Source organism: Schistosoma haematobium, chromosome 1 (genome assembly GCF_000699445.3).
Source record: "Schistosoma haematobium chromosome 1, whole genome shotgun sequence".
NCBI classification, from domain to species: domain Eukaryota; kingdom Metazoa; phylum Platyhelminthes; class Trematoda; order Strigeidida; family Schistosomatidae; genus Schistosoma; species Schistosoma haematobium.
In genome coordinates this window covers 75,646,071-75,716,016 of record NC_067196.1, presented here as the reverse complement: position 1 = coordinate 75,716,016, position 69,946 = coordinate 75,646,071, and the positions used below count along the sequence as shown (strand labels likewise).

Here is a 69,946-nt window from a genome sequence, read left to right as displayed (position 1 = left end):
CCATCTAATCTCAATATATAGTGCACGCAGTGTCGAATCACCTAGACTGGTGGCCACATTGCAACATGATCGATAGCATTCGATCTGCACAAAATGAGGACTTGGCACACATGACATTGATCACCACCCAGTGACCAATCAATTGTGATTACTCGGGTATATACAATAATACTAAGTTCTCCACAATATTGATATGTTTAGTATAGTCTATCGACAGAGGTGTAACGGTAAAAATGTTAAGGTTACTAAATTTTTCAAGATATCATTATCGATAACTAACAATGTAATTTCAAACTGCAAATCATACATTAAATAAAATCAATTAGGCGATCACACTGTTTATAGGCTTGAAAGAATGTCTTCAGGACATCGTTAGTGACCAATTTACAATAAACAACTAGTGCATTTCACTGTAATTCTATTTAGAATGCTTATTTTTGTTTATCCAGTTGGTACACGTTTTCAATACCAACGAAAACTGATAATCGATTTTCCGGAATTACTTTCTCTGAGAAAAGCACTTAACTATTCAACCCCTAATCTTAGAAAACACAATTTCATTAAAATTTTCTTCCAGGACCAAAAATTTTCTACACAGTTTCAAAAATATGCTTTTAACTCTAGGTTTATCAATACTTTTAACAACCGTTCGTTTAACTGAACACTTATTTATTTGTTGTGATTCTCACACATCGAAAACAACTCTATTGCAAACGATATTACGTGGCCAGACATAAACTTCTGGTATGTAGTTTTTATTCTATTAAAGTATTTAACAAATACTAGTGTGTACAATCTACACATGATCTTAGCTCAGAGAGCCGAGAAGCGATTTATTTAGGTACATGGAATGTTCGTACAATGTGAGACACCGGAAGAGCCTTCCAGATTGCTGCAGAAATGAGAAGATACAACATAGAGGTACTTGGGATCAGTGAAACACATTGGACACAAGTTGGACAACAACGACTAACTACAGGAGAGCTCCTGTTATACTCCGGCCATGAAGAAGAAAATGCACCACATACACAAGGAGTTGCATTGATGCTGTCCAAACAAGCGCAAAATGCACTTATAGGATGGGAATCTCATGGACCAAGGATCATCAAAGCCTCGTTTAAAACAAAGAAAGAGGGCATTTCAATGAACATCATCCAATGCTATGCGCCTACCAACGACTACAATGAAGACGCGAAAGATCAATTCTACAATAGGCTGCAGTCAATAGTCGAGAAGTGCCCAACAAAGGACCTGACCATTCTGATGGGAGATTTCAACGCCAAGGTTGGAACGGACAACACTGGATATGAAGACATCATGGGACGACACGGACTGGGAGAAAGAAACGAAAATGGTGAGAGATTTGCAAACCTATGTGTCTTCAATAAGCTGGTCATAGGCGGCAGCATATTCCCACATAAACGCATACACAAAACCACATGGACTTCACCGGATCACTCTACACAAAACCAAATCGACCATATTTGCATCAACAAAACGTTCAAGAGGACTATAAAGGACGTGAGAACCAAGAGAGGAGCTGATATAGCATCAGATCATCACTTACTGGTCGCCAAGATGAAATTGAAACTCAAGAAGCACTGGACAACGGGGCAGACAGTATCACAAAAGTTCAATACGGCCTTTCTCCAGGATACTAACAAACTCAACAAATTCAAGATAGTCCTCAGCAATAAGTTCCAGGCCTTTCATGATCTACTCAATGGGAAAGGAACTACTGTGGAGAGCAACTGGAAGGGGATCAAAGAGGCAATAACTTCAACATGTCATGAGGTCCTGGGACACAAGAAGCACCACCACAAGGAATGGATCACTGTTGGTACACTGGATAAGATTCAAGAAAGGAGGAACAAGAAGGCAGCAATCAATACCAGCCGAACAAGAGCAGAAAAAGCCAAGGCACAAGCTGAATACACGGAAATAAACAAACAAGTGAAGAGGAGCATCAGAACCGACAGACGTAAATATGTGGAAGATTTAGCAACGACGGCGGAAAAGGCTGCAAGAGAAGGAAACATGAGACAATTGTATGACACGACAAAGAAACTCTCTGGAAATCGCCGCAAACCAGAACGACCAGTGAAAAGCAAGGAAGGCAAGGTAATCACCAACATTGAAGAGCAACAAAACAGGTGGGTAGAACACTTCAAAGAACTGTTGAATCGACCAGCTCCACTGAACCCACCCAACATCGAAGCAGCACCCACGGACCTCATAATCAATGTTGGCCCACCAACAATTGAAGAAATCAGCATGGCCATCAGACAAATCAAGAGTGGCAAAGCAGCAGGACCGGAAAACATCCCAGCAGAGGCACTAAAAGCAGACGTAGCGGTAACTGCACGGATACTCCACATTCTCTTCAATAAGATTTGGGATGAGGAACAAGAACCAAAAGACTGGAAAGAAGGACTTCTGATCAAAATACCAAAGAAAGGCGATCTCAGCAACTGTGATAACTACAGGGGCATCACACTTCTCTCAATACCGGGAAAAGTCTTCAACAGGGTATTGTTAAACAGGATGAAGGACTGCGTAGACGCCCAACTTCGTGACCAACAGGCAGAATTCCGTAAGGATAGATCGTGTACAGACCAAATCGCAACTCTACGGATCATTGTGGAACAATCAATTGAATGGAATTCATCACTCTACATCAACTTCATTGACTACGAAAAGGCATTTGATAGCGTGGACAGAACAACACTATGGAAACTTCTTCGACACTACGGCGTGCCTCAGAAGATAGTCAATATCATACAGAACTCATATGATGGATTACACTGCAAAATCGTACATGGAGGACAGTTGACAAAGTCGTTCAAAGTGAAGACCGGTGTTAGGCAAGGTTGCTTACTCTCACCCTTTCTCTTTCTCCTGGTGATCGACTGGATCATGAAAACGTCAACGTCCGAAGGAAAGCACGGGATACAATGGACATCTAAGATGCAGTTGGATGATCTAGACTTCGCAGACGATCTGGCCCTTCTATCCCAAACGCAACAACAGATGCAGGAGAAGACGAACAGTGTGGCAGCAGCCTCAGCAGCAATAGGTCTCAATATACACAAAGGGAAAAGCAAGATTCTCCAATACAACACAGCATGCACCAATCTAATCAAAATTGACGGAGAAGATTTGGAAGATGTAAAAACCTTTACGTATTTGGGCAGCATCATTGATGAACAGGGTGGATCTGATGCAGATGTGAAGGCGCGGATCGGCAAAGCAAGAGCAGCATATTTACAACTGAGGAACATCTGGAACTCAAAGCAACTGTCAACCAACATCAAGGTCAGGATTTTCAATACAAATGTCAAGACAGTTCTACTATATGGGGCAGAAACCTGGAGAACTACGAAAGCCATCATCCAGAAAATACAAGTGTTTATTAACAATTGTCTACGCAAAATACTTCAGATTCGTTGGCCGGACACTATTGGCAACAACGTACTGTGGGAGAGAACAAACCAGATCGCAGTGGAGGAAGAAATCAGGAAGAAGCACTGGAAGCGGATAGGACACACATTGAGGAAAGCACCCAACTGTGTCACAAGACAAGCTCTCACATGGAATCCTGAAGGTCAAAGGAAAAGAGGAAGACCAAAGAACACATTACGCCGGGAAATGGAGATAGACATGAGAAAAATGAACAAGAATTGGATGGAACTAGAAAAGAAGGCCCAGGATAGAGTGGGTTGGAGAATGCTGGTCAGCGTCCTATGCTCCATTGGGAGTAACAGGCGTAAGTAAGTAAGTAAGTAAGTGTGTACAATCTAAGATGTAAAAATATGACTTGATAATATTATTCATTACTGAAATATAAATATTCGTCAGATCGCTAGTTATTATCCGTTTATTTATCTGGAAGTCATTTCAGGCATGTGCAGTTATGAATTACTTCCAAACTACGCATGGAAAGTAAATGCATCAAAGAAATGCTACACACAAACCTCAATAACTGCTTATCACGAACAATACACCCCCTGTGATTTACTACAAACTTAGCTTCGTAAATCTTGAACGCTAAAGAAGCAGTAGCGTCAATTGCAAAATGTGAGGTAATAAATAGTATCTTTTCCACCTAATACTCATGATAAAAGAAAGTGATGATGACCTAAGGAAGCTAAAAGGCGGAGAATACATCATGCGGACTTTTCTAATAATTCTTCTCAATAACTCTTCAAATATTATTTACATCATTTTTACGAACAATCTTTTTTACTACAGTCACATCCTGAAAATAGTATGACTACTAAGTCGGTCAATAATTGGTATGTATGATGTGATCTGGAACATGATATTGGCGTTCAGAGTTATAGTACTTCAACCGCAAACAAATTTAAGAAATCAGATAAACTTGTTCACATGCATATATCAACATAACTGGGATATGTGCCTTATCAACTAAAGTTTTTTAGTTTATTCATATACACCGACATACACGGCAAATTAGACAGTAAATAAGTGATTTTTGACCTCATGTTTTTAAGCATCCTAGTATCCAGGTTGTATGCACAATAATTCATTTATATAATAATAATACTCTTAAACAACAATAGTTTTTTTTGTTTTTAATATTTTCCTACTCTCTGGGCCCAAAAATATATTCCCAATTGATTATATTTTTTTGAAAAATATATTCCCGTATGTTTAGATTATTCATTTGTAGTTCACAGTTTTATTATTGTTATACGTCATAATGTTGATCTCCTCGTAAACAATCATAGATAATCTACATTTAGACGGGTATGAAAATACATGTAATTCTGTGTATTTATGTTTTTTTTAAATGAAGGATCGTTACCTACTTATTGATTTCATCACATGTAAATTTATCAACGACTATTTTCATTGATAATGATTAAATTTAAGGTACACTTTATATGATCACTAGAAAGTTGTAACTATATTCCTTATGATTGGATGCACCTACTGTAATTCTTTTAAATAGTTATTAATCACATACTTATGCATGTTACTCCTTGTGGAGGGGAATAGGCCGCTCACCAGCATTCTCCAGCCAACATTGTTCCAGCCAATCCTTTCCAGCTCTTCCCAGTTGTTATTCATCCTTTTCATATCTGCTTCCATTTCCCGATGTAATGTGTTCTTCGGCCTTCCACTTTTTCACTTCCCTTCACGATTCCCAATTAGGGCTTACCTCATGAGGCAGTTTGATGATTTCCTCAATGTATGTCCTATCCACCAACTCCATCGTCTCTTCCTAATTTCCTCTTCAAATGAAGCTGGTTTGTTCTCTGATACAGAAGGCTGTTACTGATGATATCCGACCATCGGATGTCGAGTATCTTGCGAAGACAGCTATTTATAAATACTTGTATCTTCTTGATGATGATTGTAGACGTTCTCGTAGTTTCATCTCCGTACAGTAGAACTAACTGTCATGACGTTCGAATTGAAGATTGTGACTTTGATATTGGTTGGCAGGCAGTTGTTTTTGAGTTCCATATGTTCTTCAATTGCAAGAATGTGGCCCTTGCTTTTCCAATCCTCCCATTTACGTCTGCATCTGATCCTCCTTGTTCATCGATGATGCTTCCCAGTTATGTGAAGGATTCTACATCTTCCAGAGTTTCTCCTTCAAGTGTGATTGGATTGGTGTTCTCCGTGTTGTAGTTGAGGACCTTGGTTTTCCTCTTGTGTATGTTGAGGCCTACTGATATAGCGACTGCTGCTACATTGGCTGTCTTCATCTGCATTTGTTCGTGTGTATGGGATAGGAGAGCTAGGTCATCTGCGAAGTCCGAATCGTCTAATTGATTCTGAGTTGTCCATTGCATGCTGTTCTCCCCTCAGATGTCAAGGTCTTCATAATCCAGTCGACCACCAGAAGAAAGAGGAAAGGGGAGAGTAGACAGCCTTGTCTGACTCCAGTCCTTACTTGGAATGCATCTAGCAGCTGTCCTCCATGCACGACTTTGCACTGAAGTCCGTCGTATGAGTTCCGGATAATGTTGACAATCTTCTCAGGAACTCCACCTGTAGCTCTTCTAGAGTGACCGATGATCCCGATCCCGGGTAAAGGAGGAGGGTTGGACATGGAGTCGGCAAGCCCATCCCGTAGAAAAAATCTTGCTAAAAACCGCCAACCAGATTTTAAATAGTTATACTGCGTATATTTACTCCATTGATTTATACATTGTAGATCTATAATTTATTAAAGATTTTCTAACATCAGAATTTTACAGGCAGTTTAGTATAATGTATATATTTCATTTAGCCTGCATTGAACTATTATTAAAATTGATCAAACAAAGTGTTTACTATTTTATTTACACTACTGACAAATAATTTTCCCACTCATTGCTACTTTTCATTCTAGTTGATCATGTTTACTTCATAACTATAATTTCTTGAAATTTAACCCAGCACATGAAAGTTTATTATTGTTTATTGTTAAGATAATTTATTGAGAATACTCTCTTACTTACGTCTGTTACTCCTAATAGAGTATAGGCCACCGACCAGCTTTCTTCAACCCCCTCTGTCCTGGGCCTTCCTTTCTAATTCCATCCAATTTTTGTTCATTTTTCTCATGTCTATCTCCATTTCCCGGCGTAATGTGTTCTTTGGTCTTCCTCTTTTCCTTTGACCTTGAGGACTCCATGTGAGGGCTTGTCTTGTGACACAGTTGAGTGCTTACCTCAATATATGTCCTATCCGCTTCCAGTGCTTCTTCCTGATTTCTTCCTCCACTGCGATCTGGTTTGTTCTCTCCCATAGTAGGTTGTTGCTAATAGTGTCTGGCCAATGGATCTGAAGTATTTTGTGTAGAAAGCTGTTCATAAACACTTGTCTCTTCTGGATGATGGCTTTCGTAGTTCTCTAAGTTTCCGCCCCATATAGTAGAACTGTCTTGACATTTGTATCAAAAATCCTGACCTTGATGTTGGTTGAGAGTTGTTTTGAGTCTCAGATGTCCTTCAGTTGTAAATAAACTGCTCTTGCTTTGCCGATCCGCGCCTTCACATCTGCATCAGATCCACCCTGTTCATCAATGATGCTGCCCAGATATGTAAAGGTTTTTACATCTTCCAAATCTTCTCCGTCAATTTTGATTAGATTGGTGCATGCTGTGTTGTATTGGAGAATCTTGCTTTTCCCTTTGTGTATATTGAGACCTACTGCTGCTGAGGCTGCTAATACACTGGTTACTGAGAATAGGTTTTCTCTTACTAGGAAAATTTCAATTTGATTCATGCACATAGATATAATAGATACTTATAATTACTGAGATAAAATGAATGTTTCGGATATTAAATGTACTTCCACATCCATAATCGATGCAATACAATCAAATTAATTTAGATCTTTTCGCCAAGTGAAGATTTGGAATACCTCGAAATTGTTATTGGAGTTAAATGATCAGTTAAAAGTCAAACTATGAATACTTTCAATGACATTAGTTGATGTTTGGATTTTTAGGCTTTATCATATACTTAACTTTTAAACTTGTCCATAAAGTTCACAAAATTTAATTGAGGTGGATGGAGTGCCTTAAGTAGGTAGCATTATTTTGAAGCTACATTTCTTAGCATACCCATTTTCAACCTTGTGAATTGGCTATCTGTTATGTCCCGATAAGCCTAATGAATGGTAACTTTTGAGATCCATTTATGGACCAGTACTATGCGTATATTTTTATCGTATAATCGTTAAATAACTAAATTATGCATATTCATGTCCATATTATTATAAGCTTTATTTTGACTTATGAACTGTAGTGACTCACGTTTATCACGAGAACACGACTGGTTTAATAAAAACAATTATTATTATAACCAACTGTACCAGTGTTTGTTTTAACGTGCTTTTGTTTGACTGTGCTAATGACAGCTATTTTGTGCTTCCATTCTTATACTCACACTTTGATTGTAACTTCGCGCGGATTCGGTTACGTTCTGTAACCAAGCTTGTATCCTGGCACGATCTCGGTATCCTTTCGATGCCACGAGATCGCCAGCAAATAAACATCGACTTGGTCCATTAATTGCCTTCTGGTATTTGGCTTCTCGGGGATTTTATGGATCTATTTGGTTACGTCCAACCCTCGCCTTCTGATTCGCTCGGCACGTGTTTCTTTGTAGCGGTGTTCATAGTTAATCACAACTCGACGCCACGCTACAGAACTATTATTATACGATTTACCATTCTTGTATTATGCCCTGTCTATTGACTATTACCTCCCACATTTACAGCCACATTTGGCCAAATCTCGTACAAATGTTTTTTCCTATTTTATGGTACGATGTGGTCTGTTTGATTGGTATATAAACCCCGTATGCTTGAAATAAATTATTCATATTGCAGAGGCTGAGATTGGTGTTCTGGTCTTAACTGGCTGAGCTGGGCTGAAAGCAGGACCAATCAGGACACCAGCCTGCTCGTACGGGTTTTACGTGTCATTGATCCGATAGGTAACTCACTGTTCTCTGATTGGCGGTATCATTACGTATACATTAGCAGGGCACTCAGGCCACAAGTTATAACACTATCTAGCCTCGTTAAACTTGACCTGTCAGGTTTACATTGAAATAAGGATGAAAAGAAGGAACAGCATTATTACTCATGAGATACTAGTTTCTTTAATGAGGTATAGTGTTCAGGAAACGCACGAAGTGAAATGCATGTATAAATATCCTAAATAAAAGAGAACGAGTAAAATGCGATTCCCCAAAACAGTAAAAATGTTTATCAAATTTAATGGTGAATAAAAATCATCAACTGAGGTAATGCTTGCAAGCAATATTAACTTCATCATACTATAAAAACTATAAGCTATAAAGACCCAAGCTGCCAGCTTTGGGGAAATTTTGGGGAATTTCGAGGAAGCTTCCCCCAACGTTTGGGGAAATTTTGGGGTTTGCGTCTCATTTCCCCAAAATGGACCAAATTTTCCCCAAAGTTGGCAGCTTGGGGAAGAACGTAGTCTGGCCTATTCGAATACATTTTGGTTCGTCAGTTCTTCTCCCAAACCGAATACTGGCAGTTCGGTCGTTACAGTTCTCAAACGAACAGTAATTACAAGTGAAAAACACAGCAATGCCTGACAAGAGCAATAAGATCGACGGAAACCTGGTGTTGGGTCATGAAGAAATGCAGTCAGATGCGCCTCCTGATATACGACAAGTTACTTTTGATATATCTTCATGTCATGGCTATACTACTAGTTTAGTAAGTAGGCACAGCAAAATTAGCTCTAGCATCACCCTAGCAGAGTTAAAAGTAAGCAGTTGAGGGGAAGACAACCATTAGAGATTAGATATTTGAAAATTAGGCTGAGGAAGCAGCTGTTGTGCCCTCAGAGAGAGTTAGGGTCGTTAAAGCTAAAGGAGAACATGAGTAGTAAAGTATCTTATGCCTCCAATTGTGATGACGGAGGACAGGAGTATATTCACAGTTTCGCAAGCCGTTCTCTTGACATTACAATCAAGTCCCCAGAAAAGTCAAAACTGTTAGACTATCCTGGAACGAAGAAGAGGGCAGCGACCTTGGCATCTCTAAGTGTAGGTCTTGAGCTCCCAAAGGTAGAACTAAGTACTTTTGATGGGCAACCAGTCAAATACTGGAAGTTTATCAGACAGTTCGATTTATATGTGGTATCTAAGATCGAAGACGATGGTCGACGGCTCTTGTTCTTGTTACATTATTGTAAAGGAAAGGCTCGAGAGGCCACAGAAGAATTCATAATGCTTCCACCATCATTGGGTTATCGTAGAGCGTGCGATATACTGAAACGGTTGTTTGGTAGAACACACGAAGTAAGCCGGGCTTTGCTAAACGACTTGACTGAAGGTTCCATTATAGAGCACAACGGCGGAGAAAATCTATCTAGGTTAGCGATAAAGATGGAAAATTGTTCTATAGCCTCAGAACAGATGGATTATTCAGTGGATCTCAACTCTGTAGTAACTATAGAAAGAAGTTGCCCGCGGCTTTACAGATGAAGTGGGCTGAAACAGTCGGAAAGGTAACAGCAAATGGAAGAGAGCCCACTTTTGCCGAGTTAACAGAATTTGTGTTATCTAGAGCAGACATTTTACTCAGCAGATTCGGGCAGATTGCAACAGATAGTAAACGGGTTGTGAGCAAGGTGGCCTGTTCTAAACAAGGTTTGCCGTTCGGTAAAATTGTTAGCAAGTCACCTTGTGTTATATGCGGAGAAAATTTTAGGATTGATAAATGTTTCCAGTTCTCAACATTAGCAGTCAACGATAAGTGGGCGAATGCGAGAGAAAAAGGTCTGTGTTTTTGTTGTCTTAGAAGAGGCCACAGATCAGTGGATTGTAAAGATCGTGTTGTGTGTACTATCGAAGGTTGCCGGGATCGGCATCACCAATTGTTGCATATACCCATTCAAGTTCAGGATGGTTTGAGTGAGCGGTTAAAAGAAGGTCATTGTGGGTGCACAGCGTCACTAAATGAGGATGTGTTTTTTGGTTTAATCCCTGTAAGCCTTAGAGCTGGGTATAAGGACGTTTGTGGACATGTGTTTTTAGACAATGTTCCGGATACAACCCTAACCAAGTCAAGTGCCGTACGACTTTTAGGTTTATCGTTAGAAAGTGCGTCGATTACCATCAAAACAGTAAACGGAAATAAGCTAACCACATCGACAACCAAAGCCTTTAAAACCTACTCATTAAACCGAGACGAATGTATATGTATTGAAAAGGCCGTTGTAGTAGATGATTTGCCGGTGCATAGACCAAGAATATCTGTGAAGGACAGTGCTATGAAATCGTCCCATCTTATGGATTTACCTTGGACAGAATTAGTGGCTGGTGAAGTTATGTTGCTTATTGGGTGTGACTTACCTGAAGTGCATTGGGCCCTGGACCAAAGGTTAGGTGAAAGGAAGAGTCCTTATGCTGTTAGAACACTGTTAGGATGGTTTTTTTGGACCAGCAGGTCACAACAAACATGGGGAAAGGATTGTAGATTATATTTCTCAAGTTGATGTCCCTGTGGAGCATAACTATGAGTTTGCTGGCGACTGTTCCTCTGATAAATCATTATCTCTGAATGATTCAAACGTAAGTAGCATAGTAGAGCGCGACAATTACTTTGATGAAAGTTACGAGATTGTTCCTTTACCTAGAGGAGTGGCTGAGGAATACGTTGCTGCTCCCGTAATCAACGATGGGTTTGGTATGTGTAAAGGTGGCTTCGCCAAAAGTGATGCTACCAGAGCCGTATCCCCCTCTATTGTTGGAGGAACTAGACATCAAGGATTGATGGGGAAAATGGATCAAAAGGACAATCATATGGAAGACAATGCTAGATCGAAATGTTGTATCCCGACACTGCAGTGCCAAGATGAACATGGTATTTTGACTAAGTGGAGAAGATGTGGTACCATACATTCTACAACGGGTTGCGAGTGGCAACAGAGGAACATTCATTGTTTTTGCCAGAAGCTTCATTGAACCCGAATGCAAACCGTGAGATGACATGGATCATGTTTGAGACTTTTACTACACCAGCTGTGTATGTTGCTATTCAAGCGGGGTTATTCCTGTATGCATCTGGTCGTACAACTGGTATAGTGTTGGACTTATGTGAGGGTGTGACCTACACAGTTTCGACTTATGAAGCTTATGCGTTGCCTTATGCTATTTTGCGTCTGGACCCTGTTGGTAGAGATCTTACCGACTTTATGATGAAGATCCTGACTGGGACCGGTTGTAGTTCCTCTGTCTACTCGTGGAACATACTCAGGCGCAAACCTCCGGACAACGTTTCACTTTTTACTAAGTTACTAGTCTTGGCGAGAAGGGGAACATATGAGGAAGCTGCAAATGCTTTGATTTCTGGAAGAGGCCGTATAGCAGTAGGTTGTATGTCAGGTTTGTGGGTGTACAGGCGGACTGTTGTAAGTCCTTTACCTCCCGTCGATATAAAGGAGTTAGTGAGGATAATCATGACAGAAATGTATTCTAAGGTGTCTTTGCGTAGCTGGAGGGATTTTGGGGGCCAGTGTAACAGCAAGAGAACAATGGGAATCCCTCCGCAGCCCTTTTGTTGGACAGTACTGTCATTCATTTGTTTCTTCTCCCCGTCGTGTATTTTAACCTTCGTTCAGACCTCGTTTAATCACACCTTTTGTTCATCATATATTATTGCAAAATCACAATATTTAGACAGTAAAAATACATTCTGTACTAGGAAGTAAATCTGTACGGAGCATATTTACTCTGACCATAATGAAACATAACATATTTCTATGGAACCTAAGCAGTCATGAAATTACTCTTTAGAAAGCTACCTTTCCTGACCCCTTTACTATTGGAAAACATTTTTAGTGTTTGCATAAAATCTCGTCTGGAAAGTTCCCTCTATCATGTCTCTATACCTTAAGAATGATTTCGCTACCCAGATACGATCATAGAGAATATCAAACTATAAGGTACTTAATATTGATGAGAAAACCCAACGATTTTTATTACTCTCGTAAAACATCACGCTTTCTTTACCTGTTAAGACATTGTACACTTAACTGTATTTGTGTTTTTTAGATGTACTAACTATAAATAAACCGCTTGTCGCATAATTGTAAACGTTCGTTACCTTCTAATGTGCAAAATATACTTCTGTTTGCAGAGTCCTACATTCTGCTTTATCGATTACGGGGACTAATCATAGAGTATGTGGGTATGATTGACAAAACCTAATTTGTGAATATTTTTTGTCATTATTTATAATTTTCCAATAACCTATTCCGTGTCAACAAACATTCAATCGACTAAAATATTAGTTTAATTGACTTAAATCGTCCATGCTCACAATTCGCATGATGTAATGACCACCGTTCGCTAAATACACGTGTTCACACACAATCCTCGTTCTGACTTTGTTTACTGCCATATTCTAACTGTTTATTGACAGATCTGTTCAACACTTTTCCAGAACTGGAAACACTCTATATTATAAAGCAACCAAATATTATCTTTTGAATGAATCTGTGCATGGTTTATCCAGACAGGATAGAATAGCATTTATCTGTTGCGATTGGTAATTTTCTCGCATCCTTTATCAACTTCCTTATTTATTGTAATTTAGATTTGATTAATTGAACAAGCGTCACTAGCAGCTGCGAACGTTTCTTAGTGAATCAACACTCTTACACTCGTTTTATTCGGTATTCGCAATGCAGTGAAAGTTGACATTGAAACGGCACTTCAACGACCAGGAGAACTCCTGGCTCCTTCATCTTCTTCAATGAATATGGATCTAACATCCTACACAAGCGGGCTTACAAACGGTTTGCATCCTGTCACTCGGCCGCGAACAACTTATGTTTTTGTTCGACATGTCCTACGGTATAGTACACACATCACGACTCACTTCGACAACCTTTCGAAACGGCATACAAATGACCTTTCAAAGTTCTTCAGCATGAACCCAAGAACAATATCATCGACATGAACGGAACTAACAATAGCATCAGCATCAACCGCCTCGATGCCGCATATTTAGAAAGAAACCCTATTCATATCCATTTTCCTTTGATACCATTGTAGACACGAGTCTCACAATTACGATACCTTACCCGATAATCAACAATCACGACGACACTTTATTGGCATCTGACAACCGAGTCAAAACAATACGTTCAGGAAGAGTAAGGTTTCCAGAACACCTAAACGATCACTGTAAATAAGACACTACATAGCACTTTGTTTGTCTCGATTTTTTGGACTGAATAAAAAATTTTTCAATATGCTCAAATATATATTCAAATTAAAAAAAAGAACTTTTGTAGCCTCTTCACTCAGGACTTCACTGGGTTGTCCGAAACCGGAGTTCTCGAATTGATGGGTAGCATAGGCACAACCACCAAAGACGGTGACACCGCCGACCTCCTAGAAGGACAGTATTTTCAAGCATTTCGGCCGTTTCATACTAGCCTCACAGACAAGAACTCTACCTGTAACTCAACAGAATTTTCATAAGAGGACGTGAGCGCTGAATTGATGTACCGGAAACTTCAGCACCTAAGAAAAGACACTTCTCCAGGTCCGAATATGGTTAATTTTACTATATTGAGGAAAACAGCTTTAATTCTGGCAACAGCGCTCGCTAAGCCTAGGCAGACTGCCGAAAAATTGGAAGCTGACTCACATCACACCGATTTTCAAAGGAGGTCAACGCGGCAAATCTTCGAGCTACTGACCGGTGGCTCTGTGCTCTTTACTTTCAAAAATTATGGAGTCCCTGATACATGACGGTATACATGACTATTCATTATCTTTAAACTTTTTTTTCGCCCCAACAGCATGGTTTCAGGGAGAGTCATTCTTGTATAACCAACCTGCTGACTGCGGTGAACAGATGGACAACCATCCTTGATCGCATGGGGAAGGTTGATGTCATTTATCTTGACTTCTCAAAAGCAATTGATGGGATCAACCATATATGTCTTATGAATAAGCTCAGACGATTATGTATCACCTTTAATTGATTGGGTCATTTCATATCTAGAAAATCGACATATTAGGTCAAGATTAACTTCACTTTCCCTCAAGCTATGGAATGTCATAGTGGGGTCCCCCAGTACTAGAACCTCTTCTCTTCTTGATTTATATAAACGGTCTCCAATAACAGGTATCGTCTGAGTTCTTTATTTTGCTGACGGTGTGAAACTTTGGAGAGTAATACGCAACCAAAAGGATATACTGGCACTTTAGGAGGATCTGACTCAACTTCAAAGTTGGGCAGATGACAACGGACTTACCTTCAACACTTCAAGGTGTAAAGTAGTCCATCTGCGACATGTCGCAGACTACAGTTACAACTTAAGAAACTCCTCCCCAGTGGTATCTCGAGTCGAAAAAGATTTAGGAGTCCTGGTGCCCTACGATTTGAAGTTTTACGCTAACTGTGAGAAAAATGCCTTTCGAGAAAACTTTGCACTGGTAACATTGGAGCGCATTTTGGCCAGTTTGACAGAAAAACTTTCAATATGAGCTTCACTGGTTTTATTCGTCCTCATTTAGAGTATGGAAACATAGTATTTCCTCCCTCACTCCAAATGATAAGGACACTCTGGAACGTATCCAAAGGCGGGCCACGAAATCAGTTCGGGGATTCAAATTCAAGCCTTATGAAGAGAACCTTCAATCACTAAACTGTTACCCATTAGCGGATAGGCGTCTTAGAGGTGACACTCTAATGGCTTACAGTACCCTTACCACTTCTGGACATCCCCTTAAATACCTACTTAAGTTTATCTGCAACACAAACCTAAGGCATAACACCCAGAAACTAGGGACACAACACGGCAGAATGGACTGTGGACACAACTTCTACTCCTTAAGAGTTGTTAAATGCTGTGATTAGCTGCCGGATGAGCCAGTCCAGGCGACTTCTCAGGAGTCCGTTAGGAGGAAACTTGACATATTCTTGAGGACGAATGATAATATCTTACTATGATTTACCAATTTCTTTTTCCTCTATTATCGTTAATATATCCAGGTTTCCGCCCGGAGATGTTGGTGATCCGCTGCTACTAGACACGGAAGCCCGTTAAGCGAAAGCTTCTTCTATTCCGTCCACAACCATTTGAACCATTTGGATATTGAATTCGGAAGCGCTCAAAACTGCTGTTGGGTTACGGTTCGTCGACAACGGTTTGACCTCCCCGATTGTGGTCTCGTTTTTCAGATTGTCGTTATCTTTCGCTTGTATCCTCACCAATTGTAATAATTTGCTTTTAATATTATTTAACACGTTCTATGTGCATACTCAGCAGTCGATCCACTTTATATCATGACTTCTTTTACAGATTATTTCTCTGGTCTTCACCCTTTCCCAGTAAATAGTACTTCTTAGCTAAAAACAAAATCCTACCAAAAGTTGAAAACTACATCAATGATGGACCCAAGCGCTCCTGTTGTACCCCAAGAAATAAGCACTGATCAACCTGTTTTATCAGATGAGGAAAATGCAAGGCTACAAGTTGAATTGTCTCAGGTAATTTGTAGTGTTTTTCGTTGGCAAAGTCAACGTCCCCTAAAACGCTAAAAATATTAGGTTCTTCTAGTACTTGTTATGTTACCCTCACAACGAGAAATAGATCATGATATCTTAAGCTTAGTTTACGACTCTTTGATTTGGCTTGCTATTTTGATTAACAAAACTATACTTTTGGTTGCTGTTTATAAATATAATGGTATTCTTATTGGTTCATGCGGGCTTCTGTCTTGTGTTAACTGATTAGAGGATATGACTATGAATCAATAGGTCGCAGGTTTAAACCCCACTCTGTGTACTAGTTTGTTCAGGCAAGTGTCACTAGCCTTCACTTAAGTATAATTCATACTAAAACATGTAATCCTATAGATCAATTGATTGGTTTGACTATCGTAAAGTTTTAAAGGTCTTGGATAGCTACAACAACTGTCTTCATGTTTAAAGGAGTGGAAGCATTACCTTCAACGATGCTAGGAGTACCTAGATAATTTCCCCATGTCATTGGCACTTCTGAATTATTTCTTTGTTGACTGCTGACTTTGTCGTAAACGTTAATTAGTAACATGGTTGTCAGAGGTGTCGATAAACGTTCTATGTATTGCGTTTATTATTTGCCTAAGTCTGTCCGTTCATCCTGATAATCTTTTCCTAATCTCCTGTAACTTTGATCATGGGCGGAAAGTTTTTCCGACTAAGTGAGTTGTGATATCAAGTTACCAACGAACCCGGTTAAATATCGTTCCTTATCGTATTTCAGAAGGATCGGGGGACGAGTAATGTTTCCCTTGTGATACCATCTGTGTTTCAATCTTTGGATAAATGTTTCTTTTTGTGTCCTAAAGTGTTCGAAAACATATCTAAAGTCCATGTTTTTAGTTGTAAAACGAGGAAACCAAATGTGTGTACATAGACTGTAAGTATTTTAACGTGACCAAAATCCACTAAAAGGTAGTAGGTCTTCACAATTCTATCCAATCTCGCTTCATCTGGTTCCGAATACCATGGGGAAGAAAATCAGCTGAAGAATAGATTGCCTTAGTATATTTAGTGACATCAAGTAACAGTAACCAGAATCAACATGGCGAAAAGTCCAACAGTATTCGATATCAGTCCTCAATTACCAAGCTCGAAAAGGACGTTGGTTAGTTTAACTGTTGCCAAACATAAACTAACGATCTGTAAGTACTAAGCAACTTTCGGGACTAAATAGGTGTCATCCCTCGTCAAGTTGTCTTATACATACGTCTAAATACAAGGTCAGTTATATAGTTATTTGTTTCTGGTTAGCTGATAGAATAATTCGTTTCAAAGGGTAGTACTATAAGAATTATGGCCTCATAAACTGTTAACTAGAAGGGTAAAAAATTTAACACTTAATGGACGTATAATAAATGTAAATGAATTTTCGCCAGTCTTCTTTCCCCATTACATTAAGTAATTATGTTCATTAAACAAATAGTTTCCATTCAGAGTATTTTCTTCAATACACTTTCATACTAAGTTATGTAACTGGTATTTGTATCGCCTCATGTCAAATAATTTAAATCTAAATAGGATCTTTAAAAAACTCACATGCCAATGGTTTTCCATAGCAGAAACGAGGAAATACTTTTATTAACTTCTCTCACTGCATTTACTGCATATAAAACTGAATTCATAAGTACTAAAGTGTAGAATACAATTGAACCTATGTAATTACAATATTTTAACTTCATATGATTGAATAATTATGCGAAGATTTTCTGCTGATCGATTCTCATAACAACAGTGTAACTTAGGAAGTAGGGTTTCGTTTAATTGACAATCAGTCACTTCTGTAAGGGCATATAATACTACTATCTTGTCTTCCACACCGATTTAATTGGGTCAGTATTCGAGCCTGAAATCCTATGATTAAAAGATGAACACTTCAAATACTGAGGTACTTTTTCACTAATTTCAGTTATCTACTATATGTTAACGATATTTTATGTAGTAACAATATTTAATCCGTTTTCAGGCCTGTAGTTTTATTTTTAGTATGAGTTTCTTCACTTCCTATGTACTCTCATATTGTAGGTTGAAGAAGAAATTCGTCTCCTTCAAGAAACTCTTGTTGTTAAGCAGCGCCGATCTAACGAGATAAAAAAGGCTCTTGGTTTTACCACACTTTCTACATTGCAGTATGACCTCATGGAAGGTATTCATAAATTGGAAGATACAGAAGCGTGAGTGCTATATATATATAGTCAGTGTACTGATTTTCCCTAGTTTTCTTTTAATATATACTACCGTTATAGAACTAATTACAGCCTTTTTATAACTATACCAGTCTTCAAAAGGTCATTTGTGAGTTGAACGTAAAGTCCTAAGTTTTCGGTTATGGTATCCCTCATTCGTACCTTGTTTTCCCCTATAGTCAGTTTCCTCATCAATATCCTCGTAATAAAAGTTTTACCACAAGTAAATAAAGTTTTTACCACAGTGTAGTCTTTCGCCAGGAGGATTGTTAAATTAGATTGCATAGCCGTCAACGTTCTCAAAGACCAAAACATTTTAAAGGTCCAGGTTCTTCTCAAAGCGTACTACGATAGAGCAAAAGGATGTTTCCCCAGTGTTTGTCTCCATCACAGTGGCTTGGCTGTATTCAGTGAGCTTTGGATTGTTCGGCATTACCCATCCTCTTATTTCATTTATTCCTTTTCAGTCATATTGTCTGTTTAATATCTCATTTTTCTTCGCGTTGTTCCATCACTGTGAAGTATGGTGATATGTGCCGATGCACATATATACCAGTCTATGTAGTTTTATCGACCTGCTTTTTCGCCAACTATTTAACCTAGATCTAGTGATTGATTTACTATAATATGTTTATCACCTACATATTTGTTATTTTTGTGATCGTAAGGTTGGTTGAACTTTAGAAAGTTGCAAATTCTTATTGCCAGCAGTCAAATATCATCAACTTAACAGCATAGGTATTTATGTTAACGTTGTTTACTGTGGTTTCTCACTTTTTGACTACCTTTAATGCTTTTCCTCGTTTTTTTTAAAATTTGATTCAGATATATCAAAACAAGCGAACTTTTAAGTAAAGCTAAAGATAAGACCGTCAATGTAGCCCAAGATGCTAAAGAAAAAGTCGGATCAACAATTTCTGCTATTCGGTAGGGTTTCAATTTCACCTTTTCTTTAATCATGCAATGTTATTTGTTCTCCTCTTTCTATTACTCAAGGAATTCAGAGGTTGTGAAATCATTGAATGATAAAGTTGGTTCTGCTTATTCAACAGTTAAAGTAGGTTCTTCTAAAAAAATATATCGGTTTCTTGTTGATGTGTGTGCTTGGGGTCAGTTGGGAAATTTTATTTGTCGTGACATTGATCAAATATTCTGATAATTCATTTAATTAATCCCTTTTGACACATGACGATGATAGTCTGGCTTTTTCATCTAAAAAAGAAAACAAGAAAACGTTTTACTCTGTTATTGACTTCTTTGTACTAAACTAACGAACAAATTTAAAAGAGGAGCTATAATATGACCGTTGCTTCTACCTTGACGTGGTGGTCGTGCTTGCCTATCTTGATGAACCAGTCGAGCTATACTAGCTGGGACAATCGTTCCTCAAGGTCCTACCATGCCAGACGGGTTGGTTGAAGAGCAGTAAGAATAAAAGCAGCAAACCCATGGTCCGAAGGCGAAGTCGTACTGTTGACCATATAGAGATGTGACGGTGGTAAGCTGTTTCTTTCAGACAACCAGCATAACAGCGATGCTGTCTTCCCACAAGGAGGGCTGGGGTTAGAAAAGGTTGACCCTAAAAATACACATCTTGCCTTATCCCGCAGATTTCCATCTCCGGCTGTAGGGTTCCAATAAGTACGGAGCTAACACAAAAATTACTCACAAAAAGGTTGTGTGTGACCGACCTCAAGCAGTTGTCCCTTGGGCACTGCGGTCACGCTCTCAGGTCACTAAGACCACCTTGAGCCCAATTTCCTTTTCAGGTACCTCCAGAAAACCCCCCTACTGTGTGGGCAACCAGGAAGTGATAACCGCCCTCATACCTCTAATAGCACTCAAGATCACTGTATTCATAATCAATCTCCCTCTTCAATTCCTATTATTCCTCCTACCTTGACTTTCAACTCTAAACCTACTCTTTTGACTTCCTCCGGAAGTGTCACCATGGTCAACGATTCTAGTGCGCGAAACACTGTTCCAGGTCTATTGAAACCTCGGATAGTGTGAAAGACGACTTTTACAGAAAGCTTTCTGAACTTCTTCAGGAAGCTAAACGTTCAGACATAGCACCCGTAGCAGGTGGCTTTAATCCCTAGGTAGGTGGCTTTAATGCCTAGGTAGGTAGCTTAAACCAAACAGAAAGACATTTAAATGGGTATTCTGGTATTCCGGCTCAGCGAACAGATAATGATGACCGTCTGCTGCAACTTTGTTCAGACAGTCGTTTATTTTTAGGAAGCACTAATTTTAAGCATAAGGAGAGACACCGTCTAACATGGCGACCCTCTGCACCGAATCAACGATGGACTCAGATAGACCATATTGCCACCAGTATTCGTTTGAGAGGCTCTATGGAAAACTGTCGCTCGTTCTGGAATACCTGCTTGGACTCCGATCATGCTCTAATACGAGCACGCGTTTGCTTGCGCCTCTCTGGACGCATAAAAACCACATTAGAAGACCCATTCAAGTCGAGGAAGCCGAAAGTAGATTCCGGGAATAACTCAGGTCATACCTAGGTAGTTCTGAAAACGAGGCAACCCAGATGTTACCTGGAAAGATATACCAACAGCTGTGGAAACAGCAGCTCCATCTATTAGTGATTCAAACCAAAGGGTCACGAAAAACCGATGGATTTCTGCTAAGTCTCTAGCACTGATAGATTCTCGTAAACTCATGCCATCAGGCTCTGAACACGATAACGAGCGAATACAAATCAGATCTTGGTTAACCAAAAGACTAAGGAACGACCGTGAACAGTGGTGGGCAACGAAAGAAATAGAGATGGAAAAGGCAGCGGCTGTATGTAACACAAGACAGCTTCTCAGACTAATAAAAGAAACCGGAATTATTAAGTCGAATTTAAGTGAGGTGATTTCGGAAAAAGACGACACTCTTATATGCTCTCAGTCCAGACGTTTAGAACAATGGGCCGAATATTTTAAGGATCAGTTCAGCTGGCCTTCAGCTATTCTACAACTACTCGAGATTCCCAGACAGCGTGAATGGAACATTGAAGTAGGTCCCTCGACTCTATCTGAGGTTCAGAAAGTTATAGCTAATCTGAAACGAAGAAGAGCAGCTTGTTCAGATGGATTGGCTCCGGAGGTCTTTGTGGATGATGGTCTACTTTTAGCGTTGAGGTTAACTAATATTTTAGCTAAAATCCCATCTGACTGGTCGCAATCACTTACTGTCCCAATATATAAGAAAGAATCAAAATCATCCTGTGATAAACATAGAGGGATTAGTTTGACTAACATGGCATCTAAAATACTAGCCTCAATAATTATCGGACGCCTAAGACTCGTGAAATGCAAACACGAGAAAATCAGGCTGGCTTAAGACCTGGTCTTGGCTGCATCGACCACATTCACCACTCGTCAGGTTCTAGAACGCAGGTATGCTTATCGGCGTCCGACAGTGGTGGTCTTTCTTAACGTAAAAGCAGCACTCGACTCTGACTGAGAGGTTCTGTGGCAGTGTCTGTCATTGAAAGGCGTACCTCAGAAGTACATAAACATTGTGAAGGCTGTTTACTCGAGCACTACTAGTCGAGTCAGCTTATGGCAAACCTTCATCTGATTTAACAACCTCAAGTGATGTTCGGCAAGGTTATCCACTATCTCCATTTTTGTTCAACTTCATCATATGCACACTGATGGAACTAACTTCCTCGTCGACTGAACTTTTAGGAATTGATATCCTTTCAGGAGGTCCACTTATCGACTTAGAGTACGCGGATGAAATTGTCCTGTTTTGTGGAGACGTTGATAAAATGCAGGATCTTCTGGTAGCACTGAAAAACAATGCCAGGATGTTTGGGATGCGTTTCTCCCCTCTAAATGCAAGCTGTTGCTTCAGGACTGGTCTGCATCAACACCTGAACTAAGGATAGGGAGTGAAGTAGTCGAGCGCGTCGACAACTTCACTTGTCTTGGAAGTCTGACCAGCCCTAATCGGTTGGTGTCTGGCGAAATTTGTTGACGGATTCAGAAAACTGGTTTGGTTTTTGCCAACTTACGTTACCTATGGCCAAGGCGAGATATCCGTCTATCAATTAAGGGACGAGTACACTGCGCAGCAGTTCGTTCTGTTCCACTTTACGGCTACGAAACGCGGTCAGTAGGAGTATTAAATACTCGTAAGTTGCTAGTATTTGTTCACAGATGTCTTAGAAATATAGCTCGCATCTGCTGGGATCACCGGGTAAGTAATAATGAGGTTAGACGCAGGGTGTTAAGGAATGATGTTAAATCAGTTGATGAGGTTGTGAATGTTCACCGACTGAGATGGTTGGGTCACGTATATCTGAACACCGATTACCACGACGCGCAATGCTGACTAGTGTTGGAGACTGTTGGAATAAAGTTGAGGGCGGCCAAACCAAAACGTGGCATCAGTCATTGAAGTCACTAACTTGTGATGTGAGCCATGTTGGTAGATGTATACTTCTTGGTTGGGGTCGACGCGACTATAGTAACCAATGGTTGGAGACACTGTGTGACACAGTGGTGTAAGTGTATAAACTCTTTGTCTTCCCTTAAACGGTGAGATTAAAATTACTTTATACCTTTCGTTCTACGAACTAATTCTTTCTTCCTGTATTATATCCTTATACACAGTTTCTTTTATACATTACTACCATTGAAGTAACTACTATGAATTTAGTATTGATCTTGTTGTGATAATGAGGTGTGGCAACTTGGACCGATTCATATTTGTGCCTGGTCCTACGTTGCAGCTGACTGACTATAATATGACCAATTCGGAATAAATCCCTTATCAAGTTATATTATAAATTTAATTAGATTCTACTTTTAAGTTGGCTACTGTGTATTGCACTGAATAAGCTATTTGTTTGTGTTTATTTTATCAATATTTCAATCATAAGTGATATTTCTGGCAATTGTGATATCTTATTTCATTAACCTATCATATAAACTAGATTCTTGTCGAAAGTGTACTGTCTCCAACTTGAATATTATAAAGTAGCACCAACTACAGGTACTGAGGAAGTTAGTATCATTAGTCAGTCAATATGACGTAGAGTCTGGCACATGTGTGCGTTGGTCCTAATTACTATGACACAAGCTTGACGAGATGTAATTAATTAAGTTATTAATACATGAATCGAAATAATGTAGCAATAATAATGCGAATGATTAAACATAGAGAATAAAAAAGTATGTTTGGAGAGCTACTGTGACGTAACATTTACTGCAAAATGAAGGGCCATTGTTTTTCTAGGCTATCGTGATAGATTCCGAGGCATGTTCTCACATTAAGTGTATAGTAAAGTTATAAATTAGATTAATGGCTACACATTGTATACGTTGGTCAGATTAAGTCAGTTCAATTCTGGAAAATAAACAGCATACACTTTATTTTCTAATTATGGATGTAACATAAAGTTAGTGTCAGTGATTATTCTCATTTTAATTCGCACATTTCATTCCGAAATCTGACTTTTAGTATTCCTTAGTTAATGATAAACATTGTTTGAATGTACAAACTATAGTCATGTGGTTCTCTCTATAATACATATAACATGAATGATTTGAATACTTCCACCGTGTTTTAAAGAACAGATTTTAAAAAAACATTACAGTTATATGTTTGTTTAGTGTTTTTACTAAATTAACCTGCATCCGTTTATCATTGTGACAACACAAATTGAATGAAATGTGTGTGTGCTTATTCTTGGTTTAATCATCTTGATTCTTAAATCTAAACTTGCGTTTGGTCACGAATTTATGCTGATATGCAGACTGGAATATATATACTAACATTTGTGATGGTGGAGAAGATTTGTAGCTCAGGTGGATGATTTTGATGGAGTTTTGTTCTCTGAGCTGGATGGTTTGGTCGTGGAGCTTTCATCGTTCTTCTGAACGACATCATCAGCACAAACTTCAGATAGAAGTGAAGTGTTCGAATTTCTCCATATGTGTTTCACAGCTTGTTCTGTGCACCTCGATGTTGATTGGTTCTTGTTGACCTTAAATTTATCATTGTTTACTTCTTTGTTTTGGTTGTGTCTCCCATTGGTTTGATTTTTGTTCCCATATTTATGCATGGTTTTCCTGATTGGTTGATAAATTGGATTAATTTCAATATGTTTAAAACAATTAGTCCCTTTGATAAATTTCGATAATGCAATGAGAAGACGAAGATTATCAGAACTATGTGATATATTAGCGCAATACATTTCGAACAATCTGGTCACACATATACTTGTTAAGAGCATTTATATATAAAAATAAAAGGTCAACTAGACAGGAAACGGGGTAAGAGGAGATAAGGATAATGATAAGAGTAATAATAATAATAATGTGAACACAATTTGAAACCTAATCACTCTGGATAATAAGTCAATATTACCAGGGTAGGTTTAAGGTAAGAACAAACTGTTTTTGAACACATAAAGGGGGTTTGAATTTTCGTATGGCTAAGGCTTCAATGAACCTTAGTATACGCCCTTTTACACTTTTATACAGCACTACAAAAGCTGAATTTAGATCAATCTTGTGACCTGTTTCAATTATATGTTTAGCAATAGAGGATGATGGATGTTTATCCTCTGCTCTTATCGGTTCACTTGATTGTATTTGTTTCTGAAGCCATTTGGGTACATGTTCACTCACCCTAATGTTGAGATCACGATTACTCCTCCCTATGTATGTGTGACCACACACACATTTAAATTGGTAAACACAGTGGGATGTGACGCAATCGTTTCCATGTACTTTAGGTTTTGAATGAAGCATGCACCTTGTTCTTTCTTTGATGATGACCTTTGCTGCGCAATAGGATTTATTGATGACTGATTTAAGTCGTTGTTTCAGTAAAAGGCTATTTGAATCACCTCTGAATGGTAAGGTGATGTAGACAGGCTTTTTCTCTACCGAGGCTACAGTAGGTCTCGCTGAACCATGGACTTTCCATCTATTTATGAATTTCAGAGGATAGCCATTTTCTACTAACGTTTTATTTAACAACTTTACATCATCATCAATGGCGTCATTGGTACAAATACGGTCGAGTCTGTTGAAAAGACACCTTATCAAACCACGTTTGTATTGCACAGGGCAATAACTATAATAACTAAGATATTGACCTGTCCACGTTGGTTTTCTAAAAATAGATCGCTTTACTGAACCATCTTCTCGTCTACTCAGGAGTATATCTAGGAAGGGAAGCTGATCGTTTTTCTCTTCTTCACATGAGAGACTAATATGGTTTTGGAGAGTGTTGAGTTTATTTAATAAACCGTACATATCCTCTTTTTTCTCACAAACAACTAAGATATCGTCCACATATCTCTTATAAAGTGACATGTTTCCGATTAATTCATCAGTCTGATTTTCAACATGTGCCATGAACACATCTGCTAGTAATGGTCCTAGCGGACTACCCATAGCAACTCCATCAATCTGACGAAAGTATTCACCTTCAAAAGTGAACTGAACTTTGTCAGTACATAGTAATAGTAAATCGGTCGAGTCTGTTGAAAAGACACCTTATCAAACCACGTTTGACCGTATTTGTACTAATGACGCCATTGATGATGATGTAAAGTTGTTAAATAAAACGTTAATAGAAAACGGCTATCCTCTGAAATTCATAAATAGATGGAAAGTCCATGGTTCAGCGAGACCTACTGTAGCCTCGGTAGAGAAAAAGCCTGTCTACATCACCTTACCATTCAGAGGTGATTCAAATAGCCTTTTACTGAAACAACGACTTAAATCAGTCATCAATAAATCCTATTGCGCAGCAAAGGTCATCATCAAAGAAAGAACAAGGTGCATGCTTCATTCAAAACCTAAAGTACATGGAAACGATTGCGTCACATCCCACTGTGTTTACCAATTTAAATGTGTGTGTGGTCACACATACATAGGGAGGAGTAATCGTGATCTCAACATTAGGGTGAGTGAACATGTACCCAAATGGCTTCAGAAACAAATACAATCAAGTGAACCGATAAGAGCAGAGGATAAACATCCATCATCCTCTATTGCTAAACATATAATTGAAACAGGTCACAAGATTGATCTAAATTCAGCTTTTGTAGTGCTGTATAAAAGTGTAAAAGGGCGTATACTAAGGTTCATTGAAGCCTTAGCCATACGAAAATTCAAACCCCCTTTATGTGTTCAAAAACAGTTTGTTCTTACCTTAAACCTACCCTGGTAATATTGACTTATTATCCAGAGTGATTAGGTTTCAAATTGTGTTCACATTATTATTATTATTACTCTTATCATTATCCTTATCTCCTCTTACCCCGTTTCCTGTCTAGTTGACCTTTTATTTTTATATATAAATGCTCTTAACAAGTATATGTGTGACCAGATTGTTCGAAATGTATTGCGCTAATATATCACATAGTTCTGATAATCTTCGTCTTCTCATTGCATTATCGAAATTCAATATGTTTGTTGATTGCTGATTGTTTCTATTACATATTTTTAACCACAACGATAATCTTATTTTCTGCGCATACAGAATTGATGGTAGGATTATAATTTATGGACGACCTTTGAGCAACGCCAAGGTGATTTGGAGAGTGTCCACCTAATAACTAGGGCTAAATGAGAGTTATAAACTAGTGTGAGGAATTAGGATTTACAGTTGATGGTTAAAGTTAGGAATTATATTTAGGGTTTTCATTACTAACTGACATCAGCTAAAATGCCGAAACACTATTTAGACAAATAAGTGAATGAATTTCGTGCCAAAATTGAAGACCTGTTATCCTATATCTGATTGGTTTGTCCATAAATTATAGTCTCGCCGAAATAATTTATTAGTTTGTGTCCTGCAATTTTGAATGTATGTAAAAAGAAGTCCCATTTTATGTTGACAAATGTTTCTTACTCTTCATTTTATGTATTTATGCTGGATCGTCAGTTAGCAATTAGAAAATAGGTACACTGAAGAATGAAATAGAAATACTTCTATTTATGAAATAATTGATTAGATTGTGAATGAAATTTGTTATGATAAGTTTATTCCATAAAGTTAAGATCTTTCAGTATGTGTGCTATTTTGTTATAAAACCGAGAGTTGCCTCGGTTTGATTTGTGACTTCTCTCGTTTAAGTTGCTGATTTGTCTTTTGGAAATCGCGTTTAGAATGAATCTTACAATTAAATGCTTGACTTTGACAATGTTATCATGTTTCCCTATTTTATTGTTTTTGATGGGTTAGTTCTTATTTAATTGGCTATAATTGTTCATTGTTGAGAACGACCTTTGTTAAACGAAATATCCTGTAAAATATCAATCACATCTGTTATTTTATTGTTCAGTAACTTAATGTCGTAAATTACGATAGTTAAGGCATTCTTTATTCTAAATACCATTCCATCACCTTAGGTAAGGTCGTTATCAGTGATATCTCATCTTATTTCTTGCGTCACTGTCTCAAGAAAAATCTAACTGTTTACATGTATTAAGCTTCTCATCTCATATTGTTAATTACTAGCAGTCAAATTAAAATGAATGGCTAGTGTAACACCAGTTACTGATTATGATAACTTCGTACCACAGGATAAGTTCAGGAGACTTCTTGTAATCCCTAAACTGATAATTACTTATGGATTATTAATCACCAGATTTCATGCCTTCATCAAAATCAAATATACACAAATGAAAACATATACGAGTGCGTAAAAAATATTTTGCTAACCCCGATGCCTATTTAAATCTTCGATGGATAACAGTTTAGACACATTGAAGCGCTAAGTCTTAACATACCATTGTGATATGATTTTTTATTCGTTCTAAGTGACTTCCTAATCGATAATTGACGTATCTAGTCAGATACACATATTTCTTACCAAAGTGATATGGTCTCATGTTTACCTGCATTTTTGATATTTTCTATGAAATTGAGTTGTCTTCAAGCACCGAGGTTGATTTTCGTTCGCCACATAAATTCTGCTTGGTTTGTTAGATGCTCGAGTTTTTCAATTGAGTCTTGTTGCAACTAATTTTATCAGGATATCCGCCACTGATCTATCTATTTGGCTGCTTTGTAAAAATAATCTAGAATGTATGACTTCGGCATATTACGTCGTTTTATTGATAGATAATTGAATAACCATAAAATACTTATCTACGGCTGTTTTCGACAATACGCTGAAACCTGTCATAGAAATAGAATTTTTAAAACTTTAAATGTTGAGGTGGTACATCTTTGGATGCTAACTTTGTGTTTAACGTTCACTAGGTACTGGCCGAGATCGATCTCAGCCATCCAAACATATTAATTGTTTATTTCCTTTTAAACATTCATTTTTGATAATAACGATTATTGTTTATTCTTTCTTTCAAATCAACATTAGTAGTTTTGTTTTGACTTACTTGCTTGTTAATTTTTTACTGCGTTAATATTAAGTATGACATGATATATATATATATATATATATATATATATATATATATATATATATATACCCCGGTAACACAAGGGGTGAAGTTGTTAGACCAAATTGCAGAATAGTAGAGGTAGTAACAGTATCAGTGGTAATTGGAAATTTTAGACATCGAACGTGCGACTCAAAAAGAAATTATAAATTAGCAAAATGAAAACAAGAAAAGAGCTATGAGGAATTGAGAATTTCAAAATTTGGAGAAAGCAAAGAATGGATGCACTTGCGCCATTGCAAACAATTTTGACCCACGTCATTGAAAGTCTAACTATTAGTTAAGATAATCACACGGACCCCAACCAGGTAGTCTGTATTTATTGACATAGCTAAGTTCATTTGTTATTGACTTCATAAACTAGTGTCATGTTTTGTTTTGGTCGCCTCGAGCTGTTTCCCAACCTGTTCCTGTACCAGAAAACATCGCCCTTCGGGGTAGGCGGTGGTCGAATATATGTGATGCATGTCTTAACAACCTCAGTTGATGAAGATTTGCTACCTCACCAACGGATTTCCTACCTAGTGCTTTATTCCTAACCCTGGCGTTGCTTACTCTGTAGTCCCAAGGTGTACGAGCAATGTTTCGAAGACACCCATGACCGAATATTGGGGTTGACCTTTTCCTAGCCCCTTCCGTTTTGAGAAGACAGAATTGCTGCAATGCTGGTTGTCTGAAGGAAACACCTTACTACTGTCACATTCATCTACAGTCAGAAGTATGACGTCACCCTCAAACTTAAGCTGGTGCTTTTAGTTTTACCGTTCTCCAACCGACATGCCTGGGTTGGTAGGACCTAAAGAAGCATGTGTTCCAGCCAATATAGCTAGGTCGAGTCATCACAATGGACAAATCCGATCACCACTTCAAGATAGCATCTACGGTCGGGTCGTGTCTAATGTTTGTTAGACTGATTGGAATCTTATTCTCTATCAGAAATATGCCTGAATCATCTGAGTTTAAAATGAATTCATTATGATCATTTATTTACTTTTCATGCATAATTGTTCATTTTGGTTTTCATTATATAATACTGTCAATCAATGTAATACGCATGTATGTTGCTTCCAGATACTTTGTATGGATAAATTTACCAACCTACCAGCAATTACATGGATTCCCTCCAAGAATGGAATTCGTGTGCGTTTTTATTAATGTGCTCGGCAGTTGTATTTATGTATAAATGTCGTCTGTAGGTATTTATTTTCACTGTCATTGTTGTAGAATCTGTTTGCTGTAATTTGTTTTTTTTTGTATGTGTTATCGTATATATATCCTTGGTTTATTGATAAGATGTCCTGTTAAGACTATAATTTATGGGCGACCTTTGAGCAACACCAAGGTGATTTGGAGAGTGTCCACCTAATAACTAGGGCTAAATAAGAGTTATAAACTAGTGTGAGGATTTAGAATTTTCATTACTAACTGACATCAGCTAAAATGCCGAAACACTATTTAGACAAATAAGTGAATGAATTTCGTGCCAAAATTCAAGACCTGTTATCTTATATATAATTGGTTCGTCCGTAAATTATAGTCTCGCCGATGTCCTTGATGATTGGTAATTCCAATGTAATCTGTGCAATGTGCATATCTTTCCCAGATTTATGTAAGTCTATTGTTGTTGTTTGTGTTGTATCCAGACAAGAAATCGTTGACTATTGTTTGTGCACATTACAATGGTCTTGTTTATTAAGATACACTGACTTCTAATCAAATAATACTTCCCATACTTTGCCTTCCTCTATAGTTTCAGTTTTTCTTTCACGCTCCTTACCTTTTTTTCCTTGTCTTTAAATTCTCATTGTTTTGTGTGGCGCATATATATTTGGTGCCCTCTTATACCAATATTTATGTGTTCAAATAAATAAATTCATGGAAACTAAAATTCATGTGAACTTATCATTCAGTAAACTGTTAAAATATCTTAACGATATATATAAACAGTAAAATTTGGATGCTATTCCACTTTAATTTACCTGTTCATGGTGTTCTTAACGGTTTTCTTAATGTAGTATTTTGTCAGATGAGTATTAGACTATACAGTCAGTATGACCTTCATATTTCTGCGATTTCTAAATATTGAGGTAACAATTACAGATATTGTGGTTTATTATCTGCATATGTTCATTAATTTTTAATAATTATGAAAACAAAAACTTTTTTGGTTTTCATTAACCTAAAACTAGCTAACCGTTATTAAAAAAAATTGATATTGACTCGGTACAAGTTGAAAAGCAAGGGATCTAAAACTATATCTGAATGCATCGATTTTATTTATAATGATCAGTAGCATTTGATACTAATCAATCAACAATTTAATAAATGAACATAATTTACGACATCATAAGATTAAACTGTTATAGTGAACAAATGTAACTAAATTGTCTAAGTTATATAGTTACTTCCTTATAATACTAATCAATATGATTTTCATTCATATATTGAATGCTATCAATCATTTATTCATTAAATGGAGTAGATAGGTATATTTTGATTATTTATTGTTAAGCAATTCGAGTGTACCCGTTTATCTGTCCATATACTTTATCAGTGACATAAACTAAATCTTAAATATGAAGTTAATGATATCATTTTACCCCCCCCATCCAACATACTTCAATATCTTCTGCCCATTTTTCTTAGAAACAAATACATTCTCTAATATAATTGATTCGATGAAAATACATATTCAAGTGCATAGATTATTATAAACTGATTTCTATAAAATTTCAATGTCATGTTTGAAAAACAATTTATATTAATCGATAGGAATATTATTGAAATCATGAACTGATCTAAGTTAGACAACCATTGAAAACCTGGAAACACTAGACGGCTGTTCTATTCTAGTATGGGACTCTCTAACTGTGTGTATCCACGATTCCGCACTCAGGAATCGATAATGAGTCTTCGTGACGAAAGAAATTTATTGTGTTAATGTACAATAAATAAAAGCAATTTGGTGATAAGATTTTTCTACGACATCACTTAGTGAATTTGTATAAATATATCCTAACCAGTTATCGTTGTTCTTCTACAACTTTTTATAACTATTTCAATTGTTACTATCACCCTCATGTTTTTCATTTCTTCTTTATACCTGTCAATTAGACAAGTATCACTCTCCGACCCATAAATTACACCAGTTTTATTATTCTCTAACCTTTAGGTTGTTACGCAACCCTTTTATGATATTTGAAATCTCCGAATATTGTGTTATGATCTCTTTCTTTTTCGATAGACAAATATGTTTATTAAATCACTATAAATACAATAATTGCTCTTCAATAAGTAAGATTGCTGAATCACCTTTATTTTTCAACAAGTATTTGTGTTACTCACCACACTAGGAAGAGTATATGTAGCCGTTTCATGTGGAGAAAAATATTAAACCTATCTGCTAGTTTTTATTCTGCTGATTAATCTTTATCCATTCAACTATCTTTTATATGTTGACGTATCAATTGTATTTGAAAGTACATGTTGAGTCTGAATAGTATCCATAAAGGACACTTCATCTTTGTAAAACCTCAATTGTTAAGTGTAGTTTACCAAATTGTTTTGCGAATATAACAGCATATTCGAAAAATACAGTAGGATTCATATTTTAACCTGAATTTGTTGATTTGCCCAATTTCACACTAATTTACTTTGCCTTACGTCTAACTGGTTATTGTGTCTAGCTCAAAACTCAATAAGCACACTAGTTGTGTTTAATTGTTTTAATTGCATGTTCACCTTATTGTTGTGTGCGTATATTTATTTATATTATCTTAACAATAATACAAATTTCTTGCTAACAATTTTCCAGGATGCTATAATTCATTCGACGTATGGACATCCACCAGATGATGGGACTGAATATGTTAGTAATAAATAGTACCAAGAAATAATGTGAGATTATTATTATATTCAAAATGCCGTCCATTCGCCGACTTGCAGTGTTGTCGCCATTTCACTTTCTTGTGTATAAATTATTGTACACTGTTCTTTTCATTATTTAGTTGAATTTTTCCTTCATTTTCTCATGATTGAAACGCTACTTTTTTATTCGTATACTGACACAATTCATGTATCCTATATACAAGAAAAATGGAAAAGTTAATATTACTGATTATTTCTAACTGCTTTGAAATACAACATTAGTTGATAATTTGTAATTGCTCTCAGTTTTGCATAAGCTATGATTCATTGGTGTTGACGTACACTTTCCAGCTACTATTGTGTGTTGCCTATGACTTACTGTGCGTACTTATAGGTGTCATCTCCTAATCCTCATATTAATCATCTTAATTATAGGACTTCTCCTTCGTTTGAAGTTTCTGCCACTACTCAATACTAAGCTCATTTTCTAAAATTATTACACCACAGTCCCATCGATATTCTTACCTAATCTATACATACAAGTTTTTGTTTATCTTCTTAGAACTAGTTACTCTAAATATATTTCGTCTTTTCTCACTGAAGTTTATATGTAGAGGTGTTTTTACTTCCGTAATTTCTAATTATGCCTAGATTAGATTTTCGTGTCAATTACAGCTTTTAATTGAGTTCCTTACTAGCATTTCAAATTTGGGCTACTTTAAGTTTTTAAAAGCCATGTCTTGATTTTGTTGACCAAATAAGTCGCTAAGAAGCTTTTTCTCCAAGAACTAATTCAAACATTTGGTTAGGAAGTGTCGTGTGGGTCCTCAGGTAATGCATGGTCTGGATTTAAGAGTAACTAATCCAAACACCAGAATAAATTGGAATTGGTTCGTGATGTTCCACTGATCGGAGTCGTAGGAAGTACCGAGCAGAATATACGGTGTCCAACAGCTCAGTTAGATGTCCTATGGTGTCTGGAGCAACGCAGTTATATTAACCCACCATTGAAAATATACTATGAATTACCTCCGCAATCATGTACGGTATAAACAGAAAACGAGTCAGTTTTCTGATTATTAGAATGTGCTTAGATTAGGTTCTGCAGTATGGTGCTCATAAAGTAGAAAACTTGGTGTTTTCTTAGGATGAATGTTACTAATATATACTATATATATATGTAAGTTTCGATAGGTTGACGTAAAGTATTGTAAGTGCTAGTAGCTCATCTCAGAGCGGTACACAGAAAAAGTGCAATGAATCTCAAGAAGAAGTAGGGAGCTAATTTCCGAACGAGCTGTTATAGAGTGTTTAGCATCATACAAAATGACAACGTTGTTCGTGGTGGACGTTGATAATATGAGGATAAGTAACGAAAAGTGAAAAACTTTGTAAATACAAGGGAAACACCTCAGAATGTCGAGAATACTGTACCACTATGTACAGAACAGGAAAAATGGAGTACGTTACGGAAAGAATCGGTAGAAATTCAAGTTTGGCACAAATATCTGGGCTGTTTCACGTGGTTTGATTATCGGTGAACGACTAGGTAGTACTTTTGTCTTGGTATGTCTACTCATTAGTGTACATTTAGTCAAAACCTTACGTTGTTCGCCTGAATAGACTGAACTCAGCATATTTATGTCCACTAAAACTAAGGTTGTGGATGTTAGATACATAGTAGGAAATGAGCTCTGGAAATTTACTTGAAGCTTTAATTAACATCAATACTAATACTTCCTCCCGGATGTTTCTGAAGAGAAGATAATGCAACTTTACATTTCATGTTTATCTGACTTCATTGTTTAATTTAGTACTGACGTTTAACATGCTTGTCTTGTTTAACGGCCTTATAAATTCTTTCGATTGTTGATTCGGTCACATCTATATAGAGATCTGTGTTCTCTGAGGCGACCAATCTGGTTTTTGTAAAGTGGTCCGGTGAAACCCGTGTAATTTCTTGCATAGAGTATCGTGGTGAATTGTCACTGCCTCTAAACAAATAGTTTAGGGCACACAAACGTACCAGATTCCCATAATTCCTATGTGTTATGTCGCCGTAAGATGACTTCGTACTCGGTGATGTCCAACTTTACGCTGACTTTTAAATCCTCCATTAGAATATACGAGTCTTTCCAGTCGGTTTTTCGAAGATGACCTGAAAGACGTAATGAGACTTATGGTTGTCATTTTTCCGCTGCTATTTTTGCACCCACAAAAGTATATCTGTTGTAATATTTTCTTTCGTTATTTTGAAAGAGAACTTGGTGATCCTGGAGCCATCTTATAAGAGATTCCCATGCTAATTTCGAAAGCATCAGTGAAGGACATAGTATATGGATAGTGTAGGGCCAGTGAAATTCTACTGAGCCCTAGCAAAATCATCCGGCGGTTGGGTCATTTAATATTGAACAGATCGTCGGTTCTCGTTAAGATCAAAAGCAACCAACGCGCATCAGTTAATCGTATGTCATGGACTGGTCCATGCGGCTGTGATTTTCCTTTCACTTGTATCTACTTTAACTAATAATTTCTGTGTTGTACAGTCTTCAAAGCATCTGTGATATATTGACATATCAATGGGGTAGTCCACGTAAGGTACTGACCACGAGATGTGACTTCGACGTTAGCTGGTTCGTCACAATAGCATTTCTTTCCTTGTTACTGCAACAAAACAAAATGTTTCCTTCTGTAAGTCATTCTTGTCCGCATTTCGGTATTGGTACACTAGAATCTTAGACCTATTCAACGACGGTAGATTTGACATAATGTGACTATCTAATATATTTAACATCTTACTCGGAATCTTCATTATTCACCACACTGGCTCGTCCTATATTATGTAAAGCAATTCTGAATAACATATTTGAGCTAAGGATGGAAGAGTGTATTTAATAGCGGAAGGGATAAATTAGATAGTGATCATGCCTGCAAGGTCGAGCCATGCCATATCGATTAAGTGTCCCTGGGTAAACAATATTTGAATTTCTCCAGGAGTTAAATGTTGGACATGGATCTTCTCAGTTATTTTATTTTCGGCTTCGATGATCATGTGTTTGGGGATTAATAACCCTACGTTACTCTCCCATCAAAATCAGCGTGACTTTGGTTCAGTACGAAGTCAAGTTAGGGTTTGTCTTGTGATACAGTTCGGTGATTTTCGCAATTTGTATCCCGTCCACTTCCAACGTCTTTCCATAATTTACTTTTCGGCTGGAAGTCGGTTTGCATTCTCTCACAGTGTGCTGTTGCTGATGGTATTCGGTCAACGGATATTGAGTCTCGTCTACAGACAATTGCTTATAAATACCTGTTCATATTTGATGATATTTGGGATACTTCTAGAAACTTCAGCCCAACATTGAAGAGCTGTATGTATTTTTGTGTTGAAGTATCTGAAAATCCTATCTTCAATAATTAAGTTATCAGCAAACGCTTTTAACAGAAAGCCACATGTAGCAAGAAGAATTAATTGTCAACAGTCTAACATATAATAATAAAATTATTTAATATATGAGAAATTTAACCAAAGACAAATAACAAACTTCCAATCAACCAAGGGTAAGCAACATCAAAGTGAGACTACATTAGTCCTAGAACAATGTTAATATATAGAAAAACATTGCAAAAATTTGGGTAAGAATAGGAGTATCTGTAGAATTGTGGTCTCCTATGGTACCAGTACTGCTCTAATAATAGACCTAATCCTTAAATTGTAGATTTGTCATGATGTAATCTATAAGATCTTACGTGGGAGTCACATCATGGTCTACACCAACTAATTGCACCATAACAATCACCAATACATGATGGAGAAAAAACTTGGGCTACAGATAGAACAATACATTTAATATGAATAAAAGATATAGGGTAACAATCAACTGGGACCACGCCTGCAAGGCCGGGCCATTCCATCCAATCAACTCGAATTAGTTCAATTCATTGTTCTGCCTTCTCCATCGTTGGGATTTTCCTCGCGTTAAATGTTGAACATCTGTTTTCCCAAGTGTCTCCCGTTCAGCTGGGTCCAATGTCACTACATATTGTCAGACGAGGCACTTAGGATAGATTATATTGGTATTCATTTCATTACACAATTGTAATAATAATATATTTCAAACAAAGCCGCTGCGTCCCATTCTTACAGGCATGGTCAGCAGTGTTCAAGACAGGTGCATGCTCAGTATGGCTGGTAAAAATCGACAAAAATAAACAAGGAACGTTTCACAGCAAACTGATAATATCAATTTGTCAGCTTAGTATTTGTGTGATGAAACTTTATTATGTTTATGGTTGAAGTAGATTGAAATCATTGTCATTACTATCAATGATTTATAGTTAGTAACTTCACTTCATATTAATTGTTACTATGGTTGTTAGATGGAACATTCACTTCGACTTTAACTACAAGGCATCTAAACTCTTCGTTAAAATCCTAGGGTGGGTTGTAGATATCATAGTTTGTTCTCTACCGTAAGCGTATTTTTAGCAATCTTCCTCTTAATGAGTAGGGCTTGGGAATACTATACTTAACCACCATCTTATACCCAGGATCTGAACTGTCAGTAAACCTAGACGCATTGAAGTGTAGCGTGGCGTCGAGTTGAGGTTAACTATGAACACCGCTACCAAGAAACACGTGCCAAGTAAATCAGAAGGCGAAGATTGAACGTAACCAAATAAATCCATGAAATCCCCGAGAAGCCAAATATCAGAAAGCAGTTAATGGACCAAGTCGAGATATATTTGCTGGCGATCTCGTGGTATCGAAAGGATACCGAGATCGTGCGAGGATACAAGCTTGGTTACAGAACGTAACCGAATTCGCGCGAAGTCACAATTAAAGTGTAAGAATAAGAATGGAAGCACAATATAGCTGTCATTAGCACAGTCAAATAAAAGCACATTAAAACAAACACTGGTACAGTTGGTTATAATAATAGTTGTTTTTATTAAACCAGTCGTGTTCTCGTGATAAATGTGAGTCACTACAGAAGTAGCATTTAGAGTACTGCGTATAAGAGTGTTATTGTCACTACCAATTTCATTTCACTTCAAATCTATATGCATATATTCATAGACCAACTAAGTGGCTGGTCTGTGTCGATAGTTGAGGCCTACTCGGGTTGGATGTGAGTAGCTTGACCTCAGAAATTATGTGGCAATCACACATCGAGGTTATTACGTAATGCGGATTACCCTTTTGTTACATTCAGGTACTGTGGCTACTTTAATGGTCAAATAAAAAGAACATAACGATATTATATAAATGTATTAGCAGGAATAAGTTCAAAAAACCATAGGATTGCGGAATCATGGTCTACTGTGATATCAGTACTGCTCTAATAATAGACCTAATCCTAAAATGGTAGATTTGTTATGATGTAACTGCCTAATCTGTCGGATCTTACATGGAAGTCATATCATTGTCTACACTGACTCATTGTATCGTAACAATTATCAATATATTATGAAGAATACATTCAGGCTGGAGATAGAACAGTATGTATAATATGAGTAAAATGCAAGTTGTACAGATCGACCACGCCTGCAAGGCCGAGTCATGACGTCCGACTAATTCGAATTAACTCCACTCATTCTCCCTGCATTTTCTATTGTTGTGTTCTACTCCGCGTTAGATATTGCACATCTGTTTTCCCAGTTGTCTTGGGTTCAGCATTGAGGATTGAGTTGTTAGGGCCCAATCCCACTACAGGACCACAACTGAGCGAGACAGCACATGGAGTACAACTGATCGGTGTGCGTTGTTAGTCCTTGACTTTGATGAGGATCCGCGAACTGTTCGATATCTAGTGAGGCGAGTGCTTGAAGACTTGTCATCTAAACGACCCTACTTATTCTATGAACACTCAACTGCTGCTTGCTTCAATTCGCCGGAGTAGGAAAGAAAAAAAGTGGTAATAAACCTTGAAAAAAAATTAAAAGAAAATTATTATCAAACGCACACACTTCTTCCATGGAATGGATGGAAAACCACCAGAAATGCTTAACACTGTACATATATTGAACACTAAATAACTGATAAGTAACCCCTCCTTTATTCGTTCTTTTAAGGTACAGATGAGTTCAACTTGAAAAATTACTTAACTGCAGTTCATAGATACTTCAAAGACTTTATATATTAGTTCTTTTCTTTTCGTTTCACTACATACAATCAAAATTGCTACTTCACGCGAGCCTTTTAGACGTCACTATAGTAACGCATAAGTTTTGTTTCTTTTTAATCTAGACTCAGTTGTGATGTATATAGCATCCAAAAATTACCTATTTTCGAAATATAAAATTATAAAAAAAAGAACTTCTAAATATATTTGGAATCAAATCTAGTGCTCATTAGAGTACAGGCGCCTGTATGCGCGTAAAAGAGGTGACCTTCCTATTGACTTATAACATCATAAACAGTTTTCAGGAACCCCTTTAAATACTTACTTGAACTTGGCACCAACACAAACCTTAGGGGTAACACCCAGAAATTTTTGGGTGGAACGACTGTAAGCACACCTCCTTAAGAGTAGTCAAATAAATTCTGGAATTCCAATACGTATTGGTGCTGGTCTCAGCACCGATCGATGCAAGATGAGCTAGTCCAAGCGACTCTCTAGAGGTCCTTTAGGAGGGACGACATCTCGCTGTAATTTGCTAATTTTATATTATCTTTTGTCGTTGAACATACCTGGGTTCTTACCTGGAGATATCGGTGATCCATTGTTACTAGATATGGAAGCACATTGAGCAAAAGCTTGTTCTATTCTTCCCAGAACCATTTGAATGAACATTTTGTTAAAATTATAACCGGCGGTTATGGTTATAATGTTACTTCAAACATAGAAGTTATTAAAATTAAGCTTCCGGCGCAATATGTTTATGCTGTGGTTCACTACGCTGAAAAACGTTAGTGTGGTGGACCAAACAGATATGAACGCGAGACCAATGGAGATGCGTATGACATGTACATTAATAATATACAGTGTGTTATTGCGTGAAAATAGCGGTGATATGGCATAGCATGACAAACAAATACAAATAATATTAAAAACTGTTTACAAAATAAGCTTGTCAGTCATATCTCCACATTAGTTTAGGGTGTTTTGCATCAAAATAAAGACTGAAAATTATTTTCTTAGGGGGCTTTATTTTTTGGTGAAGTATTTGACTGAGTAGCAGCTTTCTAGTTCCGTTGAGACCATTTAAATCTAATGACATATTATCACACACTATAGTGCGTGATTATCATAACAAATGGTTAGAGAAATTAAACGTCACCGAAAATCATTTGCAATGGCTCAGATGCATCCACTCTTGTCTTCCCTCCAATTTTAGCTTCTGAATTCCTCATAACATGTTTTGGTTTTAAATTAATGGTCATTAATTTATATTTTCTCGAATCGTATGTTTGATGTCTATTTTTTCCCATTACCACTGATACTGTTACTACATCTACTATTCTGGGATTTGGCCTGAAAATGTTCCTCCGTGCTACTGGAGTATGGCAGCCTGAACCAGTTAGCTTACGTATCAAGTTCTAACTATAGTATGCAAAAAACAGCATTCTACCCTTAGTTTATTTTTATCTCAATTTTTTGATCGTTTTTATTATCATAGAAGATTTTTGGTCGTGGAAGAGACAATATTATAATGCACTTAGGCCCCAAGATTATCAGTTATAGTACGTTGTGTCAATATACGAAAGTTTCGTTTTCTATATTAAGCTATAAATGATAGACTCAGGCTTTCTAAACTCCCTTAATAGAAGAGGTTGAAAACGTCTGCCACTAATCTAGTGCAGTCAATTTGAACATGTATGACTGTGTCATCTTTGGTAAGATATGGACTATCTAATTAGGTGCAGTACCCTTGATTACGTATCATATTCTTGGGCAATAAACCCGGAAATTATCTTCCTTTAAGTATTTGAAGTCTTTGAAAGGTGACTATAAGCTGTGAGATCTTCTATAAGCCAACCCATTGTAATTTTTAGTTCTTCGAATGTAATTACTCATAGGTCTTTATGTTCTTGACCTTATAGAGACGGTGTTCTGTTGATACCTTGCCAGTGGCTAGTACTGTGACCAGTGTATAACAGGCCACTACTCCTGGAACCTAACTTCAGGCTTACATTTTAGAGCCGGTGAAGTTAGTCATTAGTTTTCAAACATTTTAGCCACTTGAATATAAAAGCACCGACGATTTACGGGAATGGTAATGCATTAGTACAGAATTCAAGAAGTAGATGATCAAACATTATACCTCGCTAACTGCAAAGGCGTTTGGGACTAAATAATCACTTACTTTATGCATAGTTAGTGAGAGTTAACATTTAAAGGTCCCAGGCCATCTGCAGAAGTTTTTAATGGCTTTAATATAGTACCACTAATTTTGTAGTGAATGAGAATACGAGTTGGGACAACTAAATGTATTTAAACGTAAAACTACAGAATCTCTTGGTAAAATCTGAGAACATTACAGTGAATACTTCATTTGCAAAATATCCATCAGTTGTCTCGACATTGTTGTTCCTTCCTTTCCATACTAATCACCCTCTGTCCTCGTTCTCTTCTCTTCGACTTTCTCAATCTTCTGCCGCCATACATTTCACATTTGACTGGTGATACATACTGCTTATATATGTAAACATTAGTAGCACACACAATAATCGTTCTCCACTTTAACAGTTGTTCTTGTAGTGGTTCTGCTCGCCATGCCACTTCTTTTCTGCAGTATGTGCACGCTCTCCGTCAAAATGTCGAGTCTGTGGCGCACTGACCTCGATTGCTCCGTTGACCCACTGAGCCATCTGCATCTGATGCTCACCCAGCATCCGCGACATTCAACGCCGACACAGGCATGTGTGTTCTTATTCTAGTTACGTAATGAAGAGTCATAGGAGTACTTGACTAACAATAACTTGATAGTTCGGGTGCAAACTATTCTCTTTTAAGAACTGTTGGCTTAATGAAACATCGTTTAAAAATTAAGAATTAAAACTTTCAACGTAATCCACCAGTGATTATATTAAAAACTTTAATTTGTTAGTATTTTTCAATATTTTAAAAGTGCATTTGGATAACTTCAGTATTATAAACCGTAGAACATCTTAAAATAAGGTGTGATTTGCCGACTCCTAAAACCCTTTAAGCTTTAAACTATTAAGTGCTGGGGATATCATTTCTCCCAGCACGTGTACAGTAGCTTTCTATTATCTTGACTACTAATTCCAATAAAATTTTTCTTGCGTCATACTTATATATACGAGGTTGCAAATGGCTTCTGTTTTTTTGTCAATATATATATATATATCAGGTTTATAACTCATCAGGTTAATCATTCCAATAACAGTCTTAAAATTAGTCTCATTATCTAGATATATTTGCCTTTCTTTTATTATATCTTGGTTAGCATATCATTTTGTATGCCTGATTTCCTGTGTTTATTACTACCTTTTCATCATCCAAGTTTCTTATTTTATACTGACTTATCAAATAACTTAGATTCTCTCTGGTTTGTAAAAGTCAATAAGGTAGAAAAAAATGATTCAGCCATGAATATTTACAACTTCATGTATATAGTTTCGAATGCTGTTTAAATTATATAAACAAGTATGGTAACAGTAACAGTAACTTGAAAGTAATCGAATCGAAAGCAACGTTGATTCATTTTTCTACATATTAAAAATAAACGTAATCTTCAATTAGTTATACTATTCATTTGCTCCACAAAATATTCTTTAAAAAAAAGGGTTTATTTGAAGGGAAACAAAATAAAAGTGTAAAGTTAGAATGTAAATGATACAATATAACAATTGATTAAGTATAGTTATTTCTAAACACAAGAAAGTTATTGGGTAAACTGTTATACAATAGTTGTATCAAAAATATATGAATTATTTACAATATTTGGTTACCACTTTAACAACATCATCAAAACGTTTCCAGTTGTAAATTACTTACAAATTCATATTTTAAAATATTTTATTGTTGTTTAGCGGGTATCTTATTTGTTTGTTTTATGTGTGATAAGTTTTGTTAAAAAATTTTAAATTCTTTAATCTTTGATCAGGTTGAATATAACTAAAAAGAATGTTAAGAAATATCATGGAGTTTTGATATATCATCGGACTAAAAAAAAATTTTTCTTTGTTTACATTTGTGATGGAAACCGAGAACACAAATATCATAGAAGTAAGGAAATAGTAATTTAAATTGTGATAGAATAATGTCAACTATTAAAAAAAGAAAATTACCAAATGGCTGTTATCCAAACATTTTAGTAAATTATTCAATGAACTGATGAAAATGTAGAGATGTTTCAATGAAATCATGTAATCATATACTATCAGATTTAACCATAAATAGCATCATTATCAGATGCGAATGCTTCCACATATTCAGACAAGAAATCTAAAAGTGTATTTAGTTATTATGATAGCATTCGTTGAATTTAAGTAACTAATGAAAGATAGTCTTACAACAAATAGAAAAAATAAATAACATGTTCTAGCATCTTGTGACCTTGATTTTTTCCCATTTCTTATAGAATACCATATCAACTGAGACTTATATTGTTTCTTTTAAGACTTTAAATGATTATCATACTATCTGTTAAGATAAAAAAATGTTCATTTAAACATTGTTATTCTTAAATTTTGATGATATACTACTAATATTATTTATAGGATATAATGCAAAAGAATGTCAATATTTTGCAAACACCTAATGAACAATTAACAAAAAATGAATCAATGATAAATGAATCTATTTTAAATTGTTTAAATGTAATTCAAAAATAACAAACAAAAATTATTAATAATTAAATTTTATTTTAGAAGGATAATTCTATATTTCAAATGTTATGTAAATGTATTGCATTTAGTAGAATGATTTATGAAATAGATGATTGGCATCATGCTCAATATCAATGTTGTTTTGGTTATTTTTATATTAATTGGAAAGGTGAAAGTGAGTTATTTTGTTATTGTTGTTGAAATTCTAGAAAATTAACATTAAATTGTTACTTATTTACGCCTGTTACCTCCATTAGAGAGCATAGGCCGCCAACCAACAATCTCCAACCCACTCTGTCCTGGTCCTTCCTTTCTAGTTTTATCCAAGTGTTGCTCATTCTTCTCGTGTCTGTCTCCATTTCTCGGCGTAATGTGTTCTTTGATCTTCCTCTTTTCCTTTGGCCTTTAGGATTCCATCTAGAGACTTGCCTTGTGATGCATTTCGGTGCTTTCCTCAATGTGTGTCCTATCCACGTCCAGCGCTTCTTCCTGATTTCTTTCTCTGCTCGAATCTAGTTTGTCCTCTCTCACATTAGGTTGTTGCTAATAGTGTTCGGCCAACGGATCTGAAGTACTTTGCGTAGACAACTGTTACTAAACACTTGTATCTTCTGGATGATGGCTTTTGTAGTTCTCCAGGTTCCTGCCCCATACATTAGAACTGTCTTGACATTTGTATTGAAAATTCTGACCTTGGTGTTGGCTTGTGTACAGTTGTTTTGAGTTCCAGATATTCTTAAATTATAGATATATTGCTCTTGCTTTGCCGATCCGCGCCTTCACATCTGCATCAGACAAACCGTGTTCATGAATGATGCTGCCCGAATAAGTAAAGGTTTTTACATCTTCCAAATCTTATCCGTCAAGTGTGATTCGATTGCTGCATGCTGTGTTGTATCGGAGAATCTTGCTTTTCCACATTAAATTAGTAGATAATAAATAAAAAAAGTTTCGAATGAAAGTCATTCTTATTAGTTACAATAATCATGAATACAATATATTAAATATTAGCATTTATAGGACAAAATGAAGTCAAACGGTTTTAAATCTCAACCAGTTTTGTTATTTGTAGGATTAACTACCAATCTTGACATATTCATGCTTTACAGACTACTAGAGCTTATTTAAACAGCACAACATGTCACCCTGCAAAGTTTTACCTTTTGGCTGTTGTCTATGTACTTTGATATTGAACGACTAGATGAAATTACAGTTTTCTGATTACGAGTTTAGTCAACTGTAGCCACAAAATAATAGAATAAAGGGCAAAATCTGACATAGAATTCCAAAATGTGAAGTTGACTGGTTCATGATGTTGTGATCTTGGTACTAATGAGTTAAATAGGTCATAGGCAACATGTCTCACCATATGATTTTAGATGTAAAGACAGGAAGTTGGGAAACTCATTTGTATTCGCATCAGTCCATCGAAACAAGCCAAAATTTATTATTCACCGGTATCAGGGATTTGAGTCAATGTCATTTTTAACCTGAAGTCCTTAAGATATTAGAAACGATATATGGTTATGTATTTCATGTCCACTTGCCTGTTTAATTTTGTCATTGTCCAAACACTATTTATATGTTCCTTTTTTATAAACGGTTATATCAAGTTAGAACGGTTTGATGTTTCAATGTATTTACCTTTTTTCGTATTTGTTGGCATTTTTAATTAACATTATATAAATAATTATTTTATTCTATTCAGAATATGCTTTACAAGCTGAAAGCCATGCAGAAAACTCCATGAAATTAATATCATTATATTTAAATTCTACTAGTCAGCAAATGAATCAACAGAATTCTGATGATCATGCTAATTTACTTATTCTTTGTATAGTTTTACTGAATTATTATACATTAGCAAAATCAAAAATAATTTTAAAAAAGTAAGTGGTCAACTTATTAATACAAATGAGATTTTTTTTCTTGAGTCTATAATGTTAGAAAAACAGTAGTAACTTACAAATAATCTTGATGTAGGATCCCTTATATTATGAGCTAGTAGAATCTGAGCGTTACTCGTTTTATTTTGACCACCAGAAACTCTAAGAATCCTCTGTTTAATTCCATATAGAGTTGTAATTGGATGGAGACTGATTAATAATCCAAAATTAATAACCAAACTGTGTTTAGTACTGTACATAAACGACGGTGGTTGTTAACTAATATCAGTTTCTCGCGAAAATTACTCTTAAATAAAGCCTTAAAAGTGAAACAATTCAGTTATTTCATAATCAGTAGTTTCAATTTTAAAATATTCTTTTTTCATCTAAAAGATTTTGAATAATAAACCGAATCACTTTTTACTATAATCTTCCACAACTTCGAGTGCTGAATAATAATTGTAAAACTCATTGATTTCTTAAATCAGATAAGTAGTTAATTCAAATCTGGGACTAGGAAATGGAATCCTGTAGTTATAAGAACTTTGTTTTACGTAAAATCAATTCTAAAAGTTCAAGTAAATAAATCTATTAAATGTACTATATTTGAGAGAAAATTATGTAGTCAAGTAATATGTTTATATTTCAATCCCTGTACTGATAAAGTGAAAATCATACAATCAATATCTTATCAATCATTTTATTTGGAATTCTTCCTGAATAGACTTAATTAAATTAGCATATTCATATTGCTTGACATTTCTATGTTAGATATCCGGAGGTACTAATCAGAAACCAATAAATCTTAGTTTTATACTTAACTGAACTTATATTCATCCACATATTGGAACTCCAAGTATGGTATTTAAAAACCTTACCAGTGAACTATTTAGATTGGTGTGTAATTTTGAGTCAGTTAACGTATTGTTCACTTTACAACCTGAATAAACAGAAGCTCATCAAAATCAAAGATAAATCACTGGTTACTGCTAATTAGTCATCGTATCCTTTATTGTATCTCTGCTAAATAATTACTTTATTAGATAGTTAGATTAGCTTCATATATTTCATTGAAACCATGGACCGACCAATGTTAGACCACCACTGACAAACTGTAAGTACCGAATGGCTGTTATGTCATAATATAAGATTCCTCAATAGTGCACGCCTATGACTGTGTACGCGGCACTCAGATCCAAGACCTCCGGTCTCGCACGCGAACGTATATGACCTTTATACCACTGAGCCAGCATCCAACGGTGTTAACGTCTACTATTTCCAAGTTTTTTTTAGTGGTCTAACATTGATCGGTTCATGATTTCAATGAAAGCCAACAAACTTCACAACTCTACACTGATCATATATTCTAGTGAAATTTCTTTACTCATCTAAGAATTAATTATGAACATTTCTTAAGTATACAATAATGTTAAATTGAACAGTCTATTTATACATCTTAAGGTTATAAGGTTGATACTAAGTCAGCCTTTATATTATCATATAAAAATGTTCAACCGCGTATACTAACGTTTATTGAAGGTTCGGATATAGGAAGAGTAAATCTTCCTTTGTGTGTTTAAAAACAATCAATTCTAACCCATAATCTACGCTAGTAATACTGATTCATTATTCAACTTAGTTTTCACAAAACGTGTTATATTACTATCTTTGTTTCCTTTCACTTTCCAGTTTGTCTAGTTTGCCTTTTATTTTTCAAATATATAATGTCTTAATAAGCATCATGTCATCAGATTGTTCGAAATATAACCCATAAATTTACCACATCATTGTTATAACTTTAGTCTTCTCATTTATTTACCCTAATATACCTTCATTTATTTTATCAGGACAAAAGATGCGTTCAGTTCAATCAGACAAGCTGAAAAGGCATTAAATAAAGTTGAACAGCTGATTGATTCAATTGAAAAATCTAAAAATAGTTTAGAAAATATTGATAATTATGAAGATAATTCCAAACAATTTGATAGATATTTAGAAAATTATTATCAACAATGGAATCATTGTACTTTAATAAGATTAGATAAAAAATTTTATCCAAATTTGCAAAATTTAAAAGTTTGCATTTATTGTTTGTATGGAAAGTAGGTATTTTACTATACTTAAACTATTTCTATGAATTATGTATATATTAGATGCATTATTATAATATTGTAGTCACTTGACCGATGAGGAAACTTAAACAATTAATACTTGTTTTAGAACTGTCGAATTATATATGGAATTTGGAAGGTCTTGGGTTCGATTCCTTCGTAAGGGATCGTAGATGCACACTACTGTGGAGTCCTGTATTAGGAGGAAACGGCCTTTCAGTGCTTTCAGGTTTTCAGTGGTAACTAAACATTGATCTGTTCATGATTTCAATGAAAGTCAATAATCTCTACCATCCTATATTGATATTTAACACAATCACTATATTTAGATAGTGTTAGCAATTCTGTTTTTGCCAGTTATCTGCGAATTTCTCGTTTAAATACATATGACAGAAATAAGATGCCGCATGACTTAAGTTAGTTATTTTCTTCCAGAAGATCGAATTTTAAAAATTTACATAATTTACAATATTTGCTTGAAATAAATAGGCTAAAAATTTATTTCCTCCTAAATGTGTTCAAATGCATAAGGAAAAAAAGATGATAGTTGCGATAAATGGATTTGATTCAAGCGCTTTTCACTGTGAACCGTTTTTTAATGTTCATGAATATTATGTGTACTTTATTTAGAATTGCATTTGAATGTGAGAAATATGTTGTATCTTTTGATCAATATATGCAAGCATTGAAATTCATAGAGAAGACATATGGTCCAGAGAGTAAAGAAGTGATATCAGTTTATCACGCACTTGCTCATGTAAGTCTTAGTTTTGATATTAACAACTCACTCGTTTTGATAAAAAGTCAGTTTATTTAGAGAAGTTATGTTGATAGTTCAGTTGTATAGTTTTTGCTCTCATACTAGAATTTTATTCAAGTTAATTACGGTATCTCACATTAGGAAGTTGATAGGGATTTGTACTTAGACCTTTCAGTTTAGGAAACGTGACAACATAATCTTGGCCTTAAGTAAAATCTCTTCTTTGTCATCGTAAAAAATGAGTGGTTCGTGAATTGGCTTTCATATTCTTTACAAAGAAGTAGTTCAACAGTACATAAGCAAATGAACACTTGTGTAGCATTGAAATATAATGCTAACTCACTTTATCTACTGAAAATTAAAGTTTCGAGGATGGAAAATTAAAAACACAGAAAATGTATTTAAATTATGCTACAAGGACCTTCATTATACATTTCAGTGTATTGATTGAAAGTGGATTGTTGGTTCTTCTTTGTTAGCATCTGCCGTATAAGTCGTTGATTATCTTAATTGCTTCACTGTAACGAGATAAACACTCAAAAGCTTCTTCAGCTACCAATACTTGTTTAGTATCTACAATTTGTTGATCCACCACCTTTCAGGATAAATCTAAGTTTCAATGTCTTACGCAGTCAATCACAAGAAAGTAGTATTATCATCTGTAAAATATTGAAAGTTTTAACTTGTTGCTACCAAATCATACGAGTTTTAAATACAGATTTTTAATATCTACTGTATTATTCCACAAATTAGTATGGTCATTTGGTTCGAGACAGCTGAACTCAATTCAAGATTTTACTACGGAGTGTTTGAGCATAAATTGCTGACCTTTTATGACGCATAAACATTGTCGATTGGAAATACAGTTGGCTGACATTTATCACTTGAAATTTTGCGAAGGAACCTAAGTAAAGTCATTAGTTGGAAATCCAAGAAGTTGGTTCTTGTAAAATCATAAATTTAATCATGGTCATTGGTTCTAACATACAGTACATGTCTTTCAAAATACACAAATCGACCATAAAATTCACTGAAGTTCTATATATTTATGGTACAGAAAACTACAAAATTAAGCTTGTTGGTAATAGATAACTCTTAAAATGTAAGTATTCCTTCTGTGTATGAAATGTCGGGCTAAAATTATATTTAAATGGAGTGGATTTAATTAAAACATCTAAAATCGTACATATAATTTGTGTGGCTTCATATAAATATCGTTTGTTATCTTGATTACGCATTTCTATTCATTCTAATAACTGGGACTTATCACAAATTTACTGAAGAGATAATGGTACGAACTAGAGTTAGTAAGAAAAAAACCAAACTTAAATCCCTAATAATCCTTTTTTAAGTCAATAAATGATATCATTTTGACAGTGAACATGTAAAACAACGTCCTTGTCAGGAAATGCATAGACTTGAAAATATTTTTTAGCCCGTTCGTATATTGTCTTGCTTTAGATCCAGTAAAAGAATAACTCTCTATATATACACCAACCAGAAAAAGCAATTTAATTGAAGTATAAACAATTGATTTGTTATTCTATATTGTCTAAAAATCCCTTTACTTATATTAACAGGTTTCAATTTTCCTACCGTTTCTATTAAGCATCACAAATGATCAATCTAACTTGGTGAATGGGCATCATGAGAAGATTGCTTCGAAACTGATCTTAGTCATAAGTTCCAGTATATTCCAAACTAGGATTTGAAATTAAACTGAAGATGCACACTTCTTCCCTGATTTCACTATGAACCGAAATTCAAATATACTATTCTCTACATTTCTGTAAACTGTATAGAAAATAATTCATTTTGGTACTGATTGTTTGAACGTTAAGGACTGTAATTGATCAGTCTCTTATTGGCATATGTGCGTATTGCCTCGATATTGCATTGATTCACAAGTATTCTAAGCAAAGACGGATAGCAGCTAGCAGTGGAATCCTGGACGCGCGTTTCTTCCTATTTGAGACTCATCAGCTAAATGTACCTGCTTCCCTGCATCCAGCTAACGAGTTCCAAATGGAACGAAACGCGTGTCCTGAATCCCACTGCTAGCCACTATCCATCTATACTTATATAGAAAATAGATTAAAAAAAATAAGTATACATGATAATTCAAATCTTGATTAATTTATGTAGAATTTAATCATTTTGAAATTGATCTATTTATATTCAATGAATTTTGTCCTATAGTTTTCTTGTTTTTTTCCAGATTGAATATCAAAGTAGTGAGGATGATATGAGAAAATCTATAGACTATTTTAAAAAAGCCTATGAAATTTCTAACAAAATGTGAGTTTTTTTAATTTTCATTTATTAGGTGGGTTAGCTAGCTATATTTTTTTCTTGAAAATATTCCTGGTAAGTTGGGTCAACTTTGTAAATATTTATTTTACCTCAATCTCTATATTTTTTTTCATGTCAACATAGATATAAAAAGGCTTGTTTCATATTTCCGAATATTTTACATATTCGACATACTAGCAGGATATCAAATTGAATGTTGAAAGATAAACTTATAGACTGGAAGATCATTCTGAGTTGCTTTGCGATTTTGAAATATGAATGGAAACTGTCGTAACTCGTCTGATATCGTTCACTATCTTTTTGGAAAACAACTGAGTCACACAACACTGATACTACCAATACTTGTTAATTTGGACGGTCTAAGCATGTACTATGCTTAGATCTACATTATTCCAAATATGTCATTCAGTCATTATTGTACAGTTGTAGAAAATTCTGCTCGATAGTGTTTGACTAACAAATACTTAATAACTATAACTGTATGGAATTTTATAAAGTAATTTTTAGGAAACTACACTATCGAACACGGCTAGATATAAAATCTGGAATATATATTCAGGAAGCACCTGACTGACAACGAATAACGTTGAGTACAGAGTTCTAGGCAAAGTTTGTAAAACAGTTTGTCATTTCCGACACATTCATTATTCTAAGTATTTGGGGAAATGGGTTATGCATGTTTCTAGTTTAAAAAAATTATATAACATACCCTAACGTTATTCAAAATTAAACTGATGAACACTGTTTTGAATAAAGTATTACTTTTGACTGTTCATCCCCTTGATTTTGTATTTCCTATTTTAAAGCTTTATCAATGTTAAATTTTCTATCGTTATTGAGATTATTTTCTTTCACTTATTTATTCTGTTCATTTCTTTGAGAATGTTTACTTTGATGTGGATTTTTGGCGTTGGATTTCTTTTTAAACCTTTAACAATAACTACACTTAGCAAAACACTTTACACAGCTCATTAAAACATATTTTAAGACAATGTGAAAATTACAAGAATAGGAACGTAATGTTAAATTCTTATTCAGACTTATTTATTACTCAATCATTTCCAATGTGTTCTTTATAACTTAGTCAATAATTTTTTATGATCATGATAATATGGTTTTATTATTCTGAAAAATACATATAGTTACTACAAAGAAGAAAGTTTCAGTTCCATGGTTGACCTTATTCGTTCAGTTTATCTACTGTGTACAGTTTACATGAAACTCAGTTTAAATTTGGATGATAGTGAGTAACATGCAGTGCTGAATAATATAACATAATCTATTTATTTTATTTATATATAACTAACGTATGTTTGTAATAGAAAATATATGCCAATAAATATTCTATTTTATAATTTGTTTTTTTTCAGGAAACATTAAATGTTTGTATTGTAGTATATATATATATAGTTATTGTGATTAGTATGAAACAAGCCATACTGATAAAATATTCCTCATTCATTCTGATTGAGATATTAAAGAAGAAAACAATATTTATAAAAGTACTAGCGAACAAAACTTTAACTAAATTCAACGTTTCTCTTGGCAATCTGATCCGAGCTTTTTCGATTATCGATAGTTTTGATGATTGATTATATTTTCATGTAAAAGCATGAATCAGATTACCGAGTCAAACGTTGGATTTACTTAAAGTTTAATTACTGAGATTTTTACAAATATGATTTTCCTTCATTATGTCTTACATTGAATCGACGCTCAATTATTGTGAAACTATTTGTTTAAATTGAGACGAAATTTTTTATAAATTCTGATTTAGAACATGAAATGTCATACATTTAATTAGAGGATACTAAATTTTGTCTTGGTACAAGTTTGACATTGAAATATTGGTAGTATCAATAAAATGTGAATTAATATGTTTTATTATCAAAGAAATAATGTGTTTTATTTATAGTTAGGTGTTCTTTGTTAATCAACTTGTATAGATTTCAAACTATTCAATTATTATAACATCGTTTAAGAGTAAAGATTACAGTCCACTATATTTGGATTAAGTAGTTGTTTTAAAGAGATCCAAATGAGTAACAGAAATGTTTTATATGTAATTTCTGTTTGATGTTAAAAAGATTTAATCCCCCTCTTATTTCGTTAGATATGTAGTAATTAGAAGGTAATTTGATACAATCAGATTTCCTTTACATTGCGTTCATCATTTAAATACTAAACACTAAGTTTTGGCTTACTGACAGTACTCAGTCATTCATCATTTATACCTTTATCATATTACTAAAACGTATTATTTTTATCTTTCCGTTAAGTGATGCTAAAAAGAATCTGTCAAACATTTTAAATAAAACAGATAAGCTTATTTATTCGTGTCATCAACGTGTAAGTGAACAAGATAAATTTTGATTCAGTGTACTGAAGATTTTCCATTAACCTTTAATAGTAGTCATTAGGACGAAATAAATTATGATAATAACAGATCTAAATATTATTTATTATAGGTTTGTTCACAAAAATTCATCAACTGGAAAATCTCAGTAATAAAATATATTCTGGTGACTTGTAGGCAGAACATGTCATTTTCATCTAATGAATAGATTATCTATTCCTGTTACTTTCTTTGCTTACGCCTGTTACTCCTAATGGAGCATAGGCCGACGACCAGCATTCTTCAAACCAGTCTGTCCTGGGCCTTCTTTTCTAATTCCATCCAATTCTTGTTCATTTTTCTCATATCTATCTCCATTTCCCGGTGTAATGTGTTCTTTGGTCTTCCTCTTTTCCTTTGGCCTTGAGGATTACATGTGTGGGCTTGCCTTGTGACTCAGTTGGGTGCTTTCCTCAATGTGTGTCCTATCCACTTCCATCGCTTCTTCCTGATTTCTTCCTCCACTGAGATCTGGTTTGTTCTCTCCCACAGTACGTTGTTGCTAATTGTGTCCGGCCAACGAATCTGAAGTATTTTGTGTAGAAAGCTGTTAATAAACACTTGTATCTTCTGGATGATGGTAGTGGTAGTTCTCCAGGTTTCTGCCCCATATAGTAGAACTGTCTTGACATTTGTATTGAAAATCCTGACCTTGGTGTTGGTTGAGAGTTGTTTCGAGTTCCAGATGTTCTTCAATTGTAAATATGTTGCTCTTGCTTTACCGATCCGCGCCTTCACATCTGCATCAGACCCACAGTGTTCATCAATGATACTGCCCAAATATGTAAAGGTTTGTACAGCTTCCAAATCTTCTCCGTCGACTGTGATTGGATTGGTGCATGCTGTGTTGTATTGGAGAATCTTGCTTTTCCCTTTGTGTATATTGAGACCTACTGCTGCTGAGGCTGATGCTACACTGGTCGTCTTTTCCTGCATTTGTTGTTGCGTGTGCGATAGAAGGGCCAGATCGTCTGCGAAGTCTAGATCGTCCAACTGCACCCTAGATGTCCACTGTATCCTGTGTTTCCCTTCAGACGTTGACGTCTTCATGATCCAGTCGATCACCAGGAGAAAGAGAAAGGGTGAGAGTAAACAAACTTGCCTGACACCGGTCTTCACTTCGAAAGACATTGTCAACTGTCCTCCATGTACGATTTTTCAGTTTAATCCATCATATGAACTCTGTATGATATTGACTATCTTCTGAGGCACGCCGTAGTGTCGAAGAAGCTTCCATAGCGTTGTTCTGTCCACGCTGTCAAATGCCTTTTCGTAGTCAATGAAGTTGATGTAGGGCGATGAATTCCATTCAATTGATTGTTCCACAATGATCCGTAGAGTTGCGATTTGGTCTGTACACGATCTATCCTTACGGAATCCTGCCTGTTGGTCAAGAAGTTGGGCGTCTACGCAGTCCCTCATTCTGTTTAACAATACCCTGTTGAAGACTTTTCCCGGTATTGAGAGAAGTGTGATGCCCCTGTAGTTATCACAGTTGCTGAGATCGCCTTTCTTTGGTATTTTGATCAGAAGTCCTTCTTTCCAGTCTTTTGGTTCTTGTTCCTCATCCCAAATCTTATTGAAGAGAATGTGGAGTATCCTTGCAGTTGCCGCTACGTCTGTTTTCAGTGCCTCTGCTGGAATGTTTTCCGGTCCTGTTGCTTTGCCACTCTTGATTTGTCTGATGGCCATGCTGATTTCTTCAATTGTTAGTGGACCAACAATGAATAGGAGGTCCGTGGGTGCTGCTTCGATGTTGGGTGGGTTCAGTGGAGCTGGTCGATTCAAGAGTTCTATGAAGTGTTCTACCCACCTGTTTCGTTGCTCTTCAGTGTTGGTGATTACCTTGCCTTCCTTGCTTTTCACTGGTCGCTCCGGTTTACGGTGATTTCCTGAGAGTTTTTTGTCGTGTCATACGATTGTCTCATATTTCCTTCTCTTGCAGCCTTTTCCGCCGTCGTTGCTAGATCTTCCACATATTTACGTTTAGGACAACACATATAAGCGAATGATATTGTTTTCGATTAGATCCTCATTAGGCTTTACTTTAATATACAGTAATATTTGTAGGCATATACGAAATTATTAAACCAATCAAGGTAGTTTACAAGTCAATGATAACAATGAAAACGATTACATAATAAGTGAAACGTGAAAAGTACAAATTGATGGTGTGACAACAGGTGCATTAGTTTTGATAAGAATAATAAAGGCTCAAATCAATGTTACATAATCGGAAATAGGTCAATGATTAGAAAAATATAGAAACTGAGATAACATTTATAAAATTATGGGATGACGTAATAAGAAATGTTCAGATAATTGGACCATGAAACGTATAGTTGAGAGAGAATAAAGTGGTAGGAGGGGGTGAAGAAAAATAATAAACGAAGAGAAAGTTTGAAAAAGAATAAATAAATTCATTTATTACTTAAGGCTAGGGGAGAGATAAGGGCGTTACAAATTTCTTCTGAACACAAAGACTTGGCTTGTTGGCTCGGATTCCTATAGCTTCTGCTATGTGTAAGAGACGAGATCGAACACCATAAGGGAAACTAGTGGGAATACGATAAATAACTTTGAACGACTTGTTTCTGTCCACTATATGACCGCTATCGATCAAGTGTGATAGAACCGAGGTGCGTATTGTTTTGACGTAACCTTTTCTTAACCACGAAGGGAGGTGTTCACTAACTCGTTGGTTCAGTTGCCTGGTAGTGCGCCCAATATAGCTTTCTCCACAGGAGCAGCTGAATTCGTAGATACACATAGAAGTGGCATAACCAGGTAACTTATCCTTCAATTGCGGAATCACCATCGATCGGGTCGAATACGATAGGCAGAGGTTGGCAGCATTAAACGTTCCCTTTACTGCTCTAGTTTCACTTATTATGTAATCGTTTTCATTGTTATCATTGACTTGTAAACAACCTTGATTGGTTTAATGATTTAGTATATGCATACAAATATTACTGTATATTACAGTAAAGCCTGATGAGGATCTAATCGAAATCAATATTATTCGCTTATATATGTTTTCTAAATTTACAATATGGGAATACTTCAAATATCTACGTTTTCCAGTTCTGATGCTCCTCTTCACTTGCTTGTTTACTTCTGTGTATTCAGCTTGTGCCTTGGCTTTTTCTGCTCTTGTTCGGCTGGTATTGATTGCCGCCTTCTTGTTCCTCCTTTCTTGAATCTTATCCAGCGTATCAACAGTGATCCATCCCTTGTGATGGTGCTTCTTGTGGCCCAGAACCTCATGGCATGTTGAAGTGATTGCCTCTTCGATCCCCTTCCTGTTGCTCTCCACAGTAGTTCCTTTCCCATTGAGTAGATCATGAAAGGCTTGGAACCTATTGCTGAGGACTATCTTGAATTTGTTGAGTTTGTCAGTATCCCGAAGAAAGGCCGTATTGAACTTTTGTGGTATTATCCGTCCCGTTGTTCAGTACTTCTTGAGTTTCAATTTCATCTTCGACACCAGCAAGTGATGATCTGAGGCTATAACAACTCCCCTCTTGGTTCTCACGTCCTCCTGAACGTTTTGTTGATGCAGATGTGGTCAATTTGGTTGTGTGTAGTGTGATCCGGTGAAGTCCATGTGGTTTTGTTAATGCGTTTATGTGGAAACATAGTTCCGCCTATGACCAGTTTATTGAAGGCACATAGATTTGCAAATCTCTCATCATTTTCGTTCCTTTCTTCCAGTCCGTGTCGTCCCATGATGTCTTCATATCCGGTGTTGTCTATCCCAACCTTGGCATTTAAACCTCCCATCAGAATGGTCAGGTCCTTTGTTGAGCACTTCTCGACGATTGACTGCAGCCTATTGTAGAATTGATCTTTAGCGTCTTCATTGTAGTCGTTGGTAGGCGCATAGCATTGGATTACGCTCATTGAAGTGCCTTCTTTCTTTGTTTTGAACGAGGCTTTGATGATCCTTGGTCTATCAGATTCCCATCCTATAAGTGCATTTTGTGCTTGTTTGGACAGCATCAATGCAACTCCTTGTGTATGTGGTGCATTTTCTTCTTCATGGCCGGAGTATAACAGGAGCTCTCCTGTAGTTAGTCGTTGTTGTCCAACTTGTGTCCAATGTGTTTCACTGATCCCAAGTACCTCTAGGTTGTATCTTCTCATTTCTGCAGCAATCTGGAAGGCTCTTCCGGTGTCCCACATTGTACGAGTATTCCTTGTACGTAAATAACTGGTTGCTCTGGTTGTCAGAAGGAGCATCGGCTTCGTGACTTCCGAAGGAACTCGGATTTCGTCAAGAGGCGTCATAGTTCTTCTAAATGAAGACCTTCTGACTCCCAGGGCAGAGTTTAAAAGGTTTGAATATTTTTTTCTGGTTAGCATTTTTTAGCGAGTTAGTTTTCTACGGGATGAGGTCGCTAATCTTATACCCAACCCTCCTCCTTTATCCGGGCTTGGGACCAACAGTAGCCCCCGGAGGGACTCCAGTCGGAGTTATATATTCCTATACCCTAATAATTTTCTTTACTTGGCAAAGTTAACAATAAATCTTTTGATTAAAACACTACTTTTACAGGCATTTTTATGCAGTATATATCGGCCAGAAATATTTTCTAAAGTTGAATAGATACACATATTAGATAGTTTCTGAGGATAACATTCTGATTTACAGTATGATTTTCTATATTCATATCATATATATTTGTATTTCTTATAATTAACAGCTGAACATCTCCTTGGTGAAATGTTACAAATGTTAAATACTTATAATGAAAAAAACAATCAAAACTCCATTGAATATCATGTTGATAATAATTCAAATGAATCTGTCGATCTAATGAGAATAAAAACTAGTTCACTAGATAACGATAATCATCATATCAAATGTCTAACAGATCAATGTTTGAACTCGATTTATGAATACTCTGATGAATATTTTGTAAATTTAATTTGTTCATTACGTTCACTATTAATAAAAATTTATATAAAATCAAGTCGTTTCCAAGTAAGTCAATCCAATTTCATATCATAATATAGTATCATTTTCAATGTTGGAATATGCATATCACGTTGAATTTACATTTTAAAGTTGATGTATTTGAAATATTTGATCATATTCAAGATGAATTTAATGTGGTTAAAAGAAATTTCACTACAAATTATTAATTATCAGTATAGTGTTGTGGATATTATTAAATTTTTGATTGAGATCATGAACCGATTGATGTTAGACCACATTGAAAACCGTCCAGTGCTTTCAGGTTTTCAATGGTGATCTAACATCAATCGATTCATGATCTCAATCAAAGAGATTATTAATTGTTACATTAATTGTTCATTTTTATTTCGCCAATTCATGAATACTGATGAATATTCCTTTTAAAGGAAACAGCAATTCATTGACTTTAAAGATAAGTCTTCCCCAATTGTTTTTCACAATATAACTTATCAACTAATAAGCGATGGAGAAAGTGAAATTCTAGTTAGTAGTTTGCATGTAATATTCAATCATTTTATTTTGAAACGGATTTGTTTACTACAAAGATCGATTACTTGTAAGACAAAGTAAAATCAAAAGTCACATGTTATCTTTTTCATATAAAATCTATTGAGAATATTTAGTAATTGGAGGAAAACTGTGTTTTAACTGATAATCGGATTCTATAATCTCATTTAATGAGTGAATCACTAAGATAGTATTGTATGAATTACTATTTAAAAATTGTTCATTACTAACTGTATTCTGTTGGCTTTGATCACTTAGAATAGTTTTGGACAATAAATACAATCCGAAATATTATCCAGTTTATAACACTAACTTTTTTGGTTAAATTGATTCAAAAGAGAAATACACCTTGTTATGGTAACTTTGTCTTTCTGAACTAAATGGTTCAATCGCGAAGCTTCTATCATGATCTTAAACAACATTCTCAACGGCTTACTTCATGTAAAAGTGAACCATAATTGTTGAGCTATCTGGTTTTAATGACGTTGTCAGTGGATGGTTGAATTCAGAAATTTTGCCAGAATTATTTATGTCTATGTCCTTATTGAGCTTCGTTTTTTACTTCTTTGCACGTAATTAGTTGATCCATACAGAGTAGGTTGGTTAACAGAGTTTATATCAATCTGCTTTTTCATCACAGGCTGACGTAAGTACCATGATCACATAAATTCTCTTCAATTCTTTGAATTTTATTGATCTAGAATTGTCATAGCAACCGGTTGATTCAACACTTATGGACTAATTAAACACAACACTTCCATTTGAAGTGAGTCCTGATAACCTGTTGTAAAACAACATTGAAAACCAGCTCAGAGAACATAACAAAACCAAAAACATATATCTAAGCCAAGATTCTTTTACATTATTACAAAGCGTTTACTAAATAAACGAAATCACATTTGTAGATGGTGTTTTCGCCGAGACGTTTTATTATTTGGATTAGACAACAGGTAGTACTTTTTATAGTTACTGTAGAGCATCTTATTAATGAATGAAGTCATATAACTCCAAAATCGTAGTAGGAATGTCAAATGTTGTGATGACGTAAGTAACTTTATGGAGATAATCTCATTTTTCCGGGTCTTATGAACATCACTAGTACGTTAACTCGCCAAGACATGTTTTGAAGGTGCTCAAGTAATCAAAATTACTGTGTATATTATCTGTGTAATAGTTCACAGTATGATTCCTCATGTTGATCTCTACTTTTAATCTTAGCTTATATTCAACAATACTTCAGATGTTCCATTGAGTTATTCGATCGCTAATTCAGTGTCCAACTAGTTTAATGAAGAGTTAGTAGAAATTAAAAATTTCCAGATGGAGTAGTTATCAACAAAATATCCAAGTGGCTTCGTATATAATTAAAAATGTGTAAATAAAAGAATATAATATTTGTTAATGACGTTTAAATAACACTGAACCGATAAAGTACATTGATATTGCAATTCATTAAAATTTGTTGAACAAATCTTCACAAACTATTTTGTCACAATAAAGTTATGATAGATTGTCCAGACAAATGGAGAATAATACTATCGACATGAAGCTGTATTGGTTCTGATGCATTTCAAATGTTGAATTCATTCTTATTAAAAAAGGTTTTAGAACAATTTGAGGCGTTCTAAACTGTATCTAAACTAACTGATACAGAATCGAAAGATTATGAAATTCTTTCAGGGTTTTTCTGAAGGAAACTGAAAACCATACATACACATCATAATAATAAGGGGTTAACTTTTTTTGATATCATGTACTTTTGTTGGCGTTGTGTTATGTGAATCTGTAACGGTTTGTTTGTACAACATTGTAGTATCAGAGTCTACTTTAACAATCTGTATTTTTACACGCCTACGTGATTTATTCCAACCTTTGTACAGATGGATTAATCTGTTCTTTTTTAGTCATTTTGTTCTTTATATTTGTGACCTTGAGAATATGTGTATGATAGTAGAGATGTGTTTATGTACTTGTCCCTTTTTCATAGTGAGTCACTTGTTATTTGTTGAGTAGTTCATCTAGTCATCTATCTGTAAACAAACGCATGAAATATGTGTATGTAATATATTTGTTTTTTCAACTTTTGACGTAGCCTTGGTTTAAAATTGTTGAGTCATCAGAATATATGGTACGACAAGTAAGGTATTTACATTTCTTTAACATCATTATCGTCCTACTATCGTTGAGTCAAGTGGACAATAAATTACTTATGTTGTTCAGAGTGGCTATAGGATTTTCATAATCAAACTATCTAACTGAGAGGACACAATACCAACGGAACATTCTTCTGAACTACATATCTTCTCAATCATTTCATATTACAAAAAATCATATTAAGAGCTGTTTTGTATAGAAATTCTAATTATCAGTTATGGAGTAATTGTGTTAAATAACAAAGATTAATCAATGAATGACTGAAATAACTTAATTTTGAAACTTAACAATTTAGCTGAATTAATATTAATTTCATTATTGGATCATATTCACGAACAAAGCATATTTTAATAAGATATGCTGTTACTACTGAATATTGTTCTCATTCATGTATATAATTTTATTTTCAATGAGAATATTCAGAACGAATACATACAAAGTATAGTTTTTAATTTATAAGTATTCACTTTAAAGCAATTAATCCCTTTGATAAGTTTCAATAGTGTAATAAGAAGATGATATAGTTCTGATAATCTTCATCTTCTTATTCACTTTAAATCTGTAATGTTTGCTCGTCATTATACAACAACTCGTATACATTTTTAGTACTTTGGTGTAAATTACTTCATGGATTTTTGGGCGATGTTTATTGCGTATTCATTACTTAAAACACTTACTCCATCCCATGTGAAACAGAAGTGAATGTAAGCACAAACAATTAATCGATAATTGTGACTTGACCTTGTTAAAAAAGCATAAACACTAAACTAGAATATAATTTTGTAATTTAATTTATCATGAAAAATAGTTAACTGTTTTTATTTTCTTTACGATCGAGATGAACAATCTGGATCAAGCGGATTTTTCTTGGTATTTATATGATTATTATTTGTGTTATGACTTTATGTCCGGCTTTTTATCACGTGATTTATCCACCATTGAAAATACAACTTATACAATCTTAGCACTGTGCCAAACCAATGACTTTCGACCAGTATGAGCAGCCTAGCGTCCTTATTGGTCCTATGTTCGCCTAGCCCGTCCACCTGGGTCCAGAACACTAATACAGCTTCCACTATGTGAACCGAATCTAATCGAATCATTTGTTTCAGACATATGTCAAACAAACAGGCCGCAACGCACCATAAAATAGGAAATAACATTTGTACACGATAAAGCCAAAAAGTGACTGTGAACGTGGGAGGCAGTAGTCAATAAACTGAACATAGCTTAAGAACAGTAAATCGTACAATAACAATATATAGGTCACAATAAAGCCTATAACAAGGGGAATATAGATATACATAATCTAGTTACTGAACATTTATACCATGAGAATATATAAATAATATTAGTCCATTAATAGGTCTTAGACGTGACTCGTAATGTAATCTTCACTAGGATATAACAACTATTATTATTACTATTATTATGTGACTACTACTTTTATTGATGTAAAAAGAAATCCAATTTTATTTTCGAATTAATATTTCAGTTATGTAATTTTAGGAAGCCTTAAAATTATTAGAAGAAAATTTAAATATTCAAGAAGACACATTTGGAATGTACAATGCACAAGTAATAAAGACATATAAACTAATCTTGTCAATAAACATGGTTCAAGAAAATTTCTCTGAAGCATTTAATCAAGCTGAAATGGTATGTACAAAATACTTTAGTTTGACCTGAATATTCACTATTTTATTCTTGGTAGAAATAATAGTTTATCTAGAGAATTCATTAATTATTCCATATTCTTTGACCAGAAAATTTAAACTATGGAACCTTCAATGTTTTTCTAGAAAAAGGAAGTAACATGAACGGCTAAAAAAAAACTTAGCTATTTGAAATGTTTTATAATTAATCAGCTTGATAATCTGATACGTGACTGATAGTATTTAGTGGATATAATACAATTATGGGTCACCAATTATATTGAATAATGGTCAAAAAATGACTAGCGAGGATGTACTTACAAAACGCAAGCGAAATGTAGGAAAATACTAACATTAACGTCATTTTTAACGTAATTAAAGCAAGTTGTTAACGGTTGATTCGTGCTTGACATCTGAATGTTAAACGGAAGACATGAGTTTCAGGTACCTACTAATGTTCGTACTCTGCATGTACCCATAACGAGTGCAGTGTGCACAATGTAAAGATACCATTGTAAAGATATATTGAATCTCTTGCTTTTTAAAACACTATACATATATAATGAAAACATCGGGTTAAACATCCTGTCAAAAAATTAGACAACCGAATCTCAAAGACTTTGAACAAGCTAGTCAAAGCAGAAGAAATAACAAAACAAGACTAATGAAGAATGAAACCCAATGGACCAGTACTCCCTCGATTCTACGGCAGACCGAAAATATACAAACCAAACATCCCACTACGTCCAATTGTAGCACTCCCCGGAACAGCAACATACAATTTGTCAAAAGAAATTCCACGAATACTGAAACATTTAGTAGATTCATCCAACCACTCCATCAAATCCCTCACACAATTCCTGGACCAAATTAAGGATATTCAAATCAACAACGACGAACTCATGATATCCTTCGACGTAACAGCACTGTTCACCTCAATTGAACCACAGTTAACAAAAGAAACTATATCCCTGCTGCTCAATAACGACACAAATCTCACTAAATACATGAGGCTTCAAATTCAAAGTCTACTGGAACTCATCGACTTATGCTTAACATCATATTTTCAATTCAACAACAAAATCTACGAACAAACAAAAGGGACACCAATATCAGGACTGATCGCAGAGGCAGTGGTGCAAAGACTAGAAGCCACTATATTACCAGCGATCAAGCCAAAAATTTGGATTCGCTATGTAGACGACACTTTCGTCATCGTCAAAAAGAATGAACTGGAAAACATTAACAAACTGATCAACAACGTTTTCAATGACATCAAGTTCACAATGGAACAGGAGTCAAACAACCAACTAGCATTCTTGGATATATTGATCACTAGAACTGACATAGGAAAACTGGAAACTCAAGTGTATAGGAAACCGACCCATACAGATCAAATTCTCAACTACAATAGCAACAACCCAAGAGCTCACAAAATCAACTGCGTACACACTTTGTTCAAAAGGGCGAGGAAACCCTGCAGCACACTGGCAGCACGAAAAAATGAAGAGAAATACCTGAAGGAGGTATTTCAAAAGAACGGCCACCCAACCAACTTCACCAAGAAATACCAACCGCACGCAGCATCAGAACCTAAGTCAAGCACAGAAATCAACAACCATACGTAAAAGACATATCAGAAAGCGCAACGAGACTGCTGACAACCTTCGGGATAGGTGTGGCGCACAAACCGACAAAATCACTACAATCAACCCTATGCAAACCAAAGGATGAAATAACAAGGGAAAATAAATCAAACATCATCTACAAAATAAATTGTGCCAACCGCGAAAAAAACTACATCGGACAAAGCGGATGCCCCTTCACCTTCGCCTACATGAACATCAATTAGAAGTCAAACGCCATGATACTTCCTCACTTATATCAATACACATGGACAGCTGCGGACACTCATTCGACTGGAAATCTTGGACAGAGGAAATTCCAAAAACACCAGGGAATTTTTAGAAGCCTGGCACTCAGGTCAATCAGCAATCAACAAGCACATTGAAATCAATCCAATTTATCAACCAATCAGGAAAATTATGCACAAATACAGGAACAAAAATGAAATCAATGGGAGACAACCAAAACAAAGAAGTAAACAATGACAAATTTAAGGTCAATAAGAACCAATCAACATCGAGGTGTACAGAACAAGCTGTGAAACGCATATGGAGAAATTCGAACACTGCACTTCTATCTGAAGTTTGTACTGATGATGTCGTTCAGAAGAACGAGGAAAGCTCCACGACCAAACCATCCAGCTCAGAGAACAAAACTCTATTAAAATCCTGGTAGTGAGGATACTACCGCAAAGAGAATAACTGAGTTAGTCGATGAAATCGTAAAACTACAGTGTTAAGGAATTATACCAAACCACCATGAACTTTCATGAAATAAAATAATAACAGTAGTTGAAGTGCACATATTTAGAATGCCAAAATATTCACAAAGTTTATGATTGTTGATTTAATCCATAGAAAAGGTGGAAAACATTTTTTCAGGTTCATTGGTTGTTGAAAAGTAGTTAAAGGATAGTGTAGTAAGTGTGAGGTGTATTCGCTTGCTATTCATTATTTTATAGCCCTAAATTTGTTTATCATTTTATTTTAATAATTTAACTTTCCTTACTTCGTTTCAATTAATTTTTTCCCCTGTTTTGACAAAATCTGAACAAGCTTCGCTTAATGTTAGATATTAAAAACTTCTAAGTTAATTCACCTGTTACTACTTAATTAGAAAAACAGTATACTTTATAAAGCAAACGTTTTATGAAATGATATATTAGTTTTTGTCCTTCAGAAATTTATTTCATTGTACAGAAATTCATTTCTTATCTACCTTACTTTCAATAAATAACATAAACACAGTGCCTTGATCTTGAACAATTCACATTCGGTGCTAATTCGAAACAAGCAAAAAGAACTAAAGATATTTTGAATGCATTATCAAGGTTAGCCAGAACTAAATTTTATGAAATTAGTCATATTTTCATTTTATAATTAGTTTATTAATGAGCTATCTGATTCATTTTTTTCATAGTGTTTCATAGATAAGTAATTGCAAGTCATTTATCAAGAAATCAAACAATTGAATGAAACTCCTTAATAGTCAGGGTGTAATTAGAATACGAATAAAGTGTCAGAAAAATAATAGAGGATCTATCCACTTGATCAATTATAAGAGAATGAAACATCTAAAAAAATTTACATAATGAAGAGGTATATGAAAGTCGTGATTAAACTAAGTGATTAAATATTCCCGACCGTAACACACGAGACCAAGTTGGTCACATTCAAAATCCGACTGATTAAATATCCCACAAAAGACCATAACTGAAAACCAAGTTGGTATTTATAAATTGTCTAGACTCAAAACATTTAAGCTTTATCTCACGATGTCTATTGAATGAATATTATCCTATTTGAAATAAGATATGTTACATTTTACTGATTAAAATCCATACTGATCACAACTTGCGTCAGATATAATATATTTTTAGCCATGGCTTGAATATATTACTTTAATCTTAACAAAACATATTCAGCTCTACAGGTAAGGTTCACATAAAAAACATTTCAAATGAAATTTAATGAATCAAGTCATATTGTCTACAACACTAGACTATATAGACTATAGATATATAATTTCGAATAAATTGGGCATTGAGTAGATTGTTATAAATAAATAAATAAAATTGTATTATCTCAAGTTTAAACTTAAATTAATTTTAATTTGGTTATTTATTCTCTGAAGAAGTGGTTTACACTAAGTCACGAAACGTCAGAAAATCTAATTTTTCTACTTATTAGGATATTACATATATATTAATATATTTACACTAGACTATAGTTCATGTATAACATAGTTTTGAGATTATATAAGATTTTTTTCAGTATATTACCGACAGTAAGATATAATTAAAATAATTATTTATCAATCTGTAATTATCTTTTTTGTTTGTTTATCTTTTCTCGGTCATTTAAAAAAAAATAAATAAATAATTTGCATTCTAATTATTTGCTTATCTATAGTTACAAGAAAACTGGAAATAAAATCAATTAAATTCAATCAAACTGATATGTCTGCAAATGAGTAATTATTTCTCAATAGTAAACTTATCTCTGAAGAAGTGGCCTACACTAGGTCACGAAACATCAGAAAATCTAATTTTTCTACTCATTGGGATATTACAAATAGATTAATATATTTATAACTATCTACTCAATGCTCAATTTATTCGAAATTATCAAGTCAAACCTTGGTAACGATACCTGTCTGTATATCTGTTTCTAATCCTATAAATATAAAATAGTTAAAAGAATTCATTAAATTCTGTCATAATACTATTATTTAGTTTTTTCTAAATATAATCGATAGAAATGTAGAAAGTGAACTAAGATGGTGGTTGGTGGTAGTCAACAGGAAACCCTACACCTAGGTTTTGTGTTACTTGATACTTGTCAGCAAAGTGTACTTGTAATCTTGAGGGAACTGATTCTCTCTGATGGATTCGATCTCGTGTCACCCAGCTTTACAGTGAACTATTTTTACTTAAAATTAACAAACATCAGTACATACTTGATCACTATTCTTATGTTCATACCTTATTTTAAGTGAACATATCTTATTGGAGAATAGAATTACTAAGTTATTAAATGAATTATTTATAATGCTCAGTTTGTGTTAAATTTGAACTCAAAGCATCAATCGTGCTGAATTTCAAGCCAGTTTTTTATTCCTTAATAATAATGAAGCTCAAACGTTGAACGATTAAGAAGTCAATAAGAAACTTTCATTTTTGCATCAAAATTATTTGAGGCATTATGAAGTAGCTGATCTAATTTAATTTGTCTGTTACAGGATTTTGACATTATTGTGGGTTTAAATACACTCAGGCACAATACTCACGAGAAAACTGTTCTTCACAATGTTAATATCATCTGGCACCACTAAAATTAGGACACCTGGCATAGCTTTTGGTAGAATTTATCAGTTACTGTCTAAATACTAAATAAAAAGCTACAAGTTACAAAGATGAGCATTTAAGTTAAGCAGCGACTATTATTTCGTAGACAAAAATGTCTAGCGCACCAAGAGAGGAAAATGCTACTACAAACACCATTCTCAGTAATAGGTTTTCTGCAGTTTTGACTACGTTCAAACTAGGAGCACAACTTGAAGATGTGCGTTTCCTATAGTTCATTGTTATGGAAAAGGTAATTTTGCTACGAATTGTTGGCATTTATATTCATTTTAAAACAACAACGATCGATGATATCATTTTGTCAATGAGTAATATTGTTGGACTTCAGATGTCAGGGGTGTATGGGGTGGAGGTATGAAAGATTTTTCAATTATGATGAGCTTGGTGTGAACATTAAATTTATATTACCGTAGTACTATTTTTATTCATGTAAGCCGCCACCTTCCAAACGTCTTCAGCACTACTTACCAGTTACTTTACTTGCCGTAACAATCCGAAGAAGCGATTGGTTGACATGAGATAAAAAGATTTATATCAGGTGCAACTCTTCATTATTTCAGTTGTTATTCTGTATGTATCTACAAACCATGTTAATCTTTAGCACCGTAACACGACGATTAGTCTTTTCAAATTTAGGAACACTTATTAACTGAGCATGCCTTACTCAATTAACCTTTAAATACATTTGTAGTCGATATTCAAAAGAGTATTAATAACTGTTAGACATTCAATTAAACAATAGTTCTAAGTTGTCAAGACCAACTTTTCTGTCGACAATCATTTTTTTAACAAGATTCATAAGAGATCAATACACCATACTTTCTACTTTAGTATAAAAGTTACATACCATCAAAAATTCTGTTAGTAGTATCTTTTTTACAGCAATAGTCTGATAACAGGTCTGCTGAATGGTGAATTAAGGCGAAAAATATCTGTGAGTAGGTTAATACATTCACTGAAAGTATGAACATGAGCTTCTCTTAACACTAAAATTATTAAAAATGGTAGTTGAAATGTGCTATAATCTTCACAAATGTAAATAGGATTAAAATTATGTTTGTTTCTCATATTACGAGAAAAACTAACTTAAATCTTTATTCTCAATTTACTACTAAGTTAATATCAGCTTGAGATCCAGCTGTAACGGCTTAGCACTGAACAAATCCTCGTTCTTTATTGACTTTTGGTGATTAAATGAAAGTACTGACCTACACAGAACCGAACTTAAAACACCTATGTCTTAAGTGTTTTGATGACCACAACGAACTGATCACTTGCGAAAAAAAGGTTTTGTGGCTTCATTCAGTATAGCTTGGATGGCATATATGATAACGGGTGGTTAATCGTTTTACCCCAAATTCAAATGACGTCCGCGCTTATTGCTTTCCATTTCCATTTTAGAGACTACTTATTAATAAACAGTAGATAATTTTTGACATGGATTTACCAAAAGAATACAATATTTGTTATAGGCAAATTGCCCCCAAATACCCTGGTACGGCTGAGATTGTGGAGTGTTAGCTCTCCTTCTCGAAATGCTCTCAAGTGGCCACGTGCATACAACCACTGCCAGGGGAATCCTACTCACTCTCCTTTTTTACTCGATCTTGTGATCGACAGTGACCCTAGAAGAGCTACAGGCGAAATTATTTATTGATGACAGTTCGGCTGAATTTCGATCAGTTAGGATTTGTGAGTCCTGTTAGGATTACCTCGATATAGCCATTATGTTGCAAGTCTTTTTAATAGAATAGATAGAATGTGGTTAGCAGTGAAAAGTAGTACTCGTGTTTCAATCGATTTGATAATACTTTTATAACAGATACAGCACAAACTGAATTAAAACTCACACCCCGTTGCGCAAGCGAGTAACTACCTAAACTCAGCAGCTGAATGAATAAAACGTTAAACATTTGAAGCCGAAGGTACTGAGTCGGAATTTCGGAGTGATTATAAACTCTAGTACCCATCTGACGGGTGACTATTAAATCAGAACGGCCATCCCATATTCCAGTGCTAACTACATTCCACTCATTCTTTTGAACCAAACGTAAATGAATTAGTAATCTTGTAATCCACAGGTATTGTGGAGAAATCGGCATGCTAATATAAGAGCGATTAAGATCACTTGTAACCGAAGTAATCTGTGTTAATTTAAGTCACTTTTGTACATTTCCGAAGATTCCTTTCAGAGCTAAGAATATCCAATAACTCTGTGTTTCAGTCATTATTTACCTAGGAGTATTGGCGCTCGGTAACAGTATTTTGTAGTTAATACATGGGTACAATAGCGTATAATTAGCTAAAACATATACCACATGTTATGTGGAGTATTAGAACTGTGAAGCGGTGGCTGTGATGACTTACCTAATTTTACTTCTTTCATCCAAGCTTGTTCTTATCCAAGTATTATTTACCGACGTTGGGATTTTTTCGAACAAGGACATAGATGAACTACTAACGGTATGGCTCACTAGGACAGAAGATGGTTAGTTTATAATCATATTTTGTTGATCAGTAACTTAAGATACAATTTGGAATGAAAGTCGATGTCAAACCTAATTTAGTTTTATATTCCATAACTAAAATTCTGTATGACCAGATTCTTGCATAGTTTTATAACCCTAACACCTATTATTCTTTGTTGTTTTCTGTATGATTTTCTAGTTTGAACTTTTCTAGAAACCATCATTTTGTTTTGCATGAATAATTTGGTATTTCTCTGGTGTAATAATAATTACTCTTTACATTATTCAATAATTAAAATACAAAGAATGTATAATGTTCTTGTCAGTTTTTGTATATAATGAAGGCAAGATATTAAAAAACCATCAGTTCAACA

At 35.2% G+C, this 69,946-nt stretch overlaps 2 protein-coding genes across 6 annotated transcripts; both read left to right on the top strand.

Annotated features, from left to right (window-relative positions):
- The first annotated feature begins 15,617 nt into the window (after positions 1-15,617).
- On the top strand, positions 15,618-33,508 carry TPD52_1 (Tumor protein D52). 4 transcript variants are annotated; one of them, XM_051209702.1, is made up of 7 exons: positions 15,618-15,746; positions 15,797-16,020; positions 18,079-18,227; positions 19,065-19,166; positions 19,236-19,296; positions 29,756-29,876; positions 32,499-32,840. In XM_051209702.1, exons 2-6 carry the CDS (start codon positions 15,919-15,921, stop codon positions 29,837-29,839), a joined length of 498 nt encoding a protein of 165 aa, XP_051075160.1. In that variant the 5' UTR covers positions 15,618-15,746; positions 15,797-15,918; the 3' UTR covers positions 29,840-29,876; positions 32,499-32,840. The 4 variants fall into 4 exon arrangements, with proteins under 4 accessions (XP_051075160.1, XP_051075159.1, XP_051075162.1 ...); XM_051209701.1 differs by having other exon boundaries at positions 15,618-16,020; positions 29,756-29,824; positions 32,499-33,508; XM_051209704.1 differs by lacking the exon at positions 29,756-29,876 and having other exon boundaries at positions 15,618-15,677; positions 15,833-16,020.
- Positions 33,509-38,577: 5,069 nt separating this feature from the next.
- MS3_00002132 (uncharacterized protein) lies at positions 38,578-67,220 on the top strand. Of its 2 annotated transcripts, XM_051209699.1 has the most exons (12): positions 42,414-42,750; positions 43,245-43,343; positions 43,395-43,527; positions 45,061-45,241; positions 47,086-47,340; positions 47,980-48,106; positions 50,328-50,407; positions 51,565-51,665; positions 57,524-57,804; positions 61,969-62,118; positions 64,988-65,070; positions 66,152-67,220. In XM_051209699.1, exons 1-12 carry the CDS (start codon positions 42,721-42,723, stop codon positions 66,180-66,182), a joined length of 1,551 nt encoding a protein of 516 aa, XP_051075157.1. In that variant the 5' UTR covers positions 42,414-42,720; the 3' UTR covers positions 66,183-67,220. The 2 variants fall into 2 exon arrangements, with proteins under 2 accessions (XP_051075158.1, XP_051075157.1); XM_051209700.1 differs by lacking the exons at positions 42,414-42,750; positions 47,086-47,340 and adding an exon at positions 38,578-38,626 and having other exon boundaries at positions 66,152-66,466.
- The last annotated feature ends 2,726 nt before the right edge of the window (positions 67,221-69,946 follow it).

Coding starts and splice junctions, on each gene's coding strand:
- TPD52_1 (XM_051209701.1), top strand. CDS start 15,919: ATGATGGACCCAAGCGCTCCTGTTGTACCCCAAGAAATAAGCACTGAT. Junction 16,021..18,078: donor TACAAGTTGAATTGTCTCAG/GTAATTTGTAGT, acceptor CTCATATTGTAG/GTTGAAGAAGAAATTCGTCT. Junction 19,167..19,235: donor TCAACAATTTCTGCTATTCG/GTAGGGTTTCAA, acceptor CTATTACTCAAG/GAATTCAGAGGTTGTGAAAT.
- MS3_00002132 (XM_051209699.1), top strand. CDS start 42,721: ATGGAAACCGAGAACACAAATATCATAGAA. Junction 43,528..45,060: donor TATTAATTGGAAAGGTGAAA/GTGAGTTATTTT, acceptor TATTCTATTCAG/AATATGCTTTACAAGCTGAA. Junction 51,666..57,523: donor CAGTTTAAATTTGGATGATA/GTGAGTAACATG, acceptor TATAATTAACAG/CTGAACATCTCCTTGGTGAA.